The sequence below is a fragment of the Borostomias antarcticus genome, assembly GCF_949987555.1.
Source record: "Borostomias antarcticus genome assembly, chromosome: 7".
Taxonomy (NCBI): Eukaryota; Metazoa; Chordata; class Actinopteri; order Stomiiformes; family Stomiidae; genus Borostomias; species Borostomias antarcticus.
Window position 1 is genome coordinate 5203848 of NC_140240.1, and position 56994 is coordinate 5260841.

The window sequence follows — 56994 nt, forward strand, 5'->3', positions numbered from 1 at the left end:
GACTCACATCAACTAGTAACTACACAACCTAGTGGATGAAAAAGGTTACGCCTCCAGGCTGCTCTGTAGCCTAATGAGGATGTGAAAAGGCCCATCACACAATACACCTCAACAATTAATTTTGTCATGAAGGTAGGCTACTGTCTTTAACTGGATGTTCATATTATTCACTTTACTGTATCATGGTATCCAAATGTAGACCTGTCCTATTAAATTAAGGAAGATTATCTACTAAAATACAGATAGTCTGGCATGACCACTAGGCTACTAAATGGTAAGTGGTAAATGGACTGCACTTATATAGTGCTTTTATCCAAAGTGCTTTACAATGGTATTCACCCATTCACACACACATTCCCAGTGGCAGCAGCTGCTATGCAATGTGCTAGCCTGCTCATTGGGAGCAATTTGGGGTTCAGTGTCTTGCCTTCGACATGTGGACCGGAGGAGCTGGGATTCAAACTGCTGACGCTGCTGACGACCTGCTATACCTCCTCAGCCATTGCCGCCCCCCCAATAGGCTACTAGCCTACCCCTCCTATCTCCCCGCAGACCACCACTCCCACCTCCGGACTGACCATTGCTGCAAACCAGATGAAGAGTGAGATGACTAGGCTCACGAAGGCAAGGCGGCAGGATCTGACAGTGTCAACCCATGGGAGCTCAATATATAGATGTGGAGTGGAGTACTATTGGGTGTAGTGGCCTACTGATCATCTGCAACCAAAGCCTGATACGGAAACAGATCCCAGAGTTGTGGAAAATCATCACGATCACGATCCCAGTGTCCAAGAAAGGGCACCCAAATGACTACAGCAGTGGCATTGAGGATCATCGTGGCTCACCTCAAATTCCTGCAGACAGGCCTGGACCCCTGCATTTTGCCTACCCGACTCACAGGAGTGGACAATGCCATCTATCTGCTTTACATTATTTGCACTCTTGTACATTTGGATATATTTTGTATGTATTGTAAATGTGTATTCTAGTCTGTGTTACTTTGTCGTTTTATGCTGCAACAGTGCAGTTTCCCCCTGCAGGGATCAATAAAGTACTACTACTACTTCAAGCCTAGGCTACAACTAGGCTACTACTACTACTACTACTACTACTACTACCACTATAAATACTACCACTATACTACTACTGCTACTACTACTCATTCATTTTGAAGGGGATGCAGCCCATGGCTGATTCTCATCTATCAATAAGTTAATTTTGAAAGGCTGCTTTTTTTATGATTAATAACATGGGCTAGAGACACACGGTCTTCGCCGATGGGTGCATGGAGATTGCCCGGAGGTCATTGCACTGCCCCTGAACGGCTTTGACCTGAGGGGGTGGAGTCTCACCACCACAACACTATCCACGCCACAGGCCCAACAACTCAGCCTCTGAGTGGGCTAGAGATACACGGTCTTAACCGGTGGGGGCGGGTAAATGGCCCGGAGAGGGGTACACTGTCCCCGACCGGCTCTGACCTGAGGGGGCGGAGTCTCGCCACCATGCCACGGACCCCACAATTCATTCCCTGAGTGGGCTAGAGACACACGGTCTTCGCCGGTGGGTGCATGGAGATTGCCCAGCCCGTAGTAGTACTTGCAGTAGCTGTTACATACAGCTGCGGCAGCTAGCCCACCTCACATAATCTCCAGGAAATGTGCTTTCTAGTTTATATAGACTTCTCACAGAGAGGACTCACAAAGTGCTACACACGGGTTAAAATGCATACAAAGAATCAATAAAATTAAAACACAGGAAAGAGGACAGCAGTCGTAGACATACAGTGAAATTGATTCGACAACCACCTGTCTAAACAGAAGTGTCTTTAGCTGATTCTTGAAAATGTCCACAGAGGCCGCAGCTCCCAAGTCCTGAGGAAGAGCATTCCACAATCTAGGTGCCACAGACTCAAAGGCTCTGTCACCTCTGGTCTTGAGCCTGGTGCGAGGGACAGCCAACAGAGCTTGGTGAGCAGATCTCAGTGACCTGCTGGGAGCATGTGGAGCAAGTCAGATAGTGCCAGACCATGGAGGGCTCTATATCACAAGAACCTGGATCCTGAAGTTAACTAGGCAAGCCAGTGCAAGGAGGCCAAGACAGGAGTAGCCTAATATGACAAGTTTTAGTGGGCCTGGCCAAAAAAGTGTACATGAAAGCAGCCAAAGATGTTTTGAGAACTAATAGGCTACATAATAGGACAATTCCAACTGTTTCGATTGATAGGACAAAATCATTTGCGACTTGCAAAAGAGCACAGGATGAGGCGAAAAAACTGAAAAACATGATGTTGATGTTTTCCTGTTATCCTGTTGTAGCCTACTAGCCCGCGGAGAGCAGCGATCCCATCTAGCCACAACCGTAATAGAGACTACCTACAGATGGCAGCAATACTCGCTTGGTCTGCCGCAAAGCACTGGTCGAACTGAGAGAAGAAGATGTTATGACTACGTAAGATCCTTTCGAACTGCCCTGCACACGTGAAACATGTCGAAGACAAGTACGTAGTCACATTTCAACCTTATTCTACTTCATCTGAGCAAGTGAAACTTGGTATAAACAGTAAATGAGTGTTATGTTTAACTAGTTGTCTCATTATTTCTTCTACAGAACAAAGACGAGCGAAGCGACTTGGTTTCCGGGGAAATGTTAAGGTAAGTAACCAAGCTTAAAGTAGTTAGCAGACGAGAATACCAGATAGCTCGTCTAATGTCTAATGTTAGCAGTCTTATTTTGCCAAAATATCTAACGTAAGCACTAGTACGGTATATAGGGTCTGTGTCTAATTTTATCCTCTTGATTGCACCGATTATACAATGTATAAAAAATGATTGCGTTGTTTGGTAACAACTGGCAACTGTAATGTGAGGTCGTTGGTTGGCAAACAGCTGAACTGTATGTCAAGGGCTAATGGTGGCCTAGTGTAAAACGGGGTTATGTCGCAAATGGCCCAGTCCTGCCCTTAAAATTATTCTGTGGCTAATCATCTTGTTGACAATTATACACTCATCTTTAATATTTCTTAATGTCCAGCCTAAAGAAGGAGGGAATACGAATCCAGACCTTTCAGTGCGACCCATCAAATGCCGTGGGAACCCAGAAGAAATCAGAAAGAAAAGGGTGAATCATGATTGCTGGCTCTGTAGTGGCATTGTTTATGTAAATGTAGAAAATGTGGTCCTACTATTAGTTGTCCCACTATCTATCACACTACACTCACCACACTCCTTTCTGTATACATCATATAAATTGCATTTGTGCCTCCCGTTTTAATATTTTAATAGTATCATATATTGCACTGTATTTTGTATTTGCAATTTTTTGTATTGCATTTGCACTGTCATGTCTTTACACTGTCCTGTCGTGCACCCTGTCTATCGTATGCAACATCATACAATGGGCAGTTCCAACCTCGCAATCTGATTGCTTAAGAGCCATTGTATATGCCACAATATACCATGGGCAAAACCTCTTTACCGTTCTATGGGAAATATTACTGCGTCAATTATTAGGCTACTGCCTGTAAAAACGTTAGTTCTATTGCATAACCGTCTGTTGGTTACATTACGGCATGCCCTTGTCAAATTCCTAGTATGTGTGAACCATATACATGGATAATATGTGGATCTTGAATCTACTCACACATTTTTCTCTCCATCTCACAGTTTTTTATGTTTATCTTTCTCAGCTTCAGGAACTCCAAGAAAGACAGAAGTTGTCAAGAGAACAACAGCTAATGAAGAGGAGAAGCCTGGATAGCTTTCAGAATGACATTCATAAGCGCCAAAGAGAGTTTGAGCTGAGGGTAAGAGTGAAAACAGACCTATATTAATAATGTTTTCCTTAGCTAATTCTCGCATGGGCATCGTATCTTGCCTATTTTCTTTAGTGTGTTTTTGTATCTGGTTGCAGGAAATGGAAATGCAGAGTTTGGAGAAACATGTCAACTTTGAAAATGAGAACTCAAGAAAGGCATACTACAGAGAATTCAAAAAGGCAAGTTCTCATTACATTCTTTAGCCTAGAGTCAAGGAGACACACCACTGCTCTCATGTTTAGTTTCACTTCTTTTCATGTGTGATGTGAAACAACAGAAGGTGGTACACAGTAGGCCTATACCTTGAATACAACTTAAGATGTACTAGTATGTACTTTTAATAATGCTGTCCTCTTTTCTGTTTGCAGGTGGTTGAGGCCTCTGATGTGATCTTGGAGGTCTTGGATGCCCGTGACCCTCAAGGTTGTAGGTGTCCTCAGGTGGAACAGGCTGTCATTCAGAGTGGAACTGACAAGAAAATAGTACTAGTCCTTAATAAAATTGGTAAGTCTTAAGAAATAAACTGAGCACACATCTTTGAGATATATTTTTTTATTAGAATATCTTTGTGGTCTCATGTAAGTCAGCGGTCCCCAACCACCAGGCCTGTGCCATTCGCTACCGGGCCGCACGGAAAGGATAAATTGCGTGCTGGCAAACTCTGCAAAGCGTGAATCATGCCCACAACAATAGGACTTAGGAATTGTCATAATAGCCACTCATCATTTCACCATTTCACAGCACAAACGCCCACTTGCTTAGCTGTGGGGCTTACAGTAATGTAATCATGCCAAAATGACACTAAAAAGCATTAAACCACTGGCCAGCATACATCTAAATTCCCCCATCTAAAAGTCTGCTCATCAACTCCGTAGCCTACTCGTCCTCATCTCCCTCTGTCCCCGACTCCAAGTTCTCTCAATCTTTTTCTTTTAATACATCCACCCTGGCAGTGCTTTTGCTACCTGTGCTGTCCGCCGAAATGACTTTGGCAGGCCCTTAGGGCTCCTTAGAACAAATGAAATAAATTTTCACTGTCTTTTGCCATTTTACCACGATGTAGCCTAGGTTACTCAAAACTCCCATGCGTGCTCAAAACTCACACATGCAGCCAGCGTCACAGCGTGAGCTGAGTGATTCACGTGTCACGTCATGCATCCAAAATAGGCAAGCAAGCGATTTACCAGTAACTTCAATGGGAAATAAAAGAATGACTGAACAGATACCATTAAATATTACACACAATTTATTTTGAAATTTTGATAATTACAAACGAAGTGCCGGATCCAATCAAATAGCCTCTGTACTGTCCAAATCTTGGCGCAAATTAAGTACCACCCCCCCCCCCCCCACCCGGTCCACGAACATATTGTCAATATGAAACCAGTCAGTGGTGCAAAAAAGGTTTGGGACCTCTGATGTAAGTGTCTTGTAGAGTGATGGCATTTACATTAATTATTCATTCAGACCAGTCAAACTTGTTACATGCGGATCACCATAACTTCTGTTTCATTGTGCTGCAGACCTTGTTTCAAAGGACATAGTGGAGAAATGGATCAAGTATCTTCGCAATGAATTTCCTACCGTGGCTTTTAAAGCTTCAACTCAGCAGCAGAACAAAAATTTGGTCAGTTATTAATTTGAATGATAATGATAAGCAAGTGATTTGCAAATGATTAATTTCAACTTTGTTCAGATAAAATATTGCCAATGCAAAATCTGTCTTTGCTTCTTCTATGTGCAGAAGCGGAGTAATGTGCCAGTGACCCAGGCCACTTCTGAGCTCCTGGCTAGCAGTGCCTGTGTGGGAGCTGAGTGTCTAATGAAACTGCTTGGGAACTACTGTCGCAACCTAGACATAAAGACAGCCATCACTGTTGGCGTAGTAGGTTGGTACAGCACCCACAGTCACACTATCATTGCCATATAACCAGTCACAGAATTTAAGCATTTAGAGCATCACATACACATTACACTTTGCACACTCACTGTATACACCGACACACTCCATTTTGTATATTATTTTTGCATTTGTATTTTGTACTGCTCATTTGCACTGTCCTGTCTTAGCATTGTTCCGTCTTGTCCCTGCACCCTGTCCAATGTTGACTCCGATGTTATGCACCATTGTCTGAAACAAATTCCTAGTAGACTATGTTGTAAAACTACATGGCAATAAACATTTCTGATTCTAAATATTGTTTTTCGGCTGACCAGTGTTTCTTTTTTCACAGGCTTTCCTAATGTTGGAAAGAGCAGTCTGATAAACAGCTTGAAACGGGCACGTGCATGTAATGTTGGAGCCACACCTGGTGTGACTAAGTAAGTAGATTTACGACATTGGACAATTTGAGAGTTTAAAAAAACTGCATTACAAAACCTAATGGGGCGATGACATGCACAAATTATGTGCTTGTAAACACAGTCCTACTGGAAACAGCATTACCATATTGTCAAACCACATTCATCTGTTAAAAACAGACACAATCTTTTATTAGGACAGGATTCGTCCATCTGGTCTGACGTGCCATGTATGATAGAGGCTAGATGACGCCTGCATGTTCTTGTTTGTCAGATGCTGCATGATTGGGAATTCTGCAATGAAGTGTGTTTACATGACCATGAGAAAGACATGTACTTCTGCAACAAAGTGTCATTGTGTGTTTTCCAACACATTGAATAGCCTCTGCTGGACTATAGTAACAACGCGCTAACGATCAGCTCGGTAATGTTAGCTCCTCCCGGTGGGTGCTAACTATTAAAAGTCTATCTAGACATCACCTTTTTTCTATGAATAACAACAAGCAAGTGACTTGCCAAACAGTAGCTACAGGTCTTAGTAATAAACTGCTGGCCCTTGGCTCAGATGGCTAACGCTAACACAAAGCTGTCATCGGATGATCTGCAAAGCAGTTCGCATGGCTACTAGCACTAATCAAGAAGGATCACATTAAAAAAAACTCAAACAGGCATGAATGTGTAGCAAGGGATTCCCTAACCTAGTGCTAGCCAGCTGAGCTAGTTAACGTTAGCTTTCTAGCTATGTAGCACTAAACTTGTTATGCCAAAAGACGGCTACCCTAGGCAGCCCCATCACTAGGCAGCTTTACAGACGGTAACGTTAGCTGGCTAGATTGCAGAGGTGAATTTATGCTGGCGTTTCCTGTGCAGATGACCGTCCGCCTGGGACTTAATCGTCAGATCCTGGGCTAACACCCAAACCAAGTTCTGTTAGGCTACATAAGAAAGCCAATAGCCTACGTTTTAAGCCTTAAACGTTTTAAACAAAATCGCTGCAAATCCTTAATTGCAACAATCTTGTGGATTGAGCACACATCCGGTTTAACAGAATCAAATCTAACGTTGCTCGCCGGGACATCCATATCCAGTGTTTTGTTCCACTCGTTTCACTACGGGTGAATATAGGGGTAGACATAATTTCCAGTAAGGCGGGTCTATCACCCTATTGGAGAATAGGGAGTGATTCTGATTGGTTGCATTGGTAGCAGGCGCTCATTCTAGCCCAGATTGTCTATTGGCATGTCTCTAGACTTTCGTAGTTTTGGCGTAATTCTGCTAACAAAATAAACCAATAAACACACGCCACCGAAAACATTACCTCTCGCCCTGCGCCTTCACTGGGGCAGAGGTAATAAAAACAGGGAAAATAAGACGGAAGATATAACCCAATAAGAAATCAAGTATAATGCAATGTTTTAAAATGATCTAGCCCTACTGTATTTCATGTCTTAAGAGACTATCCTGCTAACTTTTTTATGGCTTTCAGGTGCCTTCAGGAAATACACTTGGACAAACACATCAAGCTCTTAGATTGTCCAGGTATTGTCATGGCAACCTCAACAACGGATGCAGCCATGATCCTTCGGAACTGTGTGAAGATTGAACAACTTGTGGACCCTGTGCCCCCTGTTGAGGCCATCCTAAGACGCTGTAACAAGGCACAGGTGCAACAGTCTCTTTTTTTCCACATGTCCTTGTTTGAATTGTCTGGTATTATTATGCTTACTAGCAAGTTTCTTCATTTTGTACTTTACAGATCATGGAGCACTATGGGGTTCCTGACTTCCACACGCCTCTGGAGTTCCTGGCTTTGTTGGCTCGGCGACAGGGAAAGCTGAGGAAAGGAGGACTGCCAGATAATGACAAAGCAGCAAAGAGTGTCTTAATGGATTGGACAGGGTGAGTGCAGATCAGAACGTTTTTTATTTTTTGTTTTTTTTTATTTTGTTAAAGGCACAATCTATTCTTACAGCTGCCATAAGAATAAACGTGTTCTCTTACAGTGCCCTATATATGCCTTACAATCTCAGCGGCTATAAGAATAGACAGGCTCACTATTCTTACGGCGCTGCATCTTATTTTGGGAAATTCTGCTTTCAAAACCTAGCCAGCCCTAACCCAAACACCCTAACCTAACCTTAACCAAAATATGAGATATTTCTGACGCCTTATTTCTGATGCCTTTTTTTTATTTTTATCCACTCCCTCCAATCTAAATCCCATTTTACCTCTTCTCATTTCATATACTGTCTTGTAGGGGTAGAATCACCTACTTTACACACCCTCCAGAGACACACACTCTTCCCACTCATATCAGTGCTGAGATTGTGACAGAGATGGGTAAAGCCTTTGACTGGGATGAGCTGGAGAAGGGAAACCAGCTGATTTTAGCAGGTAGGACCCCACACATTAAGAAGTGTTTTGCTTGGATCTCAGATAGTTTGTACAAACATATTTCCTCTATTGCAGAGTCTTCTTGTCCCAATGTCCCAATGGGATTCTGCATTGCAACCTCTGGCATGACTCAGGGGGATCAGGAAGCACCACTTTGTGACTTGGAAATGGAAGGTGCTTCTGTAGAGGAGACTGTGTCCAAGGATGAAACTGAAACCATGGATGATGATCAGGATCCAGAGGTAAGTGCCATGTTTTTACATGAAACGTAGATTACTTCATTTGATTCCTTCAGTTTGATTCATTCTCATTGGTTTTCTTCCCCCTCACATTCTGCTCAAAATAGTTTGGACCTATGACTGTGCAGATAAAGACTCAAAGGGCAAAGACGGGAAGGTCTGTAGATGCTGCTGCCTCTAGAGACCCAGATTTAAAGGATATCTTTAAGGTTGACCCTCTGCAGCAGGGCCAGGCCCTCATGGCTGCCGGCAAGAAAAGGAAAAAGCAACAGAAAAGAGCTGGTATGTGCATTATTTTACCACTGGGAAGTTTTTCAATGTGTAGAAGTATAAGATTTGAGTGAATCTAGTTTTCTGATATCTTTACATATTTAGCCTACATTGATTTTCCCCTCTCTCTTTTCAGACAAAATTGCAACCAAACTCTCAGACACGCTGACATCTGCAATGAACTTTGCATTTTCAGATGGCTGACATGGAATAAAATAAAAGATAAACTAAAGCTTGTATAGTTTTTACTTAATAGAATTAAATATGACTGTGTTGGTCAACATTTTGCAGTCTTCTATATGTCCATTATTGTTACAGTGCTGTTTAAATGTGAGCTGAAAGTGAGTGCAATGTGGGGATGTGGTAAAGTTAGGTAGCAGGAGTGGTGGTATTGGGTTATTGAGAACATCCCTGCTGAAAAAAATGAGTAACATTTTCATCAGGGAATACAACATGAACCTAGCTAGCTTTTAAGACACCGGCAAAACCTGTACTTCCATGCATTTGCTTGTAAATTGCTAAACATTTCTTACTTTTTCCGTTTCTTGTATGTTTTATTTATAATCAGAGATGGTACTATAGAGAGGGCAGTGCTGGTAGTGGCAGGGCAGGTGAGTGATGATGAACTGTCCAGTTACAGAACAGCATAATCTTGTGAGGGGCTGTGTGTTTTGGTTAATTACTCTGGCAGGGTTATAAATACAGTAGTATGTTTGGCTCACAATTTGTGATTCACAACTTTGTATGGTCAATATATTGCTCTCCCACTCAGCTAATATTTGTATTTAAACAAAGGAAATTTCCTGTGGGTGTATGCCCAGATCCTTCATATCACTTTTTCCTCCAATCCTCAATATTTACAGTCACCAGCTGCCACTGATCAATACCTTTTAGTACCCTATGCTTTTGTTGCCAATTACAACTTGTCAAGTTATTTCTCATGATCGGTCATTGTCTACCGTTGTGCCCTTGAGCAAGACACTAGCTCATAATTGCAAGTCTATTTGGATAAAAAATATGTTAAACGACTAAGATGTAATGTAAATGAAATAGAACACTAATCTCGACTAGTTTTGCTGTCACACTGGGGGAACATTTAATTCCAGAAGGGTAAATGCATCCTGCATTCATAGCCTAGTATGCGGCTGGGCATAGGCCTACCCGCAGCCATCGTGTTGGTGACAACCAATCATATCAGATAACTTAAGGTGCCTCCGTACAATGCCCGTGTTTGCACCTAGCTTGCATTGGTAGTAAATGTTACTATAAAAAGGATGTACTATTCTACTGGCGCATGAGGTGCTCACAAAAACCCCATTCCCTTTTGCCATACAATGGCACTAGCCACTCCTTCCAACAACTCTCCCCGGTGTTCATGGGTAACAGGACGGATGGTAAACAAGATGGCCTGATCCAGTCCTACGGTTTTAAGGTGGGTATTTTGCTCACACTCAGATTAATATTTTAGCCCCACACGCGATTTACAGCCTGCCGAAACGAAATGTTCGTCAATTAGTTATTAGTCAGACGATAATCTCGTTTCGTTTTTCTATCTCAGCTAGTTTACTGTTAGGATGACTAGCTTGCTGTTGCTGTACTTCCCGGCCTTGTAATGGTAGCTAGCTAGTCAGCCGGTAGCTAGCTAGCTGATGTTTTCAGTTTCGTGACCTTTAAAACAAGTAATTGGATTGTTGCTAACGACAGTTTTGTACTTATCTTGCCAAAGCTGCCTTTGCGAATTGGGCTTGCTGAGGAGATGGCTACGTTAACTGTTACTATTTTATCTCAGTTGTCCGTAGTAGATGGTTAGCGAGCTAACGTTAGTGCTAAACATGCCTCTTCCAGGTCTGATTGAGCCAAGCACACACGACCATCACTGAGGCCATGTCGTCACGCGTGCTGCTCCGGCAGCAGCTGATGCGAGAGCAAGCTCAAGAGCAGGAGAGACGTGAGGCCCAGCAGCAGGCCTCGGTGTCTCAGCTCAGGGTTTCTGACTCGACTCCTGCTATCTCTGTCTCTCGACACCCAACGGCCGACCGTCCACCTCCAGCAGTGGTGCCTGTGGAGGTGCTAAAGGTGAGACTGCAAACCCTGATCAGATTATGTGACACAACACTCAGGTAATCTAGTGGGTACTCAGGTAGTCCCAGGTAGGTTACTGTTACAGTACATGATGTAACTGCATCACTTATTTTTTAGATTGTATTTAATTGATCCCTTTATTTTACCAGATATGTAGTAAATAAATGCTTACAAGAGAGACACGTAAAAGCACTACAAATTAAAGGTAGAAAACAAAAACATCAGTTAACACATCTGAACACAGCAAATAGGAGAGATGATCATGCATCTAATAGGTCAGAACTTAAAAGCTAGCTATAATTTGCTCTTAAGGAGGTTTGCATAATGTATTAAAACAGAATTGTGTGTCAGGCTGTTGTGAAATAATCTTCTCTTAATATGTGGTAGGTGCAGACCCACCTGGAGAACCCTACAAAATACCATATCCAGCAGGCTCAGAGGCAACAGGTAAAGCAGTATCTCTCCACCACTCTCGGCAACAAGGTGGCAACTCAGACCCTTGGAGTGTCTCCTGTGCCACAGTCAAGTTCTGCCCCTGAGATGGCTCCTACAGCCAGTAGTGCTCCCAACAGCCCCATGGCGTTGCTCAACCTTGGATCCAACAAAGAGGTATGGAGAATATCACATTTTCCAATTTAAACTTAAATTGAAAGCTGCAGATTAGTATCAGTCAATAGCTGCATGTCCACAGAGTACTGTTTTATTTCCTGTACTCACAGTGCATGGACCTGCCCATGAGAACTGAGTTTGAGATACACATCAAATTAAGTATAAAAGTGAAGGTATATTATGCACTTCCCAGAGAAAAAATCAGTGCTAAATAAATAAATAAAAACTTCAATAAATAAATGACTTGAATAAATAAATAAAGCACTGTGAAGAGGCAGTGCTCAAGTTCAAGTTTTTATTGATGGTCAGTATACAGGCTGAAATTTATGGACATAACATCATTACCCTACAGCAAAGTAGATTCTGAATCATGAAACCTTTACCAAAATCTGCAGGGATGGTTTAAAAGAGAACTCCAAGAATGCCATGTGAAACATGAAAAACATTGCAAAGTAAACATTATCCACTGTGGCTTAAAAACAACTTGGCCAATGTGATCTATACAATGATTACTGATAATCAACAACCAGTACTTGAAATAACAAAACACTGCATAGAAATATATACACAAGTATACCCTCGGATACAAACCTAGGCCCACAATGGAAGAATTTTCCTCTTAACATTTGCATTGATGTATGTTTGCTTCACCAATGTTACAGGAAGTAGCCCTAATCACAAGCTTAGTTCTGCAAATTCTCTCCGTTTCAAGCATGCCTTGATAGAAAGCAGTGGTGGGCAAATATACATTGTCATGGATAGACCATGTGTATCAATGAAGACAATCTTGGAGGTCTTAGTGGATAAAAGCCAAATGATGTCAGTAACTCCATTTGGCATTTTATCTACTTTCCTTCCCATTTTTTTCTACCGGCCTTGTACCTTTTCTTGAATGTCTAACCTACTGTTCATCTATTTGTTAATTACTTTTTGTTTGTTCTGTAATGGCGTGCTTTGAGGTCCCACTCTAACGATGCATGCCTTCTCTTGTTATCTTGCCCTTGTTGGCTTGGTGTCACAGTATGCTGTTACATACTGCACTAGTAGCTTAATGATACCAGCACCTCACACACGCTTTTGAAATCAGGCTCCATAATAACAGGATTAACTGCTTCAATCATGCTATTGTTCGTACACATGTGCAGGTCAGGAAACTACTTTTGTGTTTTTAACTTGCCGCAATGGAATATGCCAGTTGCAACAATTGAATTGGCCATCTCAAAATTACATGACACATGACCTACATTGAGTTATTATATTGATGTGTTTGACATATCTTTCCAGATTGATGACGTTATTGACGACATCATCAGTCTTGAATCAAGTTTCAATGACGACATCATGACATTAATCAACTCGGGTCTTCAGCTGCCTAGCACGGTATGTGGTGAAAAAAGTAAAAATTATTCGGCTTTAACTTTAACCGTCTTGGTTGGAATTCTGAAACTGGAATTTCCTGGTGGGGTATGAGTAAATATATGCTTGTGTCACTGCACTCATCAGGCCAGTGTTGTCTGGGTGGGATACAGGCAACCAGTGGACTAGATAGTGGAAAGATGTAGGGCAAGACTGTAAAGATGAGATGTTAAGACTATTGTCAAAGTGAAATGGGTTGACGGGATTACAGCAAGTGTCAGAAAATGAGGATGTTGGTTGTGCTACAAGAGCATGAAAAGAGAAGAAAAAGCGATGAGGTACCTGTATATTTGTTATTTACCTCACATAGGATGAGGTGGATGGGTTTTTGTGATCTGATTCTCATGACATTTAGCTTTTCTTCTGTTTCAGATATCAGATTTAGGCCATATCAGTAAAATGTGTTAATAGAATTGCATTAGACTTATTTTCGCTTCTGATGTGAGTCTTCATCGTATTTGGCTAGGCCTAAAAGGAATTGATTGAATTACAGTGCTTATTTAGTAAGCTGCCTTTGGGTTATTGTGCAGTCATGCAGTAGCTATGCTACATGTAGCACTGGCAATATACTGTATAATAAAATGCTAAATGGATTATGATATTAATTGACTGTTCTCCTGTCCACTTGTGGTGTTGAAATGTTGTTTCGGTGGTTTCCCCTGTGGTCCTCAGGTCCCTGGCAACCTCCTAGATATGTACCATAGTCCTGGAATGGCAGCCCCTACCCTGACCGTCAGCAACTCCTGTCCTGCTGATCTGCCTAACATTAAAAGGGAAATCAATGGTATGTCCTATCAAATGCTATCAAATCACTTTCTCCTTACTTGAACTAAGACTGCAGTAATAGTTTAAAAATGTTCAAATGTCCACAATATGGATGCCATAATATGGGAAGGTAAAAGTTCATAAATTACCAATATTCAACAATATTCAAATGGTGGATGTGCATAAATATAGAGCGGAAATTATTTCCTATCCTATGTTTTCCAGACGTAGACATTGTACAGTACAGTATGCATGTTGCGTTGTGGTAAAGATGGAGCAGCTGAAGGACATCAAACCAGGACACCACCATATTTACCTCCTCCATTTTGTGTTTTAGATTTTGATGCCAAAGCTCTCATGAAGGACAGGCAGAAGAAAGACAGCCATAACCTCAGTGAGTCACGCTTTTTCTCCTGTTTTGTTTTCCTAATTTGTTCTCCTTTTTTGAAACCCACTGATGATAGAATCCACACAGTGTTCTTAACTCAAGTAAAGCTGTAGTGAGTTTCATTTCTCTTTGTTTCATGGTTACTCCTGATGCTGAACAGTTGAGAGGAGGCGGAGGTTTAACATCAATGACCGCATAAAGGAGCTGGGAGCTCTAATACCCAGGTCAAGTGATCCGTGAGTATCTTGAGTTTATTGTTCTCCCAGTATATAGGACGGTTAAGGGATACTGGTACAACTGAATTGATTGATGGTAGCTCCAAGACATTTCATAATCATACATTTTCTTAGTGTCTTTACTTTTTTAAACCTTTTCTCCCTCCCTTCTCTCTCCTCTCCTTTAATGGACACAGTGAGATGCGCTGGAATAAGGGTACCATTTTGAAGTCCTCTGTGGACTACATTAGGAAGATGCAGAAGGAGCAACAGAGAGCTAAGGATATTGAGATGCATCAGAAGAAGCTGGAGCATGCTAATCACGGACTAATGCTACGTATACAGGTCATTGTTAGCATACATATTTCAGTTATCTGTAATTGGATGCCTTTTCAAGCAATAGTACACTGCTTTTTAAAAACGTTTTAATGAACTCAAAAGTCCAAAAGTTAAATTTGGGACAAGTGAAATATTCCGTTATTCGTTTAACAGTATATACTGGTCAATTGAACAATCACTGAATAAGGATAGTATGGTTAATGCTTGTGGATGGTTGTCTGCAGGAACTTGAGATGCAGGCTCGGCTCCATGGTCTCTCAAGCCCAGGGTCCTCTGGCCTGAACACGGACCCCTCCCTTCTACAGCAGCAGCCACAACAGAACCATCCTCCTGGAGGCCAGCCTCTGGTGCCCAGTCCTGGAGAGGCCTGCTCTCAAACCCTCCCCAGCCTTCGAGCAGCAGCCATGGGACAACCAGTTCCCACCTCCTTCCTCTCCCCACCATCCTCTGACTCTCCTGTGGGTGTGACTATCAGCGGCTCACTAGACCTGGCGAGTCTGAGCTTTGCTGAGCTGGATGATCCCTCCTCCTCGGTGCTGTACCCAGAGGTGGGCCTGGGAGACATCCTCATGAACGAGGGGTGCACCCTGTCTCCTGGGGGGGTGGCAGACCCCTTCTTTTTGCCTTTGTCACCTGGTGCCTCTAAGACAAGTAGTCGCAGGAGCAGCTTCAGTATGGATGAGGACTTGTGACAGAGTTAGACAATGGTCCCAATAGTAAAGACAGTCAATTGAGGAGTAATCTGAGTTGGATCACTACTGCTTTAAACTCCACCATTAAACACAGCCTGCATTTGGATAAAAAAAAAAAAAAGATCAAACACGTAGAAAATGAATGGTTTCCAAAGAAATGTATAGTTTAATTCTTTTGCCTTCCAGAGCCTGCTAAGAATGGTAAAATGAGGGCTTGGGCAATAACGGACATGAATTAGGTGAGATTTCCCTGTTCAGAAATTTAAATAGGCAATGTATGGTAGTTCTCCTTTATTGCTCAGGTCTAGTATATATAATATATTTTGTGCATTCTTGACATGCTATGGGAGAAATGTGTGGTTGTTTTTTTTAGTTTAATTGTAATATTGGCGTGAATTACATAGTTTAATTCAACTTTCAACATACTGAAATCAGGGTTTGCTAGATTAAAGTGTAATAATAATTATTTTAAGTGGGTTTGTGTAATAAGACGTTAACAAAGGGATTTTTATAAAGTAAATTGGCACATTATTGAGAATCTTTTTAATAATTCACGTAATTTTAATAGTACTTTTTTTTTACCATAGTCTGCAATCTTTTATATTTTTTCCGATCTACAGCCATGCAGACGGTCAGTAACTCATTTAAAGAAGTTGTATATTTGAGGGAGGAGATTCAAACTAAAGCTTCCGCAGCAAGTTGGCCACGCAGTCCTACTTCAAACTTTTTCTAGCTAATCCAAATCAAAGTAGATATGAGCCATAATGATTTCTGATTTGATTAATGTACTACTACTTTTACTATTTTTATTTCTTTGTTGATTACTGGCTGAAAATCAGTTTTCCTCAATTGTATATTTCACTTTATAGTCCAGAATTAACAAAATATGCAATATCAATCTAAAGGGCCTTTTGACAACCCCTATCCTCACTTTAAAAAGCTGTAACACACTTGTCTGTGGTGTGAAGCGTTGTTCTATGCATTTATGCTACAGGGGAGTCAAAAGCTTGAAAACCAGTGGTTTTGTCAAATGCCCAGTACAATCTTACATTTGGTCTGCTTGAATGTAGAATGAAAGTGTCTTTAAAATTCCAGGCTGTATGTGATTTGTTAATATTTGTCCAAAAGGAGTAAGCATTAACAAAGTTTCACTTCATAACGTTTATCACTTCATACAAGATATTAATCATGCTGACCCAAAGCGTCTAGGGAAAAAATGTTTGGTAAATCTTCATAAATGTTTCGCACCAGCACCACTGCAATAACACTTAAATAAAGGGAAGGGCAGTGAGTTTTAAGCATTGAGAGAGCCGAAATGCAGTAGATTTTTTTTAATACCTGTGGTATGCTTTATACAGTAACTGCTGTCCAAATAAATATTTTTTAAAAGTATTCAAAACATGAGTGCAAGTATTTTTGTTTACCCCTCAGTCTAATCCTCACAAGTCTGGCAATCTCCACACTTTATTTATGCTGTCCTAGTGCTGGAGAAAGATCTGGTGGAACTCATTACCATTCTGGGAGGGGGGGAATGCTGTATTTCTTTCAACCAATCGTCTTCGCCGGAGAGGTTTCTAGGTTGTTTCATGTAGTCAAGCGGAATCTCCCATCGCCACTGATTGGGCAGTAATGACAAGGCTTATGCCCCAAAACCTACACCCGTTGAGTCAGACTAAATTTGACTTAGATATATTGTTTGTTCGCTGCATGTAGCTTGGGAGGTAGAGCACGGACAGTGTCCTTTCATCGCTCAGCCCCCTGGTATACCGACCAACTAAGAGCCCAAAAAGCTGAGGGGTGGAAAATTGAGCGCCGATTTAGGCAGACTGGGCTAACTGACCACCATTTATTCCTGAGAGAACACCGGAGAGCCTACTCCTCTGCACTGAGAGCTGCCAGGACGGCATATTACACAACTCTCATTGACACTGACCATTCCAACCCCAGGCACCTCTTCTCCACAATCAACCGGATGCTCAAGCCCAGGGCCTCCACTGCTGCTGATCCTTCCGTTGATGACTGCAAACGCTTCATGGACTTCTTTAAATAAAAGATTGAAAAAATCAGGAACAACATCACCCCCACCCCCTGCCCCCCTCCCTCCCCCGACTTCCTGTAATGGCCAAACCCTGAACTGCTTTACTGAAATCACTGAGGTTCAGCTATCCAACGCTGTTCTGAAAATGAACTCCTCCAGCAGCTCCCTGGATCCCATCCCCACATCCCTTCTAAAATCCTGCCTCCCAGCCATTGCTCCCACCATGACGCACATAATACATCAGACCGGTACCTAAAAAACACAACCTTGACCCTGAGGTCCTCTCCAATTACCGACTCATATCAAACCTGCCCTTCCTTGCTAAGGTTCCAGAAAAAAATGTCGCCCATCAGCTTCACAATCATATTCAATCCCACCACCTTTATGAGACTTCAGTCTGGGTTCAGACCATCACAGCACCGAGACAGCACTGGTGAGAGTCACAGATGACATCCTGATGGCGGCAGACTCCAGCTCCCCTAGCCTACTGATCCTGTTGGACTTGAGTGCTGCGTGTCCAGATTTTACCAGACTAGGCTACTCTGTCTAATAAACTCCCCTCTGGAAGGGTCTTCAAGAACGGTACGGCGGATTGGCTACAACTCTGGTTTCTTTGTAGTGACGTTTATTGCGCTCATGCACACGCACACATACACGTCTCCCACAACCGTTAGCTACAGTTGGTAACTTAGAAGAAATAGAAATCGTAGTTAGGTTGTAAACCTGCAATACAACACAAACACACAAAACATACTTGGTATTAATAACAGGAATTACAACAATTAAATCGTGTATATACATTTTGTGACCCGAAACACTAACCATGCTAGCCTCAACACTCACCGACAAGCATACCGGTCCTGACAATCAGGTTAAAATGAAAAACCAACTGAAGTTAACGTCACCTAAAAATCCCTACGCCCCGGCGAACTACGCATGTCCTAACAGCCTGGAGATACGATATAGTTCCAATAATTAAGAAAGCATAATCAATCATAACATAACTTATTCGTAGATCACTAACTTCCCTGGAAAGTTCTACACCTCCCACTTGGTCTACTGATTTTCTATAAATCCAAGGAGACCACTATAAGCAGTCCAAACAAACTATTAAACACAAATTCACCCCATACTCAGGCATATAACATCACATTCTCAGATGTGCTTCATCACAATATAAACAACGGTTCAAGGTAGCCTTAAGGTCCATAAACAACACACATTGTCCTTAACTTGTCCTTGACTACAACACTGTCACGTCCTCCACCGAAACACACCACCAGCCTCCGGGGAGGATAGTGGTGGGGAGGTCTTGGTCCAGTACCGAAACACACCATGGTGGGGATCCTTTACTGTCCACCAACCGAAACACACCATGGTGGGGATCCTTTACCGTCCTTTACCAACCGAAACACACCATGGTGGGGAGCCTTTACCGTCCACCAACCGAAACACACCATGGTGGGGAAGTCTATTGTTGCTCCTCCACTGGTAGTAGAACCACCAGTCTCCTCACATCTCTGTGGAGAATGGTGGAGGGGCATTTCTCCACCCCTTGTCTCCTCTTGGACTGTCCATCAAAAACCGGAAGGCTTTGGCACGTCCTCACCTTCACGTCTCGTACCACGCCCTTCTCATTCGAACACGCCTCCACGACTCGACCCAGTCTGAACCGGCCCCTCAGTGCATTCTGGTCGGCTAACCACACCAGGTCCCCTGCCGCGACGTTCCTAGCAGGCGTGTGCCACTTCTGTCGGATGAAGAGACCCGGGCCCGCCAGCTGGCTCCACCGCTCCCAGAACTTGTCGACCTCGATCTGGATGGCTCTCAGCCGTACAACGGGGTAAGTTGGATACTCAAACCCTCGGGTGTCCCCGCTTGGTCCCGCACGACCAAGCAGAAGGGAGTTGGGAGTGACGACTTCTACTGTATCATCTTGGACCTGGGCCCTGGCACCAATTGGTCTCTCATTCGCCAGGTTAGCAGCCAGGTAGAGGAGGGTCTGGAACTCCAACGCCGTCAAGTTACCCTCTTCACCAACGCTACCTAACGCTTTCTTGAGCACACGGACTGCCGCTTCAGCTGCCCCATTTCGGTGGGGAGAGTCAGCCGGATGAAACACCCATGACCAGTCAGTCCCTGCAGTCGCTGCCTTCTTCTGGACTTGATCCTTGTCCACGTTACTCAAGAACTCGTAAAGCTCTTGTAGCACAGGCCTGGCGCCAATGAAGTTGGTCCCTTGATCCGACCAGAGCTTCCTTGGGTGACCCCTGAGAGCTGTGAAGCGTTGGTACGTCTTCAGGAATCCATCCGTCGACAGGTCTTCCACGATGTCTCCATGAACTGCTCTTGAAGCCATACAGCTAAAAACCACACCCCAGACTTTCATCTTGGTTCGTCGTTTTGCCGTGTCTCTAACGATGTAGGGGCCGAAGAGATCCATTGCCGTGAACTCAAAGGGTGCAGCTGGTTCACTTCGTTCGAGGGGAAGCTCACCCATCACTTGTTTGCACATCCTCGCCCTGGTCTTTCTGCAGTGTATGCAGGAGTCAATAACACTCCTGGCGATCCTGGGTCCCTGCGCCACCCATGCTTTGGACCTCATTCGGAGGAGTGTACCAGCAACTCCTTCGTGGTTAGCCTCATGAGCCTCTCGCGTGAGAAGGGTGCTGATCCACACTTTGTAGGGAACCAGGGGCACACCTGTCTTTCCCTGGTTATCGGCCTGGACTCTACCATGACAGCACAGAAGCCCTGACTCTTCATCCCTACTGACAACGAGTCTGTTCAGTGTTGTCACAGGAAATTCCACTCCCTCTTGGGCAGCCAGGCACAGGTCATTGAACGCAGTTTCGAGTTCTCTCACTGTCAACACTACCTCCCACTTTGCTGACACAGGGGCTCTTCCTATACTGGCCAACCACTTCTTCACAGCCCTGCGGACATAGCCGACTACTCCACAGAGCTTAGCTAGAGAACTGTACTTCGTTGGATCTACTTGGTCTATGAGCGCAGCTCCCCACAGCTTCTCCTTTTCCTTGGTCTCAGTCGGAGTTGACTTTGCCTCATTCTCTGAGGACTCTGGAGACCCACTTTCACCATCTGTGACTACTGCACTCTCACCACCAGAAGTGACGGGGCTCAGCAGACTTTTGGCTTTAGCCCTAGTGAGCACTGCAGAAAAGGCCTTTCTCTGGAGTTTGCTCACCGTCTCCCTAGCATCGGCTGCCACTTCCGAGGCGGACTTCATGGGCCAATCTTCGACTGGACTAGACAAGAACCCGGGACCATTTTGCCATGCAGAGTCTTCCTCCAACAGTTCAGGAGAGCACCCCCTTGTGACAAGATCAGAAATGTTGACCTCACCTGGGATCCACCACCAGTCTGTTGTAGGTCCAGCCCTCTGAATCTCTCCGACCCTGTTTGCAAAAAACGTCTGGAACCCGTAACTCTCTCTTTGGATGGCTCCCAGCACTGTCTGTGAGTCGATGAAGTGATACCACTTCTCCACGTCCAGTCGCCCGTGCTTCAAGATGTATCCCTTTAGGCGTGCAGCAAAGACTGCCCCACAGACCTCAGACTTGACCGCGTCGCCCTTTTGGTCAAGGGGGGTCAACTTGGCCTTCGATTCCACCAGCCGGGTGACCACACCATCTGACGTCTCCCATCGCAAGTATAGCACAGCGCCATAGGACTCGCAGCTCCCGTCAGAAAACGTGATTCCCCAGGGTCTGCTCATCCAGCCAGGGGGTGTGAGGCTTCTATGGAACCGGATGCAACTGAGGCGAGCATACTCCCTGAACAGCTCAATCGCCTTCCTGCGGAGCTCGTCAGAAAGGGGCTGATCCCAGGTGTCCTTCGTAAGCTGGCCAGCTTCCTGGAAGGCTCTTCTCACAAGAATCACTCCTTTCTGTTTCACTGGTGTTGCTAATCCGATTGGGTCGTACAGACCTGCAACCTGGCTCAGTAAGACACGACGAGACAGTGGGTTTGGTGTCTTTGTTTCCACCTCTTCCTCAGTGAGGTCAATCTCCGTTCTCATTTTCTTGTTCCTTCTGGAGAAGTTGATAGAGACCATCACAAAGAGTTTGTCCTCTTGCACGAGGTAACCAACCCCCAGGGCTTTGTTGTCGTCCTCCCTTAGCTGGTTGGGTAATACCAGGGTCTCTGGCTTGGGCCCTGTCCCGTCTCGCCTCCCACTTTGACCGGACCTGACCCAAGGCTTGAGGTAGAAGCCTCCTGTTTCCAGTATCTTCTCCACTCCCTCTAGGATCTCGTCCAGGCACTGCGGGTCATTATGGGATGTGAGGAGATCATCGACATAGGAGTCTTCTTCGATGACCCTTCTTTCCTCTTTCATGTCAGAGAACTGGGGCAACCCAGCGGTCTCTCGCATGGCTACCTGCGCGATGCATCCCGCCGGTTTGTCTCCCATGTTCACTCTCACGACAGCGTAGTCCTCAATCTCGTCTTCTGGTGAGTCTCTCCATAGGAATCGATGCACATGAACCTCCTGTTCCTCCAGCCACACCGAATTATACATCTTGGTGATGTCTCCGATGGCCGCGTGTTCCCCCTCTCGGAACCTGAGAAGCACTGCCCTGATGGGATTAAGGACGTCTGGGCCTTTGAGCAATATGCTGTTCATACTCACTCCTCTGAACTCTTGACTGCTATTCCAGACGAGGCGCACAGGCGTAGATACTGAGTGGGGATTCGGTGCGGTTAGGTGGCTCACCCACCACACAGCACCATTCCAGCCGTCCATCACATCCTTGGTGAGCTTGATAGCGGCTCCCCTCTCCACCATCTCATGAACTTGTCTCATGTAGGCCTCTTTCCACACGGGGTCTTTCACAAGCCGTTTCTCCGCCCTCAAGAACGTTGCTTCCACAGCCTTCCGATTATTTGGGAGAGAGGCTGGGTCCTCCTTCCAGGGGTACTTTGCATCCCAGTGTGGCTGATTGCTGTGCTTGTCGCTCTCTCTGAAGGTCAGGCCTGCCCTTATTATCTCCAGCTCCTTCTCATCAGCCAGGGACATCTCCTTTCCTCCCGGAGGACACCTACCACAGCGACACCCTCCACAGGCAGGGTTGCAGGCGGCTCCTATGCTGTCCCCTTTTAGCCATTCAAGGACCTCTGCATTGCATGTTGCTGTCGTTCGGACTTCCACACTGCTCCCCGTCTCTCCTATGAGGTGCTCTTCGACCTTGACAGCTACCGCTCTCATGGTGCGTGCGAAGTGTGTTTTTGAGTGCCGTGTCGTCACTTCCACTGCCTCGAAGAGATCTGGATGCGTACCACTCACGATCTTGCCAAGAGGACCATCCCACAGTACCAAGTCCCCCGCCCTTTGAAGTCTCTGCGGAGCTAACCGACCTTCTCTGGTACTGATCAGTAGATCGATCTTCTCTGGGCGAGCCAGTTCTCCTGATTTGACTCCTGGGAAAAACTGCTCCAGCCGCTCGGACGTCATCACACGATCCACCCTGGCGATGTCTTCCAGCCCGTAGCAGATCATTTCGTGGAGCTTCAAGGTCCCTTTTGAGGTCCACACTTTTATCTTCACAAGATATCTTTTCGTATCCACCTTCTCTCTCATCGTGCCCACACCATACACCACGAGCGAGATCGGTTCACCAGCCAGCCCAAGTCTTTCTGCAGCTTGGTGCGTAATGTAGTTGGTGTCGGAAGCGAGATCCACCAAAGCACCGAGGCTGTCTCCTCTCTTTGACGTGACCGGCACAAGCATCATGAGGACTGGATGCTCCTTTAAGCCACTCTGTCCTATCAGGCTCTCGCTGGAACACACAGTTGATGTTGTTTTGTTTGTACAGGCTTTGCGGACAACTTCAAGCTGGTGAGGGGTCAGTCCTAGCTCAGCGAACACAGCCTCTTGCTCCTCTGTTGGACCACGAGTTCCCCTCTTCTCCATTTTATTTTCCCCCTTAGCAGCCTCCTTCGTCTGTGCCTTCGGGCAGAGGAAATAGTGATGGTCCACTGAAGCATTGCCTTTCTTACACTCCTCCTTGCGACAGAGGAACTTTGGAGTGCAGGCGCCGTCGACCCCGTGAACATCCAGGCACTTTGTACACGCTCTCACTCTTCTCACCTGAGCTTTCCTCTCCGCCAGTTCGGCCTTCCTGAAGGTTTTGCAGCGAAACAGTTTCCCACCGTGTTTTTCATCTCCACACAAAGCACATGGCACCTGCTGAGAGTCTCTTTTCACTTCACTAGCTGTAGTCTTAGTGAACGACCTCTTCTCTTTCCACCTGTCTCCCAGCTTTTCTCTGTAGCTAGGTTTCTCGGGAGCATTAGCAGGCCATGGTTTGCTGGGCAGCAACTGCTCCAACCTCACGAGTAATGACTTTTGGTCTTCCAGGAACAGTAAGAGCCTATCAAAGCGGTTTCCTGGTTGGACATCATTGATGGAGTTTCTTACATACATGAGCCACTCTCGTTTCATGACATCAGGGAGCTTGCTCTCTAAAGACCGAATCACAAGCTGGTTCTGCAAAGCGTCTATGCACCCCAGGTCCATTAGATCTAATGCTGCTCTCTTCACTGTTAGGATCAACTCTAATGCCTCTCGTGGCTGATGGTTCTTTACAGCAGGTCGCGATTGTAGCTCCAACACAATCTCTTCTGCAGTTTGAGCTTTATCTCCATAACGGTTTTCTAGTTCCCTGAAGATATCGTATGCATCTCTGCAACGCAACAGCCTGAGTTCACTCTTCACAGTCTCGTCTATACTGTCTAGTAAATGTAGTTTCTTACACTCACGTGACCCCGTTGGCTCTGCTTGCGCCTGGATACTCTCCCACTCAGTCTTCCAACGCCAGTAGTCCCTCCTTTCCCCGGAGAACTTGGGCAGGCTTATGGGAGTTAGCCTTATCGTAGGCCGGGCCCACTGAGAGCTGCTATTAACCCCGGCGTATGCACCGGAGCCGCTGTAAGGTGCGCTACTCCCTTGTCCCATGCTGAGGTTGGCAGGCGGAGCAGCTGGAGCGCTCAGTGCTTGTGACGTGCTGGCGTGAGTCGGAGGTAGAGAAAACCCAATATTAAGTCCATCGTCAGACTGTCGTGACTGCGGGGTGGGATGTAATGTCTGTTGGGGAGTGCTATTGATGTTGCTTGCTCTTTCAGTAGAAATGAACTGAGGGCTTGTGACGTGTATAGTTCCCTGCCCGTAAACAGGCGGTGTGACATCAGCAGACTGGGTGTTAACGGGTGGAGTGGTAATAGCAGGAGTTCCAGATTGAGTAAAAGTAATATTATCTGCAGCTCTATGGCTGTCATTGGCTGCTGTGACAGGCCCGCTGCCTGCATTATCTCCTCCCACATCTTTATCCTCTTCTTCCTCACCCCCATCACCGTTACCATCATGCTCTGTACTGTCCCTTTTAATACGACGTCTGCATCCCCACTCATCCATCAGTTGCTCCTTGTCCTCTTTCAATGACAAATAGAGCATCCATTGTTCCTTTCCGTGAGGCCAATAATCTTTCCACAAACTTACAGTGTTTCTCAGATCATGGAGTTTTCTATCCAATTTGTTGGTTTCGACCCCTTGCTGCATCCATGATACTACTCTGTCTTTCCCGAGTGCCTCAGCCTGATTAAAAGCCGACTTGAACTGTTTTACAAGAGTGTCTATGTCTGGCGCTGCATACTTGGACCACAGCATGTCCATGATCGTGTCCTCGGCTCCAAGGAATTTCTCCTCACTGGCGTCTCTCCTCGCCAGGGCATCCCGCATCTCAGTGTCGTTGCCTGATGGATCTGCTTGTCCCAATGCATCAATATAGTCATTATTGGCATCAAGGAGTTTGTTATAATCATTCCTCAATCTTGCTAACTCATCTGATAAATCACCTTCACGTAAACGGCCAGCGCAGACACTTAGCCGGTTTATTTGTGTTGTGAAGTTTTGTTGCACATTTGAACGCCTCTTCTTAAGTGTCTCTAGGTTTGACTTGTCCTCCATCATTGTTTTCCCCAGATGAATAGAACCACCAGTCACTTTGTTTCCTAATCACTAGAATTACTTCAGTAAAAAGAGTCGTTCAAAAGATTCAAATCGGGCAAAAAGAATCGTTTAAACGATCCGAACCAGGCAAAAAGAGTTTTTTAAAGGATTCGATTCTTTTGATCAGCCGTCCGGTTAGTTTGTCCAGAACGCAATTAGCCCCGACAACAGTCAGTTTTTTAGCGTTTGCGTTTATACTGTCCACACAGCCTTATCTACGACTGGAAATTACTTCAGCCTTTCGGCGACTTACTGCCCTTTAACGGCCCCGTTAGCTCTTGGCTCCGGCTCCTCCGTTGTGATGGCGTCGTTGACGGCCGCTGGGGATGGTCTCTCAGCCTCCTGCTTCAAGCCTCTAGTCCCGCGACGGTCTTTTCGATGTCCGCTCGGGCTCTCGTACTCGCTGGCACGGCTCCGACGACGGTTTACAACTGTCCAGATTTTACCAGACTAGGCTACTCTGTCTAATAAACTCCCCTCTGGAAGGGTCTTCAAGAACGGTACGGCGGATTGGCTACAACTCTGGTTTCTTTGTAGTGACGTTTATTGCGCTCATGCACACGCACACATACACGTCTCCCACAACCGTTAGCTACAGTTGGTAACTTAGAAGAAATAGAAATCGTAGTTAGGTTGTAAACCTGCAATACAACACAAACACACAAAACATACTTGGTATTAATAACAGGAATTACAACAATTAAATCGTGTATATACATTTTGTGACCCGAAACACTAACCATGCTAGCCTCAACACTCACCGACAAGCATACCGGTCCTGACAATCAGGTTAAAATGAAAAACCAACTGAAGTTAACGTCACCTAAAAATCCCTACGCCCCGGCGAACTACGCATGTCCTAACAGCCTGGAGATACGATATAGTTCCAATAATTAAGAAAGCATAATCAATCATAACATAACTTATTCGTAGATCACTAACTTCCCTGGAAAGTTCTACACTGCGTTTGACACAGTGGATCATGGTACCCTGTGGCAGCGTCTCCAGGAGGTAGGAGTCACGGGCACCGCCCTCGACTTTTTCCAGTCCTACCTCTCGGGAAGACAAGAGTATGTTGCTCTGGGTGGACTCACCTCCAGCGTCAGCAGTGTTACCTCTGGTGTCCCACAGGGGTCAGTTTTGGGGCCTCTGGTCTTCCTGGTGTACATGCTCCCCCTTGGAAAGATACTCAGAAGCCATAACATCAACTTCCACTCCTACGCTGACGACACTCAAATCTACCTCCAAATCTTCCCTGACAAACATCTGGCTATCAGCTGGGCTACTAAACTGTCTTGCTGACATCCGCCATTGGATGAACAACAATTCTCTCCAACTCAATGGAAGCAAGACAGAAGCCATCCTCATCGGCACTCCCCATCAAACCAAACAGGCTGGCATCACCCATATCACCATCAACGGTCAGACCATCTCCCTCTCCTCACTGGTCTCCAGCCAGGGTGTCAAACTCGACCAAATGCTGTCATTTGACTCACATGTCAAAGCTGTCTGCCAAACTTCATTCTACCACCTGAAAAACATTTCAAAGTTAAGACCCATACTCTCCCCGCCTGACGCTGAAAAACTGGTCCATGCTTTCGTCACCTCCCATATTGACTATTGCAACTCCCTGCTTGCAGGACTCCCCACCAAAACCTTCCAGCGATTGCAATATGTCCACAACAGTGCTTACCGGGTTCTCACCAAAACCCGAAAGTCAGAACACATCACCCCCGTCCTTCACTCCCTACACTGGCTTCCCATCAACCAACGCATCACCTTCAAGCTCCTCCTCCTGGTATTAAAAGCTGTCAACCACACTGGTCCCACCTACCTCCAAGAACTAATTTCCCCCAAGCCCCCATCTAGGTCCCTCCGGTCAGACAGCGAACTGAACATGCTAGCTGTCCCCTGCACCAAGCTGGTAGAAGTGCTTTTATAGGTTTTAAATCAATCAATCAATCAATCAATCAAAGCTTTATTTGTATAGAGCATTTCATACCCAGAGGCAACACAATGCGCTTTAAATCCTAGATAGGATACTATAGTTTGCTATAGTCATTAAATACTAGTTTTATTTATTTCCATATGTAATATTTGTCATTAATCCTAGTTTTAATTGTTAAATTATTTTAGCCAGTTATTGCCCTTTGTGTTTTATGTTGTTTTTACTGCACTCTGTAAAGCACCTTGAGATTTGTCCTGCATTTTAAAGTGTGCTATATAAATACAATTCATTATTATTATTATTATTATAGAGTAGCTGGCTGGGGATCCTGACAACAAGTCAAGACAGTAGTGGGCCAGAAGCCAGTTGGCAGAACTGTATGCGCCAGACAAGGAGCAGTGACGTCCAACGTCCAGACCTAATAAACCTAATACATTTATGAGGCGAGGACCAACTTGCCGCAGCACACACCCTGGACAGAGATACCCTGAAACGAGACCCATGACGTGGCCATGCCCCTGATAGAATGTGCCCTAAGTCTCTCTGAAGCCTGCTTTTTTAAGCTAATATAATAGCCTTGACTGGATAACTGCTGACGGGAGATAAGTTTTCCCTTATAGGGAGAACCACATGAGACAAAAAGCTGGTCACACCTCCTCAGGACCTTGGTCCTGTCCAAGTAAAGGCGTAACGCATGTACCAGACACAGTGTATGGAGCCGTTGATCCTCGGGAGAGGAGAAGGGTGGAGGGTGAAAAGACAATAACTAATAAGTTGTGGAGTCAATCACTTTAGGCACAAGGGCGGGGTTAGGTCTCAAGCACACCTTTGAAAACCCTGGGGCAAATTGCATGCATGAGGAATAAATTGACAGAGCGTGCAAATCACTCTCGCTTAGCTGAATATACAGCCAGGAGAAGGGCCGTCTTCGCGAAGTCTCATGTCAACAGTGTCCAGTGGTTTGAAAGGCTGTAGAGAAAGAGCCTTGAGAACGAGAGAAGTCCCAGGAAGGGACAAGGGACTTGTGTAACTGGCGTGTGCCCTTCATCAAACGGCAAGCAGTGGGTGTTGCCCCACTGATGTATTGCCAAAACCTACATGGCATGGCAAGCTGAAATAGCGGCCACATATACCTTAATGGTATAAAAGGCCCTGCCTTTGTCAAGCATTTCCTGTAACACTACAGATACAGAGCACTGAGGGTATAACAGAGCTCTGATCACAACATAACTCAAAAACACCATTTAGCAGGCCACGTGGAAATGGCCCTAGCGCTCTGAATCGTCGCAACAACGCAAGGATCCAGGCCCACCGCGTCCAGATTCAGCCTCTCACGGGCCAAGCCCAGAGAGCTACCCGATTTGGGTAAAAGGATGGAATATCTCGCCGTGCGTCTGGGATAACAAGTCCCTGTGTAATGAGAGCTGCTACGGCTGTGTGTAAAGAAGTTAATCTCCAGCAGCCATTGCCTGTTCGGCCAAGGGGGAGCGATAAGCGATATCATGGACAGAATGTCCTCTCTCACTCTGGCTGAAGTCGCCGAAATCAGGCTGAGAGGAGGAAATGCATAAAAGCACGTCTGTCGTTGTTACCTTCCTCAGTGTCACCGCCCCTATCGGTGCCTACTAGTCTGGGGCCTATCTCTTTTTAGTCTGGGGCCTGTCTCTTTCGCAGTTGTTTCGCCGGTCTAGAGGGGAAGCGCCTAGGATGACGCATCACATAATCTTCCGGTCTGGACCGGAAGAACAGTTGTTGTATCTATAATTTCGGAGGCTTCAGTGGCTTTAAATGTATGATATTATGTATCCGGCACACTTCTTCCATGACTTCTTGAAATATTTCTTCAGGTATGTCCATGTTTTCTTCCATTGATGTAAATAAAGCAAGCAGAAGTAGGATGCGGGCTCTACAGGCTCGAGCCCAAAGAAGGGGCGGGCTTAAGGCAGTGAAGTAAATAGACACCAGGCTCTTCTCCCCAAGGAGAGACTGGTGACGCAAGGCTAGTGCCTACTGCCTACCCTGAGAAGTTCAATTGATGGGGCTCTTCAGGGACAGAGAGCTGAGACAGTCCAGCGAGACTGCCTATTTGCGATTGAGGTGATGGTGGGGACACGGTCTCTGGGACAGGACCCAACGCTTAAAATTCCTCATCAGCAACAACCCCATGGGCATGACAAACCAACAGTGTCGAGGCCATCAACCTGAGAAGGCAGAGGCACGTTCTATGGGTGACCGTAGTCTACATGTCCCTGAACCAGGTCCAGCTTGGCTTATGTGCGTGGCTGGCTTGTTTCTGTTAAGGACTGGTAGGATGGAAGCTAGTCATGCCACTGAAATAGCTGTGAATTTAAATGACATGAAATAATGTCTGATAAATTAAGATAGGTCTTGTCACCTGGACACATCAATTCCGCTTCCAATGCTAATCCAGCACAATAAGAGCGGAATAGCCAGTTAGCTCATGAGCTCACAACTAGCATCATCTTAAATTAAACAATTAGCATCAGAGCCTTGGCCCCCCAGTGGGATCTGTCACTGGTTTTGGACACGCTGTGCAGGGCGCCGTTCGAGCCTTTGGAGCATGTTGATCTCAGATGGCTGTCGATCAAAACGGCATTTCTCCTCGCATTATCCTCGGGTAAGCGAGTGAGTGATCTGTGTGCGCTGTCGACACAGCCGGGCTGCCTCATCACTGGGGACGGCTGTAAGGCCGTTCTGAGGCCCAACCCGGTTTTCCTGCCCAAGGTGGTTAGGCACTCTTATAGTGCTAGCGCTCTTTCAGGGTGTGTGTGTGTGGAGGATATCTGTGCTGCGGCGTCCTGGGCATCGCCGTCGCCTTTTATCCGCTACTATTTACTGGATGTGACAACTGGCTCCCTGGCAGACTCTGTCTTGAGTGTCGCTGCGGGGGGCATGTGCTGAGATGGTGTGGCTGTGTTGGTCAGGACTATGCTAATGGAACTTCCCGGACAATTTTACATCGTAAAATTACGTCACGTTGCGGCGGCGATTGAATTCCTCGGGATTGAGGATATTACGGCTGAGCTGGTCCGTGGGATGTTGAACCCTCCTGCTGCTGTTGTTGTTGGCGGCAGTGTTTAGCCTGGGTATGTCTCTTTGCTTCCTTCATTGGACTGCCGGGAGTCTGGTTTCGGTTGGGCAGGGCTTCAGGGTCGTGGTGTCTGTCATGTCTGTTATTCCAGGTGCTGTTTGTGTGTGTGTGTGTGTGTGTGTGTGTGTTGCGGCTGGTAGGTACTCCCTGTGAGATGCTGTCAGTGCGGTGGGTCTCTGTGGTTTTGGGTGCTGTTGCTGGGAGGGGTATGTGGGGCTCTCTGTGGGGCGGCGGTCACGCTGACGGGGCTGGGGAGGTTGGGGTTGGGGTGCTAGAGGAGTGCTCACTGGTGTGTCTTGTTGGTGGCCTGGGGACTGGAGTGGTTGTCGCTTGGAGCGTGGCGTCGTGTTTGGGTCTGCCGTTGGTGTCTGGTGTTTTGTGTGGCTGGTCTGTTTGTCTGGTTCTTCTGTGGTGAGCGGTCATTTTCCCGTCTTGTGCTCCCTAGTATCCTGTAGTATGTGTCGGTGTGTAGTACACTCCGGTGAGGTAGGTGGCGGTATGCACCTTTAGTTGGTCCGCGACTCGCCATTAATTTAAAGAAGAAGAAGTAGAAGCTAGGATCGCACTGCGAGAACTTCCGGCACAGATAGACAAACTCAGGCCGAGCAGCTAGCTCGCAGTTTACCCGTTTTTGATTGGATTCCAGGATTGCGCCTATGGTAACTGAAAGAAATGTCCCCGTTTGCAGTTATACTGGTTTTGGCTTGATATTTATTTAACCATTCAGTGTTTAGCCAGCTATAAACTCAGATATTAGCTACGACTCATTAGCTTATGTAAGTAGCTTGCTAGGGGTAGTATGGGAGCTTACGCTGGCTAGTTAGCTAGATGGCTAACGTCAAGTAGTTAGTTCTGTTAAAACACCTTTTAAACAGTTAACTAGCTCGTTTTAGCGAGCTAGACTAGATGGTGTTCGCTAAACAACGTTAGTTAACATTTGCTAGACTACCGTTAGCTACCTACGTCACTGCTAGCTCGCCTGCTAAGTTGCTAGCACAAAGTAGTGAAGCAGCAGGAATGTGGAATGGTTTGTTTGAAAACAAGTGTATTTTAGATTGGACAGCTCTAGACTATGTAACGTAGCTCATTTAACTAGCTAAGTAACATCAGCCAGGCAAAGATAGATTGTATATTTACATGTACATTGTATACATACGTTTTACTGGAACCTTCAGTGTCAAGTTAACGTAACTTGTACCATACAGAATGTTGATATTGACTAACTGGTTTGGTTTACCATATCATTGTTTTGGTTTAAGGATAGTGAAATGTCCGACTTCGACCATGTGCCGGGGATGGAAAATAGCAGTATGGAGGGGGAGAATGCGCCATTATACTGTGTCTGCCGAAAACCCGACATCAACTGCTTCATGATGTGAGTTGGGTCAACAGCTAAATTATCAACATTTTAATACAGATTTACTTATGGTAGCATTATTCCCATTGAGTAGGCATCAACAACGAGTTAACATGGACCTCCCATTTGTTGTGTGCTTTAATAGTGGCTGTGACAACTGCAATGAATGGTTCCATGGCAACTGCATCAACATCACTGAGAAGATGGCCAAGGCAATCAGGGAGTGGTACTGCAGGCCATGCCGAGGTGAGACCAATCATGGTCCCCTGTTCTCCATCCCAACCCTTTCCTGAGCAGATACCACACAGCCTTTATTCTGATTGTGAACGTAAAGATTCTCTACTTTGTGATATAAACTGTCTCGTCCATTGAATGATAAATGAAAAGTGTCACAATCATTTGTTCAGATAAAAACTCCTCATTGGAGATAAAGTACCGCCCAAAGAAGAGTCGTGAGAAGGAGCCTGAGATGGAGAGAGTGGAGAAACAGGACAAACGCTGCAGCACACCAGATTACAAGAGTGAAAGGCGACGTGGATCAAAAGTAAGTCGTTTTTATTCTTATTTTAGATACATTGAAGCTAATTAGTTTTGTGTCTGAATCCCCTGTGATCTTTCCCCTTAAAACATTAAATCTCCCTGAAATCCCACTCTGACATAGCCTGGTAAACCAGACTAATCTTGAAAAAAAATAAACGTTTTCACGATAAGTCTGTACTTGCCTTGACAGACTAACTCCTTCAGCCAATCAGCGTAATAAAACATAGATCAAACTTTTGCCAAATCCAGCTGGATGAACAACGAAAACATCTTTCCTGCTGAGAAACTCCACTAATGCATACTCTTCTAACGTTAACTTTACCGCTCGTTGCTGTTGTATTGTTCGTTATTATCTATGGGAACCAATCAGGGACTGAGGGCAGAACAGCAGTTAAAATACAGTCTCCTGATTGGTGCCCCATTTTCTGGGAACGCGCAAATCATCTTCGGTGGCAGGAAGTTCAGAACATTTTTTTGGTTTCGCGATGGCTGTGCTTTACTAGGCTAACTCTGATAGAAATATCTTTGTCACTTTTGTCTCTGATTCAGGTTAAGCGCTCAGCTCGTATGTGTGGGGAGTGTGAACCATGTAAGAGGAATGAGGACTGTGCCCAGTGTGACTTCTGCAAAGACATGAAAAAGTTTGGGGGTCCTAACAAAATAAGGCAGAAGTGTCGATTTAGGCAGTGTGTGGTTCGAGCTAGGGTAAGTAGACTGCACAACCTTCTCAGAAAAGATGTACCCTTAGGAATGTTTAGAATGTCTGATTAACTCTTTTTTGTGCAGAAAATGCTCCGTGTTAAGAATGAGGAGTCTCTGCGTGAAAGGCGGCAGAATTCATATCACAGGCGGAGGCGATATTCAGAGGACTATGACAGTGAGGCAGAACTCTACCAGCAGTATAAGGCAGCAGGATACGATGACAACATGGTATTAGATGCACTGCAAATGTTATAACACACATTTCTGAAAAACAAATGTTATTCAAGCACCGCTGCACTTTACCCGCAGGTTCTGAATGCACACCTCGTTTATGTGCATATTAAAATGTACTCAAACATTTTGAATGCATTGATCCATCTCTGTGCCTCACTGTCCTCCCACCCAGCCATGGCTCAGTGATGAGGATGACGGCCCTCCTTTTAGTCCTGTCATGCGTAAGAAGGCTGTGAAAGTTAAACATGTGAAGAGACGAGAAAAGAAGTTTGATAAGAAGGTAAGCAAATAGGCTAGTCACAGTCGGTGTAATGTTGACATTGGTATGTCTACGTGTTGTGTTTGACAGTGTGCACTTTAGCCTGCATCACATATTAAATCTCTTTTTTCCATGCCCATTAGAAAGAGTCACGGCGCCACAAGCAGAAGCAGAAGCACAAGGACAAAGTGCGACACAGCGACAGAGGTGATGCTCGGGATATTGGCGGGCTACGTCAGTGCCTTGGGCCCAGCTGTGTGGAGGTAGCACGAGCCGGCTCCAAATACTGCTCTGAGGACTGTGGAATGAATCTGGCAGCAAAGTAAGACATCTAGTCATGTATGTGGTGACTGTATGAGACAAATGAGTGTGTCCAACTCCTGAAATTGAGTAGCAAGTGATTATGCGGGCAGTTTGAGTAGCAATGTACATGCTTGATATCAACAGGACAGTGAATCAACTGTCCTGTATAACTGATAGCGCTCATGATGACATACCTAATATAGCCTAGATTTTGAACGGTCTTTTCTGCCTGTGTTTGTCAAGCCGGATCTACGAGATTCTCCCCCAGCGTATCCAACAGTGGCAGCAGAGTCCCTGCATCGCTGAGGAGCAGGGCAAGAAGCAACTGGAACGTATCCGGCGGGATCAGCAAAATGCTCGACTCCGCCTGACTGACATGGAGAGACGCTTCCATGAGCTGGAGGGCATCATTGCCAAGGCCAAGCAACAAGTGGTCCAGCAGGACGAGGAGGTGAGGCTCTCTGGGGGTTGAGCAGATGGAGTGTGTGTGAGTGTCTATATTTAGCATATTCTTTTTTTGTCTTTGAACATGTTGAGTCCTGTATCAGTTCATTGCAGTGTAACATTTGATTAGAAAACACATTTATTCTGTGTTGTGTTGCAGGTGAATGAAGGGGACAATGAGGACACCGATCTGCAGATTTTCTGTGTGTCTTGTAGTCACCCCATCAACCCAAAGGTGGCACTCAGACATATGGAGAGATGTTATGCCAAGGTGAGTTATTGCTACCTTTGTCTTCATTTTTTAAAGCAGAATTTCAAACCTGTAGCAAGCATTGGGATGCATGATTCTTAAGAGGAATTCATTCTTGAAATTTTCCGTGATTTGCTATTCAAGATTCAAGATCTGTTTATTAGCCATGTATATGGTTCACACGTACTAGGAATTTGACTAGGATTAAGGCATACACTCTTGCAGGCGACAGGACAGGGTGGGCAGGACTCTGCAAAGACATGACGGAGCAAAACAGTACAAAACCAGGACAGGTCCAGCCTGGCTTATGTGTGCTTGTTTCAAGCATGCGCGCGCATACATAGCTGGGTCTATAATGAACAAATATGACCCACGCTCTATTTTAACAAATGCTGGGTTTTGAAGCCTCGGCGCTACCAATAAATAACTTATTTAGACGCGTTCTGTCCGAGTGAAATTATTTTCCCAAGGTAGTCTTCTTCTGTGGTGGTGGCGGTGCTTTGAAGCTTCAACCCAGCATTTGTTAAAATAGACCCTTTTGCTTAGGTAAGTGAAGTTTCATGTTTATCTGACACTTGTAGGCTAAATATGAGCGCCTCTCCTAACTCGCTGTCGTCAACCTCAGTGCCTCTCGAGCATAAATAAAGGTTAAAAAAAAAATATAAAAAAAAACCTAGGCCGACACCGATTTATTTTGACGGAAAAGTGAATGGACCAGCAAAGGACTGTTGTCTGGCATGAGCGAGCGGAATGCGACAACGGGACTGAGAAGGCCAAATTTCAACCAGACATTCCAATGAAACCAGCTAGTCAAAATAACTTGCCTGATAATGGGCACTGCAAACGCAGGCATTTCTGATGATTTCCTCAGTCCAGTCCGTACGCTTAATAATGGCGATTTCGTCTGTCTTCCTCTGCTACTGTTTCAAGAATGTGCGCGCATACTTGTGCTGACTAGGCTGTAAAAGGGTCTATAATTAACAAATATGACCCACGCTCGTTACATAACTTCTACAACATCCAGTGACAAAATATGTCATGGTACCTTGGTATGTCCAGACCAAGGATTGAACTCACAACCTTCGCGGTGATGGGCAGCGCACTATCCACTCGGCCACCACTGACCTGGGAATTCTGTGGAGTCTTTTGGTTTTGATGTTCTGGGACCACTGCCTCTTGTGGTAGCAGCAATAGAACTGCATGTCAACAACAAAACGGAAAGAGGAAGGGAGCGACGTTTGTGGCGTGTGGACCCGGTCTCGATGGGCCGCAGTCTTCTGCGAGAGGGGAGTGGGTCAAAGAGACCGGGATAGGAGGGGTCGGCCATGATCTTATTGGCCCGTTTTAGGGTCCTGGAGGCGTGCAGGTCCTGTAGGGAGGGCAGTCTACAGCCGATCACCCTCTCAGCGGAGAGGATGATGCGCTGCAGTCTGTCCGCTGTCTTTTCTCTTGTGGCTGAGAACCAGATGGTGATGGAGGAGGCGAGGATAAACTTGATGATGGAGGTGTAGAAGACTACCATCATTGCCTTTGGAAAGTTGAATTTCTTCAGCTGCCTCAGGAAGTACATCCTCTGCTGTGCTTTTTTGGTCAGGGAGCTGATGTACAGCTCTCACTTGAGGTCCCGGGAGATGGGCGGAAGGAGTCAACAGTGGTCTCTGGGGTGGCATTCAGTGTGATGGGAAGGGGGAGGGGCTGGATTCTTTTTGAAGTCTACAATCATCTCCACTGTCTTGACAGCGTTGAGCTCCAGATTGTTTTGGCTGCACCAGGACAGCAGCTGGTTGATCTCCCACCTGTAGGCGGACTCGTTGCCCTCGGAGATGAGACCGATGTGTCGTCTACAGACTTCAGGAGCTTGACAGAATGGTGGATGGAGGTGCAGCTGTTCATGTACAGGGAGAAGAGTAGAGGGGAAAGAACACAGCCTTGCGGGGAGCCTGTGCTGATAGTCCTGGAATCAGAGACGCGCTTGCCCAGTTTCACATGCTGCTTCAAATCAGACAGGAAGTCTGTGATCCACCTGCAGGTGGGGTCGGGAACGTGCATCTGGGAGAGTACTTCCTCCAGAGTGAGCGGGAGGATGGTGTTGAAAGCAGAAATGCAGTCCACAAACAGGATTGTGGCATAGGTGCCTGCGGACTCCAGGTGCTGGAGTACTTCCTCCAGAGTGAGCGGGAGGATGGTGTTGAAAGCAGAAATGCAGTCCACAAACAGGATTGTGGCATAGGTGCCTGCGGACTCCAGGTGCTGGAGAATGAAGTGAAGGGCCATGTTTACTGTGTCGTCCACTGACCTGTTAGCCTGGCTTCACCAGACCCAATTCTCAAAAATGTGAAGGGTCTGGAAACTCGGTAACTTTCCGATTCAAAAGGGCGTTACCAACGGGTGTAGATAAAATGCCTCTGGACGCAATTGGATAGGCCTCCAACCAATCAGTGAAAATGTCTCTACGGCGTTCCTCTGTTCCGTCATCTTATTAAACCTGCCCCATATTAGATAAACGGTTGTGATTGGCACAAACAAATTTCTGTTTGAGTGGATTCCGTTAGAACGGCTGGATGTCCAGACTGATCTGCAGAGTGAAATCGAATGCTAGCTCGCGAGATCAAGCTGGCGACGCCAGGCTACTGACCTGTTGACTCTGTAGGATAACTGCAGAGGGTCCAGGAGAGGGTCTACGATGGATTTGAGATACTGCAGAATAAGGTGCTCAAAAACCTTCATTTCTACATGGGTCAGATTGACAGGTCTGTAGTCGTAGAGACCAGTGATCCTTGCTTACTTTGGATGGGGATGATGGTGCAGGTCTTGAAGAAGGCTGGAGCATAAGATAAGACTTTATTAATTCCCCCCAGGAAATTCGTTTCAGCATTTAAAATTACAGAAAGGTTGGGAATAAGAGAGAACTAGATACAGAGTAACAAAAAGAAGACACTAGATAAGTGGGGGGGGAGCAGCATAAAAAGGGATATCGGGGACCATCCATATGTACAGTAACTGTGCAGTATAGAATAGAATAAGATGCATTGTCTATATGTATATGTATATATATATATATATATATATATATATATATATAAATAAATAAATACAAGTTTATAAGTTTAGGAGTACACAATATATATGCACAAGATATATAGCCTACCTGCATACCATCAGTCTGTATAAATATAACTACATGTATATAAATCAAGGAGCATGCATGCATACATACAGGCTGTCTGGGTATATCTAGTAATAAACATGTACATACATACATGCACACCTCTATGACACACGGAACGCTCAAGCACTGTTGTATAGTCTGTGTTGAAGATGTCAGTGTACACTGGGGACAGCTGATCAGCACAGTACTAAAGCATGGAGGGGGAGACAGTCTGGTCCGGCTGCCTTCTGGCGGTTCTGTCTCTTGAACAGGTGGTTCATGTCCTTCTCTAGGATGGTGAAGACTGTGTTGCAGTGTGGGGAGGGGGGGCATAGTGTCTGTGTACTCATCCTAGTAGTTACCAACTTCAGTGCTGCCCATTACTATGATGGTTTATGTGTCATTTCTTTCTATACTGCAGTTTATTTGGTTTTATTTTTGTGAAGAGATAAAGAACAACCCATACAGAAATGAACACTAATATTCTTTTAGTAATACAAGTTTGCAAAGAGATCCTCTATCACATTATGAATAAAAAGCTTGAGTCTAGCCTTCTGTTGAGTCTTTATCTCTTTTTTTTATCTGACAGTATGAGAGCCAGACTTCTTTTGGTTCCATGTACCCCACGCGGATCGAAGGGTAAGAGATGCATACACTAGTAGAGCCGTGCATATTTTGCCAACTTTTTGTCTATTTCATGGTTTGACCAAAAAAGGTGCAATTTCTGTCTTCAGAGCAACAAGACTCTTCTGTGACGTGTACAACCCCCAGAGTAAAACCTACTGCAAGAGGCTTCAAGTCTTGTGCCCAGAGCATTCCAGAGACCCCAAGGTCAGTGAGAAATCAGGATTTGTCATAGTGACGTCCTCTAGTAGCACAGTACACTGACTACCTATGTTAAATCCAATTATTGTAAACTGCTTTGGATAAAAGTGTCTGCTAAATGATGTAATTTAATCCTCCATTTCCCTTTCTGTACTGTACGTACACAGATTAATATGTTCAAGATGCAACTTTATTTGTCACATGTTGGTGATCTAATTCTGCTGCTGTTGTTGGTTAGGTCACTGTGGATGAGGTGTGTGGCTGCCCTATGGTCCGAAATGTTTTTGAACTGACAGGAGAGTACTGCAGAATTCCCAAACGGAAGTGCAACAAGCACTACAACTGGGAGAAGCTGAGGAGAGCTGAAGTGGACCTGGAACGAGTCAGAGTGGTGTGTGGAATACTCCAGATAAATGTTTTATGAGACAGTCAGGATTGGTGAAGGTCTAAAAATAATTCAATTTCTGAAATGTTCTTTGTTTGACAGTGGTACAAACTGGATGAGCTCTTTGAGCAGGAACGAAACGTCAGGACTGCAATGACCAACAGGGCTGGTCTGCTTGCTCTAATGCTGCACCAAACCATCCAGCATGACCCTCTCACAACTGATCTCCGCAGCAACAAGGAGAGATAGCCAGCCAACTCAGCATCACAATACTTTGTATTTTCGCACATTTTATGTGAAGACAATTGTAGAGACTATGACATTTTTCAAAATTAGGGATCAGATTATTGGTGTATTGATTATTTTAAGAACTTTTGTGAATGTAGATGAATATATTTTTCCTCTGGTATGAATGATTGCCGTTGCCGCTACGACTGCCCCCTTCATGATTGCTGAAAATAAATATGTTTGGACATTATATAATGAGACTTTTGTTGAAAATGCCATTGAGTTTCATGAAGATTAACTCAGCATTGTATGTTCAATTCAACTGGCCTACAACCATTCTATAAAAAGCCGCGTTATCCCCTTTACCTGCAAGAAATCTGAATCCTGATAAAACCGGATTGACAAGGAGCCAATTCACCTGTATGCATTCATCATATATTACTAACAACTGTGTAGAGGAGCCATAGTTGGCTACGCTTGAGATGAAAATTCGTTAGAGCCATGGAGCCTATTAATAGAACCTAGGCTGCCCGCTCAGTCGAGTAGAAGGTCCGGGTTATTCACTGATGTCTTCCGGAATGAGATCTGACTGCTGCAGCACTAACTTTTTGTTAGTTTACATGTTTACATCCATGCTGCAGCAACTTTTAACTGAAGCGCCGCTTTTAGATTCCCAGTCGCTTTGGAGGTAGTCCCAGCTACTTGTCACTTCCCTGTTTCGTTACAAATATGTAGCTATCGCTAAATTTACTCAAGGAAACGACACATTTAGAATCTGGCTTACTTGTCCAAGGCTAGCATTGGCTACGCTAGCTATATTTCCCCCCACATTTTCTTAAGTACTGGTTTCGCTCTTAGACGCTTGTTTAGAAAGGAGATGCACTTATGATTTCTAGCGACTAGTAGTCTAGTTCTCTTGACTAATTTAGCGAACGCCGTTACGTTCAAAGTCAGGTTGGACAAAATTCACTAGCTAAGAAACATCCGCTAACTTTAAACATTGTAACTCTAAATGTTAGCTAGAACTCCATGTTGATTTTTCTTATTAATATCAAGCCGTTAACGTTATGTTGAGTGGGAGTATTTTACAAGCCAGTAGCCTACATGGCTAGCGTTAGCTAAACGCTTGCTCTTAACTAGCAAGATTCAACGTTGAAACTAAATGCCGAACAGGTCTGTCTACATTTGAATAAAGCAACCCGTCTGTCTACATTTGATTAAAGCAAATTGTATTTTTAGGATGTAACCTAACGTTACTCACACGTTTTTGTTGTGGTTCTAGCTACCAAATTGTAAATTCATAACCGCAAGCGGTCCAGCTAGCCTGGTTCCAGACCTTTAATCCGCCCACTCCACCTTGTTGATGTCAACGGAGTGTAACGGGCCAAGTAGCCAAGGCAACTAACCCACACCTTAACATTTAATACAGATGTTAAGTGTAAACTAACCTGTGAATACTCCTCCATGTACAGGCCATGGGTTACATTAAGTGATCTTGGAAGAGTGGACTGCTGGAAGGACTGCTGGAAAACTCCACTAAACAAGAGCTTGAGGAGGAATAAATGGAGGAAAATGGAGAGGGGAGCAAACAAATGGATGAACTTGTAGAGAGGAAGACCTCTGAGTTTACATTTCCACTTGAAGCCTTGGCTCCCTTAGATCGCCTTGATACTCAGGATGATGGCACATCACCCCTCTGGATCCCCATGGAATCGGAAAGAGATTTGGAGAGAGCTGTTGAAGAGCCCCTGGAGGAGGACAGTGATCAGCATGATGAACTGAACGTCTCCAGTAATGGCAGAAGAGAGGCAGAGAAAGAGAGCCTGGCAGGAGAGAGCAAAAGGAGTGGTAGTGTAGCAGACAGTGAAAGGAACAACAAAAGGACCAGCTTCATGTATGTTGACTGATTTTGGACATTTTCAGTGCCTTTGCATATTTGCCTGCCTGATATTAATGTGGGCATGCAGCATGGTACTATGGCATCGTAAATTGATACGGAGTAGGACATTGTTTCTTTTTCTTTGTGTTTTTATTTATTTATTATTTTTATACCTGTCTAGGGTTGATCTTTTGTAGAGCAGATATTTAATTTAGTTCTTATCATGCAGTGTCAGTAGGAAGTTGAGCTAATTCTAAATATTGAACCAAAAACCCTTATACCATGTGTGAATTATGTTAACCATATAAGATTGCAAGCCATATTGAGCACAATACCCAAATGCCCTTTTAAGAATGGTCAAATCTACCTTTAAGTGAATAGTGGCATGGTGATGCCAAGACACTGCGTTAATAACATCCATCCTCCTGACAGATTAGAGCAAGACTATAAACTGTGGGGGTTTACAAATGTTCTGTCCATCCCAATTTATCACCCCATAATTTATTCCTTGCAGGTGTCAAAGGAAAATACGACACCCTGAAAAGGGATGGGAGAACTGGTCCATACTTGGAGAGGGGTGGAAAAGGAAAGTGGTTGTTCGTCGTTCAGGTACCAGTGTGGGCCAGGAAGATGTTTATTATATGAGGTAAAAAAAAAATCACACTTCATATATACTTCATTTAGGCCAAGGGCAGTTACACCTACCCAACGGCTAATCTTTCGACAGTAGAATGGACAGCACATCCATGTTATGCCTTTTTTCTTGAAGACATGCTTGCTTTGTGAGAGGATAACTTTGTCTGTAACTTCTCAAAAATCTTGGCCTACAGTACGTGCCCCTTTGCAGTTGAGGTTCTACCTACAGTGCTGGCACACTTTCACCTTGTTCTACCCTCTTCTCTGTATACCTCAGCTTTCCACCTATCTCAATAAAATTATCATTTAGGATTGTGGACTTTCCGCTCTCCATTAAGAAATAAAAAATAGAAAATAACTAGAAATGGTGCTCGGAGAGCACAGACCTCTGCCCATGAATACATTTCATGGCTCTGTGCACGTGTGTGTAAGCATCATATGTTTGGTATTGCTACGTTTGTTAGGTCGAGAGCTTTATGTCAATCCAAACTGTGTCTGTGACCTTCCCATATAGCCGCTTCAATTTTTTGCTCTTAAGCGTTAGTCCCCTAAAAATGAATGGAGGTGAATTGCTGGGTTTTTGGTTGCCTTGTGGACCGGCACCCCGTGATTCAGATCCGCTCCAAAATTTAATGGGTTCTCAGTTGGCCCATGCTACACTCCTCCACCGGGTTTCATGAAAATTGGTCTGGTAGTTTTTGCGTAATCCTGCTAACAAATAACCCAACCAACACACGCCACCGAAAACATTACCTCTTGCCCTGCGTTGTCACTGGGGCGAAGTAATAAACCAATAAACTTGCCACCGAAAACATTACCTCTCACTCTGTGCTTTTGCTGGAGCGGAGGTAACAATAACATTTACTTTATGAGGTAAATAGTAGGCCTATTTATGATTAAAAAAGCATAAAATAGACACCAAACTTGCCAAAAGAGTCAAAAGTTATGGCAAAAAAACACCATATTTAAAATATGTAAATTAGTGTTCCAGACACATCCAAACATTCCAAATAGACAGCAAGTTTGCATTTCTAGCTCATCTGGTTCAAAAGTTATAGTCAAAACCTGTTCCAGGCGGCAGCCATATTGGATTTGGCTGCCATTAGCAACCCTGGGGCCGTCGGCTCAGGCACAATGTGCTGTGCTGTCCATTTAACTGTCTCTTGATGCCACTGTGTGGATGCAGACCAATTGTATTAGGGACTTTTTCTAGTGCTATATTGAATAGAGCATACACTTAAGATACAGTATAAAGTTCAAAGATGACATCTTAAACCCATGTTAATGAGTGTGTTAATCTCATGTGTTCTATAGTCCACAGAATGAACGTGCGAGAAGCAGAGTGGAACTCGCCAAAGTCTTGGATATAGACTTGTCCATGTTTGAGTATAAATCGGGAATGTTTTTGAATGACCAACCATCGCGTGGGAGAAAGCAGGTAATGAAATACAATGTTCAGATTAAAATCTCCTCCAACCTCCCGTCCTCCAAAATATCTTCTAACAATGCTGAATTTGTCTTTCGGATCGCATGATGTGTTCAAAAGTACAGAGGGACTGCTCTCCTTCCTCTGAGTCCAGCTGGATGGAGAGAGGAGAGCGTGCAGACAGTCCTGACCTCCATCACAGGCTGACTCTAGGATCAGTCTCCAGAGTCAGCCAGGCCAACCACAAGAGTCTGTCCCCTCAGGGTCACACTCTCCTCTCTGGCCCCTATAAGTCCTGCCTGTGAGGAAGGAATAAAGGACAGTCCAACAAAGCCATCAGGGAGTCCAATGTCATCCGTCAATGGGAAGACTATAACATGGACGCTTTTGGTGACCAGTATTTAGCCAGCTACGAGTCAGACATTGGGTACAATTGGGAAATTGGGTGTAACTGAGCGGATCATCTTCAGCAAAGAACGCACCTGCGGTATACTTGCTGTTAAGCAACACGTATGTGTAGTCAAGCGCATATTTTGGGCTGTGTTAATTTCTGCGTACCTGCACATACTGCAGCTGACGCTCCAAAGGAACGCAGCAGACGTGCGGTAGCCACGCAGGAGACGTTTGGTAGATGCGTACGCATAGTTAAAAGCAAGTATATTGCGGGCTTTGACTCAGGCCTAGTCACACGTGCATGTTGCATTAACACTTGACAGTGGCCGTGCCTGATGTTTGGGAGTGTACTTTTCTGGTGCAATCGTCATAGCGAAAATAACCAATCACATGGTTTCCCACTCGGGACACACAACATGTCAAGAAAGACTTTCAAGAAAGCTGCCAGAGCTCTTCTATTAAATTCTCTGAAGCAGTGGCTTTGTATGTCATTGATGCTAATTTGGTAGCAAGGGTAGCTATTGTTCATGCATTGCCACCTCGACGACATCCTGAGGTGGCAACGGGGAGAATACCACAGACTTGTCCGAGAGCCCCGTTTGGCCGGTGTACTGTTTGAGCAGTACTCCAGTGGGTCCTCTCATCACAAAGGCCGACACGATGCGGTTGGCAATCACATATGCCGAGTGACTCGCCATCTGCCTACGGTAAGGTTTGTTTATTAATTCTAGCCTGCTGATTACCAGTACGCCTGCTGTAATTCTTTCACTTGACTTGTAGCCTCTGTATGATCAAATCAAACTTTATTTGTATAGCGCATTTCATACACAGAGGCAACACAATGCGCTTTACAGAGAGCAATGGGGGGGTCAGCATAGGTCCCACCCCTACATATTCCAGAGGGAATTAAAGAAAACAGTTTCACCCGGGGGCCAGAAAAGTGAGCTGTAAAAATCTTCCCTGACCTCTCTCAACGAGGCGATCGAGCAAGCTCCTGGAAAATGTTTGTCTATTGGCTAAGAACATATACAGAGTAATCATGGGCTAAATACTTCATAAGAGAGACATGACTAACAGTAGAGTGCTACAGTGTTGGACATTCAACCATGTGTGGTATTGTCAGGGAGGTTGCGAGTGCCATCTAGACCACCCTGGTGGAGGAGACCATTCTGGTTCCCAAGATGGAGGACTAGAGGGCCATTGCTGCGCAGTTCCGGGAGCGTTGGAGCTTTCCTAGGTGTAATAGCTTGGCAAGCATGTGGTCCTGCAAACTCTGGCAAATTCCAGGTCCCTCTTCTTCAACTACAAGTCGACGTATTCACTTATACTTCTGGCTGTAGTTGATGCCCACCACTACTGTACCTCTTCAGGGTAGTGGACTACCTCTTCAGGGTAGTGGATGTTGGGGGCTACAGAAGAATTAGTGACAGCGGGACCCTGCGGAATTCTGCAGGAGGGCCTCAGAGACGTTTTACTTACCCTCATGTGCTCTATAGTACATAGAATCAATGTGTGTAAAGCAGAGTTGAACTTGCCAACGTCATAAATATAGACTTGATGGTTTGAGTACAAAAACTTAATGTTTTTGAATGTCCATCCATCGCCTGGGAGTAGGAAGGAAATGAAATACCATGTTCAGATTTAAATCCCCTCCACCCCCTGCCATGTTATCGGGACCAGTCCTGAGGTAGCTGAGGTGTGTGAAGGCCACGTTTGTCTTTCACAACTTCCTCCGGATGAAAACATTGGAAAGGATGCCAGACATTAAAGGAGCTGAGTCCACCAATGAATATCCTTCAGCTGAATGATGATGCATGATGTGCCGAGAATGGGCTCCAACAACACCACATGTAGAGATTTCCAACTCGGGGAGACCTACCGCTCCTTCTTCAGTGAGGAGGGTGCAGTGCCATGGCAGTGGAACGTTGTGTAGCGTGCACCAAAGGCTCTTTTCAGAACACAAACCAAAAGCTCTTTTAAGAGATAATTTCTCAGAAAAGCATGTTCCAAATATGTCAATTAAAAGCAACATTCATAATATTATATCACATTCCTGCTTAATGTGTAAATTGACAATATGGCACATATAATACACAACCTTTTCCCTTTTAGCCCTGTTTTTACTGATAAACCACTCAATTTCCACTATTGCTAATTTACTAACACCCGTGCACAGTGACCATGGAGCTGTCATTGTTCTCTTTTATCTGTCTATCCCATCCATACGTCCCCCCCCTCCCTCCATGCATCTGTGCACTAGTTTTGGTAAATGAGGAATAGTTGCAACTTTAGAATAACGTCAAAAAAAGGTCTATAACTCATGAACATTTGAATTATCAAATATATTTACTAACCTTTACATAATGATAGATGGGTGCCCTGATTGAAGGCCAGATGGGGCCAACTGTAGATGGATCAAATACTTAACAAGTCATTACTACGTAGTTAATTAATTGCTTATTCATGATCTATTAACTATGTAGAAGTTCTAGTTTTAAATCATTAACCAATTATTAACAAATATTTAACACATCATTAATAACTAATTAACAGTTTGTGGATGATCTATTGACTATGTATAAGGGATAGTTGTAAATCGTTAACCGACTATTAACAAACATTTAACACATCATTAAAGGATTAGTGAAGGGAAAATGCATGTTTAGCCCTGAATGGATTTCATAAAATGATCAATAAAACCTTACAGGATTCATACTTTGCGGCGAATTTGATGTCAGAACACCAACGGACACCAATTACACCCTTGGTGAGCTTCTTGTCTTTGAAATCGAGAGTTTAACATGTTTTTGAATGATTTTTCAAGATGCCCATCCACATCCATTGTATGACCAAAACAGTGGTAGAGCAATTATCAACTTTCTCGAAAATGCTAGCTTTGTCAACGTTTTGATCTGAACCATTGTATATGATCATAAGTAACCTTAAAACAGGGCTAAACATGCATTTTCCCTTTACTACTCCTTTAATAACTCTTTAACTAACCGTTTGTGAATGATCTAACTATTTATAAGGGATAGTTATTCTTAAGTGTTCCGTTATAATATTGTATCGTATTGATATTGTGAACCCAATATCGTGTATTGTATCATAAGTGTATCATCACACCCCTAGTAAACACTCATGTAATCATATTCTGTGGACATACCAATGTCTGAAACCACAACCATAAAACCTTCATACTGTTGTTCTTCATGAAAAAGTGAAGACAGAATTCAGCCATAAGGTACTTTTAATAACTTTGTGTAGTGAGCAAGTGGAGTGTTTGCAGTGGAGAGTGTAAAATGATAACTGTAGGTTAGTATGTGTAGAAAATTGAAAATCAAACAGTGTATGAGCTGTTTGAGGGATTCAGGAGTCGTCAGCCTTCTCTTCAGCCTCAAACACTAGCTGGTGTATTCTGAATCTCAGCCTTGCCCTCTTTGCCTATGAAAGCCTCCGCTGCAGAAAAATATTTCACCTTTGTCCTCCATTGGAAGTGGCAGTGGTGTTAACAGTATGTTCATGTTTTTAACTAGCGTATTGCCATATAGCCAAATCACCGAGTCACGTGTGTGAACTGTATTACTGTTGCATCTCTGTGTTTCTGTTGTATATTTCCGTCTCTAACTCTGTGTTTGGATTGCACTGCTGCCTATCTTGGCCAGGTCTCTCATGAAAAAGAGATTTTTAATCTCAATGGGACCTTTTCCTGGTTAAATAAAGGCTAAATAAAAAATAAAAAAAATGGCCTGAACATTTTCTCAAAAGCCGACAGGCTTTCCCTTCCCCTTCTCTTTCTACCAGTCATCAGCCTCCACCTTTCTCCTGCTACATCTAGCCCTCCTCATCTCCTCTGCCTGCACTTGAGGCTTGCTGGCTGTTACCTCCTCTGCCTGCACTTGTAGAGGATTGCTGGCTGCTGTGCTGGTTGACCTTCAGGCTCACTGTGAAAGAATGTGTCTGAAAGAATGCAAAGGAAACATTGTAGCAAGGGGCATCCTGGAATGGCAACACCAAATCAGATGCGTTTGTGGGGATGCTGCTTCTCTCTAGAAAGTTTAACCACATGGTTAGAAATCTAGTTAGTTTGCCATCTTATTACCCCCTATTAGGCTATGCTCCTTTTTGACAACTTAATATAGGTCTCGGGTCCCCCAAACATGTCTGAATATTTTTGCTGAAAATTCCACTCTAAGCATTCTATCATGCCTCTATACCCCTCTGTTTCAGTCCTGTTCTGGACGCGTTGTTTCTGTGTCTGTAGCTTTAATGCAAATGAGCTGCTGCTCCCCACCCCTACTCTGTGCCTCCAGAAGTTCAAACAATGCAAATGCAGCAGGACGTTCAGTCTGAATGGTTTAACTTTTTTTTTCAACTTTTTTTTACAGATGGGGGGCTTCTGAAGCCCAAGCAATTCTGAACGTCTTGTTGAATCACATGTTTTCAGAATTTGGCTGCCCACAAAAAACTGACTGGGTCTTCTTATTTCACAGTTTGTGTGTTAGGCCCATCAGAGACCCAAATGTATGTGCACAAGCACTGAAAAAGTGAGTTTTTCACAATAGGTCCCCTTTAAAGCACCCATTAGCTACGTTACCTAATGTTAGTAGCTAGCTAGGGTTGTAGTTGGGGCTTACGCTAGGAAGCTACCTAGATGGTTGTCAGTTCTGTTAAAACAACTTTTACACACATCTAGCAAGCTTGACACTAGCACTAACTTGAGATAATGCTAGCTAAATGGCTAGTTAACAGTGTTAGCTAGACAACTGTTAGCTACGTTACTGCTAGCTCGTCTTCTAAGTTGTGAAACAGCAGAAATGTGGAATGATTTGGTTGTAAACAAAGTGTATTCTGGATTGGACAGCGCTTGCTAGACTAAGTAACGTAGCTAATTTAACTAGCTAAGTAATGTTAGCTAGCTAAAGTTAGATTGTATTTGTAAATGTAGGCTAGATTGTACACAAATTTGACTTGAATCAGGTGTCAAGTTAACATATACCATATACAGAATTTAGATATGGACTAACGTTTGGTTTGCCATATTGTTTTGGTTTAAGGATAGTGAAATGTCCGACTTCGACCATGTGCCAAGGCTGCAAAATAGCAGTATGGAGGGGGAGAATGCGCCATTATACTGTGTCTGCCAAAATCCCGACATCAACTGCTTCATGATGTGAGTTGGGTCAGCAGCTAAATTATCAACATTTTAATGTGGATTGACTTATAGTAGCCTTTTCCCCTTGAGAAGGCATTGACAATGAGTTAATCATTGTCAATGCTTGGACTTCCCATTTGTTATGTGCTTTAATAGTGGCTGTGACAACTGCAATGAATGGTTCCATGGCAACTGCATCAACATTACTGAGAAGATGGCCAAGGCAATCAGGGAGTGGTACTGCAGGCCATGCCGAGGTGAGACCAATCATGGCCCCCTGTTCTCCATCCCAACCCATTCCTGAGCAGATACCACACAGCCTTTATTCTGATTGTGAACATAAAGATTCTTTACTTTGTGAAATACTTTTGGTCTCATCCCTTGAATGATACATGTAATGAAAAGTGTAACTGAAATATTTGTTCAGATAAAAACCCCTCATTGGAGATAAAGTACCGCCCAAGGAAGAGTCGTGAAAAGGAGCCTGAGATGGAGAGAGTGGAGAAACAGTACAAACGCTGCAGCACACCAGATTACAAGAGTGAAAGGCGGCGTGGATCAAAAGTAAGTCGTTTTTATTCTGATTTTAGATACGCATTGAAGTTAGTTTTGTGTCTGAATCCTCTATGATCTTTCTCTTTAAAAATATCTCCATGGAATACAAACCCATTTTGTACTCTATTATGTATATTACTACTATGTGTATTCTTTAGTCTAACCTCTGCTGTACATTCTGACTGCTGAAACGCCCAAATCCCCCCCGGGGATTATTAAGGTACATTTTATAATTTTATCTTAATCCCACTCTGATGGTGGAAATATCTTTGTCACTTTTGTCTCTGACTCAGGCTAAATATTCAGCTCGTATGTGTGGGGAGTGTGAACCATGTAGGATGACTGAAGACTGCTCCCAGTGTGACTTCTGCAAAGACATGAAAAAGTTTGGGGGTCCCAACAAAATAAGGCAGAAGTGTCGATTTAGGCAGTGTGTGGTTCGAGCTAGGGTAAGTACAAACCTGACAAACTGCTTCATGATGTGAGAAAAGATGTACAGTTAGGGAATTCTCCAAAAATTGGGGCCGCCCCGATAATATCAAACATGTTTGATATTTAGATTATTACATCACTACTTTACAAGCGAGACCAGTGGTTTGCTGCTTCCTCGGGCATGATAATATCCAGTAGTGTGTGATGAGCCTCTATTTTCAAATCTTGTAGTGTTTGCATGTTTGAGATTCGTGAGAAGAACATCTGTTAATATTCTCCTTATGAGCGTGATGCAACCTGATTTAGAAATTGGTCAGGATTTTAAATATCCCGTAGTGTGAGCCTGGCATTAGGGAATGTCTGATTAACTGTCTCTATTTTGTGCAGAAAATGCTCTGTGTTAAGAATGAGGAGTCTCTGCGTGAAAGGCGGCAGAATTCATATCACAGGCGGAGGCGATATTCAGAGGACTATGACAGTGAGGCAGAACTCTACCAGCAGTATATGGCAGCAGGATACGATGACAACATGGTATTAAATGCATACATTTCTGAAAAACAAATGTTTGTTATTCAAGCACTGCTGCACATTACCCCACACCTTGTTTGCCCCATGTTAATGTGCATGGTAAAATGTACTTTTTGTATGCATTCTGTACTGTACATATTGAATGCATTCATCAATCTCTGTGCCTCACTGTCTTCCCACCCAGCCATGGCTCAGTGATGAGGATGACGGCCCTCCTTTTAGTCCTGTCATGCGAAAGAAAGCTGTGAAAGTTAAACATGTAAAGAGGCGAGAAAAGACGTTTGACAAGAAGGTAAGCAAATACAGTTGGCATAAAGGAGTAGTAAAGGGAAAATCATGTTTAGCCCTGTTTTAAGGTTACTTATGATCATATACAATGGTTCAGATCAAAAAGTTGACAAAACTAGCACTTTTGAGAAAGTTGATAATTGCTCTACCACCGTTTAGGTCATACAATGGATGTGGGTGGGCACCTTGAAAAATCATTCCAAAACATGTTAAACTCTCGATTTCAAAGACAAGAAGCTCACCGAGGGGGTAATTGGTGTCCAGTTGGTGTTCTGACATCAAATTCGCCGCAAAGTATGAATCCTGTAAGGTTTTATTGATCATTTTATGAAATCCATTCACTTGTATTGAAGCGACCGTTGTAGATGTGTACAGTAGATCAATCCACAGAGGGGATTCAGGAAGCGGAACTACTTACGGTAGCTATTGTTATTGTTTATGTTGCTAGGCTACCTAGTTTGCGGACGTTTACAGACGTATGTGCTGCGACTAAATAGTTGCTAAATATTTAAAAAAGCCTTTCCAGATTAACTAGAATCTTACTTTATGGCGAATTATATGTCAGAACGCCAACTAACACCTCGGTGAGTTTCTTGTCTTTGAAATTGAGAGTTTAACATGTTTTTTTGAATGATTTTTCACGGTGCCCACCCACATCCATTGTATGACCAAAACGGTGGTAGAGCAATTATCAGACTTTCTCAAAAGTGCTAGTTTTGTCAACTTTTTGTATATGATCATAAGTAACCTTAAAACAGGGCTAAACATGATTTTCCCCATTACTACTTCTTTAATGTAATGTTGACAGTGTGTTAAGTCTGCATAGTTGGTTTTTGCACTTTAGCCTGCATCACATTAAATCTCTTTTTTCCATGCCCATTAGAAAGAGTCACGGCGCCACAAGCAGAAGCACAAAGACAAAGTGCGACACAGCGACAGAGGTGATGCTCGGGATATTGGCGGGCTACGTCAGTGCCTTGGGCCCAGCTGTGTGGAGGTAGCACGTGCCAACTCCAAATACTGCTCTGAGGACTGTGGAATGAAGCTGGCAGAAAAGTAAGATGTCTAGTCATGTATGAGGTGAACATATGAGATACATGAGTGTGTCCTGAGATTAGCAAATAAGTAGCAAGTGATTAAACTAGGAATTTGCAATGTGTGCTTGATATCAACTTGAGTATAGCTGATGACACCTAATATAAACTGTTTCTGGCTGTGTTTGTCAAGCCGGATCTACGAGATCCTCCCCCAGCGTATCCCACAGTGGCAGCAGAGTCCCTGCATCGCTGAGGAGCAGGGCAAGAAGCAACTGGAACGTATCCGGCGGGATCAGCAAAACGCTCGACTTTGCCTGACTGACATGGAGAGACGCTTCCATGAGCTGGAGGGCATCATTGCCAAGGCCAAGCAACAAGTGGTCCAGCAGGACGAGGAGGTGAGGCTCTGTGGGGGTTGAGCAGATGGAGTGTGTGTGAGTGTCTATATTTAGCATATTCTTTTTTTGTCTTTGAACATGTTGAGTCCTGTATCAGTTCATTGCAGTGTAACATTTGATTAGAAAACACATTTATTCTGTGTTGTGTTGCAGGTGAATGAAGGGGATAATGAGGACACCGATCTGCAGATTTTCTGTGTGTCTTGTAGTCACCCCATCAACCCAAAGGTGGCACTGAGACATATGGAGAGATGTTTTGCCAAGGTGAGTTATTGCTACTTTTGTCTTCGTTTTCTAAAGCTGAATTTCAAACCTGTAGCAAGCATTGGGATGCATGATTCCTCAGAGGAATTATTTATTGACATTTTCAGTGATTTGCTATGATGGACATACAGAACAACCCATACAGAAATGAGCACTAATATTCTTTTAGTAATACAAGTTTGCAGATCCTCTATCACAGGGGTGGCCAACCCGCGGCTCGCGAGCCGCATGCGGCTCTTTGCCCGTCAATGTGCGGCTCCTCCATCCATTTATTTTAAAAAAGTTGGCTTGCGACTCTTCCATCCTTTCATTAAAAAAAATAATTAATCAATTCCATAAGAAAGTTTCTCTCTCTCTCTCTCTCTCTCTCTAGTTTCGCTGTGCATTTCTTCCAGCCCATTTTAGTTTATTGCAGATTTGTCATAAAATCATATGATTCGTTTCGCTAGGTCGCGAGGAAGTCGCGTGAGAACCACTTCAAACCAATCATATAGGTAGCAAATCACCTTGGTAACAAAATAATTGTAAACAAAATAATTTGCTTTGCGTGGGTCATTCTCTTTTACGACAAAAGCTAACGTAGCCTAGGCTACTGTACACAACCAAAGAATGGCTGGAAACAAATGCGCAGCGAAAAGAAAATATGAAGACGAACACAGGACATTTTTTACCCGAGTGGGAGAGTCATTTTTTCTTCATAGAACGTAATGGTAAGCCATTCTGTCTGATATGCCAGACATCATTGGGACATTTCAAAGCCTCAAATCTCCAGCCCAGTCTAGTCCAGCCCAACCCAGCCCAGTCCAACCTAACCCAGCCCAGTCCAGTCCAGCCCAGCCTAACCCAGCCCAGTCCAGCCTAACCCAGCCCAGTTCAGTCCAGCCTAACCCAGCCCAGCCCAGTCCAGCCTAACCCAGCCCAGTCCAGTCCAGCCTAACCCAGTCCAGTCCAGCCTAACCCAGCCCAGTCCAGCCTAACCCAGCCCAGTTCAGTCCAGCCTAACCCAGCCCAGCCCAGCCCAGTCCAGCCTAACCCAGCCCAGTCCAGCCTAAAGGTTGAGAAACGCTGGTATATATGGTGTGGCTCTGGGTGGTACCACAGTAATTTTTGAGGCTCTTAGTCTCTGACTGGTTGGCCACCCCTGCTCTATCACATTGTGTATAAAAAGCTTGAGTCTGGCCTACTGTTTAAGTCTTACTGTTTTGTTTTTTTTATATGACAGTACGAGAGCCAGACTTCTTTTGGTTCCCTGTACCCCACGCGGATCGAAGGGTAAGAGAAGCATGCTCTAGTAGAGTGTACAGTACATATCTTGCCAACTTGCCTATTTCATGGTTTGACCAAGAAAATTTGCCATTTCTGTCTTCAGAGCAACAAGACTCTTCTGTGACGTGTACAACCCCCAGAGTAAAACCTACTGCAAGAGGCTTCAGGTCTTGTGCCCAGAGCATTCCAGAGACCCCAAGGTCAGTGAGAAATCGTGATTTGTCATAGTCTCTCCAGCCTCCATTTGCCTTCTTGTACCCATGCAGAATAATACGTTCAAGCTGTAACTTTATTTGTCAGGTTGATGATCTGACTCTACTGCTGTTGTTGGTTAGGTCCCTGTGGATGAGGTGTGTGGCTGCCCTCTGGTCCAAAATGTTTTTGAACTGACAGGAGAGTACTGCAGAATTTCCAAACGGAAGTGCAACAAGCACTACAACTGGGAGAAGCTGAGGAGAGCTGAAGTGGACCTGGAACGAGTCAGAGTGGTGTGTGGAATACTCCAGATAAATGTTTTGTTATGAGACAGTCAGGATTGGTGAAGGTCTAAAAATAATTCAATTTCTGAAATGTTCTTTGTTTGACAGTGGTACAAACTGGATGAGCTCTTTGAGCAGGAACGAAACGTCAGGACTGCAATGACCAACAGGGCTGGTCTGCTTGCTCTAATGCTGCACCAAACCATCCAGCATGACCCTCTCACAACTGATCTCCGCAGCAACAAGGAGAGATAGCCAGCCAACTCAGCATCACAATACTTTGTATTTCTGCACATTATGTGAAGACAATTATAGAGATGTAGCATGGTGACCTACAGTTTCAACATGGGCCTCTCTCCTGCCAAGAGAGGATTATGTATTTTCATTATACATTGATCCTGTTCTAAAGTATGGGGCTCTGATTACCTTTGCATAATAATGAATTGATTTGCAGGAGTGTGTCAACAAGTGACATTTGCATGTCAAGAGACCAGTGGTGCATTCAGCCCTGATAAAATGTAGCAAAACGTTTATTCAAACACTTTGTTGAATTCTTATTGTGTACTGCAAATTATATGATGATAACTAGATCGACTAGGCCCTCGTCTACATTTAGCTAACTACATAATTAGTTTCACTCTTCTAAGCAAACCACTTGCAAAACCTACCCTTTGTTATTTCGATTTTCTGTATAATCATTTATTGTTCTCTTTCATTTTGATGTTAGCAGTCAGTTATCCATGTATGTTTTACATTCATCCATTTAGTAGTTGATAATAAGCTTGGTTTTATTTGTAGTCTGTAGAAGTAGAGAATAAAACCCCTTTGTTGAAAAATGGTCAGGTTTCGTGTTTTGCTGCAACTTGATCATGACCTTTTCCTGTGTTGACCGGATGGTACTCCAAGATTATTTATAAGCACCATCTTCTATGCTGTGGTGTACTGGGGCGAAAGCATCAAAGCAAAGGACGCCAACAACCTTTAAGGGTAGTGTGCTATTTTGGACATTTAGCCCTATTTGTTGTCTGTCTAACATGAACCTGAAACAGAGATCATAATTTCACTGATCGTTCCAGTATTGAGCTAGCTGCAGTTTTTATGCAGGTTCTCACTGGGCTACAATGGAAGTCAATGGGGCATACAGTATGTAAATGCGTTGAAAAACTATGATGAATGTGCTTTTCTGAGACGGGAATCTCATCCTAAAAAGAAGAGTAGCTTTCATGAGTACTGGTCTATAAACTGACCCATTTCTATTCCTCTCTATTCATTTAGTCCTCATTCTCCTTTATACTATATTTTGTATGTCCGTATACTGTATTGTATTCTCAATTGTTATCGTTGTATGTGTGTAGTACTATAATGTATGCTCTATTCTATTTTGATTTGTTATTATATTGTGTCTCACAACTCATTGTGAGTGGTCCTTAACTTTTTATTATTGCACTTTTGTACTAATGTGATGGAAATGTCTGTTAAGGAGTGACACAAAAATAAAGATTTATCTATCTGTCTATCTATCTATCTAACTTCCGTAGTTTGACGTATTTCCGACACAAACAAGCTATGAGGGAAAATTTTATTGGAACATTGACAAATGGACAGGTTTTAAGAACTTTAGACAGATTCGATAGAAGGATAGCGTTGATTGATGGATGGATGTCGTGAGATTATTGGCCTAAAATCTAAGGTACCTGTTGTCGTAATTGCACGTGACCTACCGTTTTCAAGGAAGTAAGAAATTATATACTTGGATATAAGATTACAACAAAAGTAGAATTTTGTAAATTTTTTGGGCATACATCGTTGAATAGGTGAACACTATGACCAATTATATGAACCAAAATGTGACAGAATGCTTTTTTCATTTCTGTACGACTTTAAGAAGTTATTGCTCATCCATTTATTGCTAAAGCGGGGGTCATGTTTCTCAGACACAATCTCCAAGCCTGATGTAGAACTTTCTCCCTTTGATGTATGTTCTGAACCAGTCAGAAAGACCAACCAGCCTTTCAAGATGATTGATTAGGATATCATGGTCAATCGTATCAAACGCTGCAATTCTAATAGGACAAGAATTGAGACCTTATTTGCATCAGTTTAGTCTAGCCGCTGATTATTTTAGTAGTTATTTTAGCAGTTTCAGTGCTGTGTTAGCTTAAGCCTGATTGAAGTTCCTCCAGGATATTGTTTTCTTTGAGAAAAGGGGGTTTATTTGTAGGCTATTTCTTTTCAAGCATCTTACCAACGAATGGGAGGTTGGATATCGGTCTGTTGTTGTTCAGTGCATTAAAGGAGAGTGTTTGTTTTTGACAACCTGGACCTTATTTACGGCATATTATAAGACGTTTGACTCACCAAGATAACTTTGGTGTAATTCGGAGGCCTGTAGAAGAAATGTAAAATCCAGCGTGACCCAAGTATATACATGTAAAGGCGGTGGGCGGGGCACTGAGAATGCAGCTTCTAAAACATCTATCATTCTGGTTCCGTTGTTCCCATAGCTAGCAACAAGCCAGGGCGAGCGCGCCAACGTTATTGACACAGAACTCTGTACTGCACAAAACATTATTTTAACCTGTACTAGTCAGATACATGCCAGGGAAGCCAGGAATAGGGCTAAACATGAAATTCAGTGTACTTATCCTTTAATGTTATCGAAGCTGCTGCTAGTTGTTGTGAGCTCATGAGCTAACTGGCTATCCTGCTCTTATTGTGCTAGATTAGAATTGGAAGCATTGGAACTGATGTGTCCAGGTGACAATACCTAAATTAATTTATTAGACATTATTTCATGTCATTTCAATTCACAGCTATTTCAGTGGCGTGACTAGCTTCTGTTCGACCAGTCCTGAACAGAAACAAGCCAGCCATGCACATAAGCCAGGCTGGACCTGGCCTGATTTTTACAGGGTCGTCTATGTTTATA

The 56994-nt window shown here is 44.2% G+C and overlaps 3 protein-coding genes across 4 annotated transcripts; all 3 read left to right on the plus strand.

Moving 5' to 3' along the window:
- Positions 1-2464: 2464 nt before the first annotated feature.
- gnl3l (G protein nucleolar 3 like) lies at positions 2465-16841 on the plus strand. Its single transcript, XM_084440988.1, is given in 23 exon segments — positions 2465-2500; positions 2611-2654; positions 3034-3120; positions 3689-3805; positions 3913-3996; positions 4186-4321; positions 5341-5444; positions 5562-5706; positions 6052-6139; positions 7605-7861; positions 7864-8017; positions 8376-8512; positions 8588-8754; positions 8859-9033; positions 9158-9220; positions 10883-11097; positions 11491-11712; positions 12997-13092; positions 13801-13912; positions 14231-14287; positions 14442-14517; positions 14694-14841; positions 15060-16841. Coding segments are annotated over 23 exon segments (3165 nt in total). The 5' UTR covers positions 2465-2487; the 3' UTR covers positions 15528-16841.
- A 14390-nt stretch (positions 16842-31231) lies between these two features.
- On the plus strand, positions 31232-39569 carry LOC311310880 (CXXC-type zinc finger protein 1-like). The gene is made up of 14 exons (XM_084440463.1): positions 31232-31313; positions 31914-32029; positions 32157-32257; positions 32419-32555; positions 33101-33256; positions 33338-33481; positions 33660-33767; positions 33890-34068; positions 34293-34500; positions 34654-34764; positions 38481-38530; positions 38626-38722; positions 38955-39107; positions 39204-39569. The coding sequence occupies exons 1-14, from the start codon at positions 31311-31313 to the stop codon at positions 39348-39350; spliced, it is 1710 nt and encodes a 569-aa protein (XP_084296589.1). The 5' UTR covers positions 31232-31310; the 3' UTR covers positions 39351-39569.
- Positions 39570-39907: 338 nt separating this feature from the next.
- LOC311310944 (CXXC-type zinc finger protein 1-like) lies at positions 39908-54799 on the plus strand. 2 transcript variants are annotated; one of them, XM_084440539.1, is made up of 17 exons: positions 39908-40017; positions 40802-41223; positions 41723-41854; positions 43159-43282; positions 48721-48836; positions 48975-49075; positions 49246-49382; positions 49667-49822; positions 50193-50336; positions 50518-50625; positions 51505-51677; positions 51849-52056; positions 52210-52320; positions 53543-53592; positions 53690-53786; positions 53922-54074; positions 54174-54799. In XM_084440539.1, exons 2-17 carry the CDS (start codon positions 40892-40894, stop codon positions 54318-54320), a joined length of 2289 nt encoding a protein of 762 aa, XP_084296665.1. In that variant the 5' UTR covers positions 39908-40017; positions 40802-40891; the 3' UTR covers positions 54321-54799. The 2 variants fall into 2 exon arrangements, with proteins under 2 accessions (XP_084296665.1, XP_084296666.1); XM_084440540.1 differs by lacking the exons at positions 39908-40017; positions 40802-41223; positions 41723-41854; positions 43159-43282 and adding an exon at positions 48084-48210.
- The last annotated feature ends 2195 nt before the right edge of the window (positions 54800-56994 follow it).

Excerpts from the sequence above, each read along its gene's own strand:
- LOC311310880 (XM_084440463.1), top strand. Across the intron at positions 33,257-33,337 it reads AGTGTGTGGTTCGAGCTAGG|AAAATGCTCCGTGTTAAGAA; the intron begins GTAAGTAGACTG and ends TTTTTTGTGCAG. Across the intron at positions 34,501-34,653 it reads TGGTCCAGCAGGACGAGGAG|GTGAATGAAGGGGACAATGA; the intron begins GTGAGGCTCTCT and ends GTTGTGTTGCAG.
- LOC311310944 (XM_084440539.1), top strand. The coding sequence starts at position 40,892 with ATGGAGGAAAATGGAGAGGGGAGCAAACAAATGGATGAACTTGTAGAG. Across the intron at positions 49,823-50,192 it reads AGTGTGTGGTTCGAGCTAGG|AAAATGCTCTGTGTTAAGAA; the intron begins GTAAGTACAAAC and ends TATTTTGTGCAG. Across the intron at positions 53,787-53,921 it reads AGCATTCCAGAGACCCCAAG|GTCCCTGTGGATGAGGTGTG; the intron begins GTCAGTGAGAAA and ends GTTGTTGGTTAG.